Source organism: Rana temporaria, chromosome 13 (genome assembly GCF_905171775.1).
Source record: "Rana temporaria chromosome 13, aRanTem1.1, whole genome shotgun sequence".
In the NCBI taxonomy this organism is placed as follows: Eukaryota; Metazoa; Chordata; class Amphibia; order Anura; family Ranidae; genus Rana; species Rana temporaria.
In genome coordinates, this window is record NC_053501.1 from 21,881,141 (window position 1) to 21,953,229 (window position 72,089).

Sequence of the window (72,089 nt, forward strand, 5' to 3'; positions counted from 1 at the left end):
TTATAGGCTCTATGCATGCTTGATGTCTTGCTGTGACTGAGAACCTCAAAGAAAATCATCTCGGCGTGCTCTAAAAATAATCCCGCACGCCACGTAACATCCGAATATTAGAGTTATGGCCAGACCTTTCAAGAAGCTTCATATTGGTTTCCGCCAAAGGTTCCGCATCTATGTTCTAAAGCTAAGACCTAAAGGGATTAGCCCGGCTGCCTGTGTCCCAGCTGCTTCATATGTGGATCTTGTGAGGTGGTTATTGCCTACACCTCTGGGTCTTCCCTGATTCCATTAGTGACCATTGCAGGCAACACTACAGAGCCTCCTCCAGATTGTATAACTGAGCCGATCGCCTGGGAATTTATGACTAGGGAGTTATACCTTTAAATATAAGGAAAACAGAAGAAAAATAAGTATGATCAAAACTTAGCCAACACTCATGTTTCAAATACTGTACTGCAAGTATTTCTTAATAATATTCTCTATTTAAAAAATAAATTCTTGCCACGCAGGCTTTATTATCTCAATTATATTTAAAGGGAAACTCAATTTTATTTAAATAGCTTTTTCCATTTTAAGGGTGTGTGTTGACACTCCCATATAAGTTTATAGGCATGTTAAACCTGCTTGAAGCTAGTCAAATGCAGGTCACAAGATAGTCAACTGAGGGTCACTCAGAGTCCATTACCCCTCTCTTCCAATCCCTCCACTTGCTTCTGATTGCCCAACAAATTAAGTTCAAAATACTAACAACATACAAAGCCATTTACAACTCTCTCTGAGCTACATCACCAATCTAATCTTCAAATATCACCTAAACCATCCTCTCAGCTACTCTCTACCTCCATTGTCTCCAACCATGCTCCTCTCCAGGACTTCTGCGGAGCCTCTCCCATCCTCTGGAACACTCTACCTCAATTTGTCTAGCTGTCTCCTACTCCCAGGGGCGGACTGACCATTGAGGCACTCGGGCACTGCCCGAGGGCCCCATGCTACTAGGGGGCCCCATCAGGGTTGCCAGGCTCATTAAAACCAGGGACAGTATGTAAAAATCTGCGAGGGCGCGCCGGCAAAATTGCCCGGCTTAAGCGCGCGCAATGTAAATGATCCCGCCGGGGGCGGGAATCATTTAAATTAGGCGCGCTCCCGCGCCGAGCGTACAGCGCATGCTCCGTCGGGAAACTTTCCCGACGTGCATTGCGGCAAATGACGTCGCAAGGACGTCATTTGCTTCAAAGTGAACGTGAATGGCGTCCAGCGCCATTCACGAATCACTTACGCAAACGACGTGAAATTCAAATTTCACATCGCGGGAGCGGCGGCTATACTTTAGCATTGGCTGCCCCTACTATTAGAAGGGGCAGCCTTGCGCTAAAGTTGCCGTACGGAAACTCCGTACCTGGCTTGCGCAGGGCCCGCGCAAGTTTGTGAATCAGTGGGAGTATGCAATTTGCATACTACACGCTGATCACAATGGGAGCGCCCCCTAGCGTCAAAGGCAAGAATGCAAATAAAAAATGAAAGGGGTAGTGGCGCTGTCTAAAATAGAGGCTAAATGTACCAATGAAAAGGTACAATAGTGACTTGTATGTGTTCAAGGTAAGTGAAAGAAATACAAGTGCCTGGGTGTAGTAGTATGTAATGGCCTAATTGGCATGTACTATACACTCTAATAAGTATATGAATATACAACAAGTGTGCAAAATACAGAGTGGGTCAATAATGGCTATAAGCCGCAAAGGTGGTCACCCAGTAGGTGAACTGTAGGTTATAAGTGATGCCAAAAAATTAGTAAATAAATGAAAACTGAGATATATCAAATTGAGCCGTGATCGCCAGTCAGCGATAAGTGAAATCAAAAAAGTACCAGCGTAGTGGTGAAAACCAGTAGGTGTGTAGCACAACAATAAATTTGGTGAGGCTATAACCAAAATAAATAAATGAATAAGTCCAGTGATTAGGTGTAGCAGCCAAGCTCTTCAGTCCACATAATATCAAAGGGAAAAAATGAAAATGAAAATAAAAATAAACATAGCATTGAAAAAGTATATGTTTATATATATATATATATATATATATATATATATATATATATATCTAAGTGTCCGTGAGCTGGTGCACCCACAAAGGGTGATAAGTCACAAAAATGCAGTTGTGTGGATTCGCACAGTGCTCCGGTGCTCCCCTCCTGGGTCCCTACTCACCGAAGGCACTCACCCCTGCAGGGGTAAAGTGCAAGAAGAATTAATCTCCAACAGCTGCGGTATCGTCTTCCTGGATCCTATGGATGCACGGATGTCCTGGCCTGAATGGCTCTGCTTCTTTTTAAATTGTCCGGGGATCCTCCAATGAAAAAAATATTCTCATAGCGCAGTATGTTCAGAGTAAAAAAGGTTTTTTTTTATTTAATTAACACTGCCACATAGGCATGTGCAACACAGCAGGCATTTACATACAACTTATAGAACCAATTTCCAAAAAGGGGTAATGAGATAAGGACAATTGGTGGGGATAAAAAATAAAAAATAAAAACAAATTAGCAGGCAGATAACTTGCAGTAGCATAAGCCTCCCAGCACAGCACTGATAGCCGGTGAATCAAAAGTGTCAGCTCCAGCTGGGGAACGGCACGCGCTCCACTGGATGACAGCTGATCGGTCCGGGAGTGCGTGTGGGTGTGCGTGTATCCGCTTTACGCACGTTTCGTATTGATTACGTCTTCTGAAGCGGGCAAGAATGCAGCCTAAAATCTGCGAGGCATCAGAGCCTTATGCCGCGCAGATTTTAGGCTGCAGTCGGTGTAACGAGGTTCCTGAATCAGGAGCACTCGTTATACCGGAGCAAGTAAGCAATTGCGCCGTGTAACCTATGGTTACACGGGCGCAATTGCTTCTTGAATCTGGGCCATTGTTCCTGCCATTGAAATTTTTAGGACCCTGGAAAGTGGACTCATTTTTCAGCCAATGGTAAGCCCTCAAAGAAAGATCCTCTCACTCTGCAATTCAGAAAAAGGAAATCTCAGAGTCGGTGGCATGTAATAAATTAAGGTATTTAGATTATTTTTTCATATTTAATTAGGGAATTAGCTAGAGGGTATAGGGCTTGTAAAGTTTAGTGGGGGATACTTTTGTCAGAGATCAGCTTTCACTCCTGACAGCTTAGGTTAGGCTGTTAACACCTATGATACTACTGGTTAGTGAGTATTGTAAAACACCACGGGTGTACTTATTAAATATTTGTAGAGCTATTCATTCTGTGAAACTGTGTGTATTATTGTTCTGTGCAAATGCCAAACCAACTTGAATGTTACTAGGCTTTTTCTCCAGGTCGGATGTTTTTCATTGATATGAATAGCGAAAATTAGGAAAATACTGAATTATGGCCACTAGATGGAGCTAATGATCATATGAACTGAATACAGTACATATTTACTACAACTGTCAGCTCTAGTGGCCATAATGCAAACTTTTCCTGATTAAGGCTATCTTTATAAATAAAGAACATTTGACCTAAGGAGAAATAGCCTAGTAACTTTTGTTGGCATTCACACAGAATACATTTACAAGCAGTTTTGCAGGATTTTTTTTTTAAATACACCCCAAAGTTTTAGTGACCTGCCAAATGTATCAGTAGCCAAACTTGTTAATTTATTTCTAGTTTGAGAACAAGGAAGGGTTAGAAGCCCTATCAAATTTCGATGCTGCTTGTGTTCCTACTGGGCATAGTCCCCGTCTCTATTTGTCCTGGCGGTTGTTGTCACAACTTAATGGAAAAATATAAAAAAAATGTTTTTTTAAAAATATATAAAAAAAAATAAAATAGATGAGAAAGTATTCAAATTTCCACATTGTAAAGAAAACTGCATTTACTATTAATCTTGTTTGTTTAATTTTTAATGAAGGTGTCTCCAAGTTCCTTGCCAGCCATCACAAGTTCTGGCACTTTGGGAGACCAATTCACATCCTTTAACTTGCCGTGAGAAAAGCCACGAAAGACGAATTACAACTTCACAACAACTTAATGAAGACATTATAATAACTAGCTATATTATTGTGCAGTGATGGCACGCATAAAGAAATACAAGCCTAGCAGTGAACTGCACATATAAAATCTGAATTTGTTATACGAGACACTAGAAGTGTTATATGCAAAATCATATTGTTGCTTTATGAGTTTTGTCTAATTACTTGAGGGTTAAGGAAGAGACTCCGGCTGAGATTAATTTCGCAATCGAAATGTTTGTGTTATGAGACTTCTATGTTGTCTCTGGAGTTTATGTAATTTCACTACTGACTGATATTTTTTTATATGGCTCCCTACTAAATTTTACTTTTCATAGTCTTCCATGTAGATTTTTTTTTTTCAAGATTATTTCTTAGAATGGAATTAAAGTGCACCTGTAATTTAGGAGTCACTAGTTAAGATGTTTTTTATTTAATTTGTGCATATATGTACCTATAATAATTTGTGGTCAATTTTACTAAATGTATTTAATTGATAATTTTTAAACAGATTATATATATATATTATTGGGCATTATTGAATTTATAAAGAGTATGCATGGCAGCAGCTGTTTGCTTTCAGACTTTTACTTTCTAATTAAAGATCTGTATATATGTGTAACGGTCACCACCGTTTACGATATCCCATCCATCAACCACGACAGCTTATCTGACACTCCAACCAACAGGACCCGATCCATCTCATTTCCCAGAATAAACGAGACACACAGCTCTGGGTTCTGGTTTCAAATGAAAGACATCTTTAATGGTACACTCTCAGGGTTTTATACAGTTCAATCATGAAAGGAACAAAGAGACTCTCCACCCCCCTCATCACACACTGGGGCTCCAATACACCTTCAGATGGGCTAATTACTAATCAGTATCCAGACATTTCGGCGCCGGGCTGACATTTTTAACATGACCTAATTACTACACCTGAGAAGTCACATTCCACATCTTAGACAGACGTTCTGTCTCCGCATACAGCTTGACAAGTTCCATTCCACATCTTATATCAATAGAATTCACACAAAGCAGCATCACACAATGAGAGGTCTTTCAGAAGCAGACTCAATTAGCATGTCAACAGTCTACACAGAGGAATGAGTCACTATTGACCGGTTGGGTCAACATTAACCAACAACTTGCAATATCTCAAGATCCTGCAATATGAACTATCAGTAATGTCCCATCTCATGTAATTTCTAATTAATATTTCTTAGTCACCCTATGCCCAAAAGGCACACAGGGTGACCCTAGACACAAGAGTTATTAGTGACGCTGGCACAGGAGTACCCCTCATCCTTCCAAAGTCTCTGTTTGTCACGGGTCATTCCGTTACAATATGGATCACTCCTCGGTCCCAACTACTGAGTTTTATTAAGGACAGGCTATTCTTTTTAGCAGTTAAAATCAGTCTTTTAAACATGAGTAAGAGACCACCTGCTCATAGGCGTGCGCAAGGGGTGTGACAGGTGTGCCTGGGCACACCCTAATCTTGGGGTTGGCAACCTGTCAATGGTGGACAGGTGACAGGTGAACGGCAATCCTTCCTAGCCGACCCTCAGAACCTGGACAGGAGAAGTGGCGGGGGTGTAATTTAGTGGAACCGATCTGTATTTTCCTCTTGCAGCAGCTGAAAGTAGGCTTCTCCTCCTCTCCCTTTTGTCAACATTCAGCTGCCACAGAAGGACAATATAGGGGTTCGGTACTAATCGCCGTTATCGGTGCCGGGAGAGGGCCCCCCCCCTCCCGCCGCTCTCCCACGCCCTCCGACGCTTACCAGAGACGTCGGTAGCGGCGGAGCCGATCGGGTCCTGCTGCCTGTTGTGTTAGGACTTGAGTGAGGGCAAGATGGTCCCCACCCGTCCTCATAGCATTGCTGGGCAGAAGTGACGTCAAAACGTCAGTCCCGCCCAGCGTCTTAAAGAGACATTTTTTTTGTTGTCATTTTTTTTAAAAAACAGAATTTCCATTTTTTTTTGCATTTAAGTCTAAATATGAGATGTGAGGTCTTTTTGACTCCAGATCTCATATTTAAGAGGACCTGTCATGCTTTTTTCTATTACAAGGGATGTTTACATTCCTTGTAATAGGAATGAAAGTGAATTTTTTTTTTCAGTGTAAAAAATTATAAAATCAATAAAAATAAATAAGAAAACAAAAAAAAAATGTTTTTAAAGCCCCCAGTCCCGGCGAGCTCGCGAGCAGAAGCGAACGCATACGCTAGTAGCGCCCGCATATGAAAACGGTGTTCAAACCCCACAAGTGAGGTATCGCCGCGATTGTTAGAGCGAGAGCAATAATTCTAGCCCTAGACCTACTCTGTAGCTCCAAAAATGCAACCTATAGAATTTTTTAAACGTCGCCAATCGAGATTTTTAAGGGTAAAAGTTTGACGCCATGCCACGAGCAGGCGCAATTTTTAAGCGTGACATGTTGGGTATCATTTTACTCGGCGTAACACCGTCTTTCACAATATATAAAAAAATTGGGCAAAATTTATTGTTGTCTTATTTTTTTATTCAAAAAAGTGAATTTTTTCCAAAAAAAGTGCGCTTGTAAGACCGCTGTGCAAATACGGTGTGACAAAAAGTATTGCAATGGCTGCCATTTTATTCTCTAGGGTGTTAGAAAAAAAATATATAATGTTTGGGGGTTTTAAGTAATTTTCTAGCAAAAAAAACAGTTTTAGTCTTGTAAACGCCGAATCTGAAAAACAGGCTTGGTTAAGTAACATTAATGCATAGTGTGTTAAAGTAATCCATTCAAATAAAGGGCTTGTAATATGCGAAAATTACATTATTTTTGGCAAGGCCAATGCATGGTTGTGATTTACTGGGCATGGTGGTGCACTGCAACCCATGTGCATTGCCCTAGTGCATTGGGGTGCCATTGTAAATGGATGGCACCACAGGGTGTTGCATTAATACACCACATTGGAAGGGTATGAACGGGCTCGGAGTCAAAACCTACCTTTAAATTTGAAGTGAAAGCAGAAGTCTTGGACGCCTTTGCAAATAAATGTTTCAATATATTTGCTGGTAATACATTTTACAGGTTAGCTAAATGGATCTAATTCTGAATCCGCTTCTAAATTCATAACTTAGGCAGAAGTCTTGGATTGGTTTGCAAATAAATGTTTCCTCTTATTCCCTAGTACAACATTTTACAAGTTAGCTACAAGGACCCAATTCATAACTCGCTTCCAAAACCCTAATAAATGCCAAGCTTTTGAATATATATGAACATAAATGTGGTAACCATACATCACTATGGAAGTTCTTTTGTAAAGGTGGTTGTACTCCAAACCAGCTTTTCTCAACCTTTTCAACACAGAGGAACCCTTGTAATAGATTTCCGGTCTCAGGGATCCCCTGCTGATAACGACTAAGGCCCAGATTCACAAAAGAGATACGACGGCGTATCTCCTGATACGCCGTCGTATCTCTGTGTTAGGGCCGTCCTAACTATGCGGCTGATTCATAGAATCAGTTACGCATAGCTAGCCCTAAGATCCGACAGGTGTAATTGAATTACACTGTCGGATCTTAAGCATGCAATTCTAGGCCGGCCGCTAGGTGGCGAGGCCATTGCGGCCGGCGTAGAATATGCAAATGAATACTTACGGCGATCCCCGAACGGCCCGTCGATCTAACTGTACGTCGTTTCCGTCGAGTTACGCCGCGTAAAATTAGGACTACCTCCTAGGTGTCCTAAGCCATGTTAAGTATGGCCGTCGTTCCCGCGTCGAAATTTAAAAATCAACGTCGTTTGCGTAAGACGTCCGTGAATGGCGCTGGACGCCATTTACGTTAACGTCTAAGCAAATGACGTTGGTGCGACGTCATTTAGCGCAATGCATGTCGGGTAATTTACCCGACGGAGCATGCGCAGTACGCTCGGCGCGGGAACGCTCCTAATTTAAATGGTGCCCGCAAGTCTACTCTCCTTCAGACTTTAGGAGGCCCGGATTGTGGCCAGTGGGGGTAGAAAATGTCCCTGGCCCAGCATCAGTGAGCGTAAATATGGACTCAGGGTTGGTGGACAGTAGGAGGGGTAAAGCCCCATTATTGGTATTCGTAGGAGGAGTAGTGTCCCATTCTTGGTATTAGTAGGAGGAGTAGTGTCCCATTCTTGGTATTAGTAGGAGGAGTAGTGCCCCATTATTGGTATTAGTAGGAGGAGTAGTGCCCCATTATTGGTATTAGTAGGCGGAGTCGTGTCCCATTCTTGGTATTAGTAGAAGGAGTAGTGTCCCATTATTGGTATTAGTAGAAGGAGTAGTGTCCCATTCTTGGTATTAGTAGAAGGAGTAGTGTCCCATTATTGGTATTAGTAGAAGGAGTAGTGCCCCATTATTGGTATTAGTAGGAGGAGTAGTGCCCCATTATTGGTATTAGTAGGAGGAGTAGTGTCCCATTATTGGTATTAGTAGGAGGAGTAGTGCCCCATTATTGGTATTAGTAGAAGGAGTAGTGTCCCATTCTTGGTATTAGTAGGAGGAGTAGTGCCCCATTATTGGTATTAGTAGAAGGAGTAGTGTCCCATTCTTGGTATTAGTAGGAGGAGTAGTGCCCCATTCTTGGTATTAGTAGGAGGAGTAGTGCCCTTCTGTACCATGTGAATAGCTCTGACCAATCACAGCTAATCACAACAAAATAAACTGAATGAATCGATTTCATTCAGTAAAATGCTTGCATATAGCAATGTAATGCACTGCTATATGCAAACATAAAGTGTAATAAAAAAAAAATACTGATCAAGCAGCTTGCAATTAGGGCAGGCTCACTCCTGTGTGTCCATTCACAGGCCCGCCCCCTCTCTCTCCTCATTGGCTCATTGAGATCAGGCACTAATGTTGAAATTGTCCAAATTGTCTTGGCATGCCGACGCCTTAAGAGTTCCCTTTCACAGGAACTAAGGGCCAGATTCACAAAAGAGATACGACGGCGTATCTACTGATACGCCGTCGTATCCCTGTTTCTATCTATGCGGCTGATTCATAGAATCAGTTACGCATAGCTAGTCCTAAGATCCGACAGGTGTAATGGACTTACACTGTCGGATCTTAGGATGCAGTACCGCGGCCGACGCTGGGGGGAGTTTGCGTCGTAATCCAGCGTCGGGTATGCAAATTAGCACTTACGGAGATCCACAAAGCTTTTTCCCTTCGTTAAGTCGCCGTAAGTGTTAGTTTGCCATCGCAAAGATAGGGTACCTTTTACAAAGTGTAAAGTTAGTACACCATGTAAAAGTGTACCCTTCTTTCCCGCGTCGCTGTCAATTTTTTTTTTACATTTTTTTTTTCCCGCCGCATCTCTTTTTTACCCGTCGCGATTCACAAAACCCCCGGCCCAACGTAACAAAGCACGTCGGAAAAATAGCATCGGGAGCATGCGCAGTACGTCCGGCGCGGGAACGCGCCTAATTTAAATGGGACTCGCCCCATTTAAATTGGCCCGCCTCGCGCCGGACTGATTTAAGTTACACCGCTGCAAATTTCCAGGTAAGTGCTTTGTGGATCGGGCACTAACTTGTGTAATTTGCGGCGGTCTAACTGAAATCAGAAAAGTTACGTTGCGCCCGCTGGCTGTGAATCTGGCCCTAAGGGGCCAAGTCCAACCCCTGAAAAACAACCCCACACCATAATTCCCCCTCCACCAAATGATTTGGACCAGCGCACAAATCAAGGTCCATAAAGACATGAATAAGTGAGTTTGGGGTGGAGGAACTTGACTGACCTCACAGAGTCCCGACCTCAACCTGATAGAACACCTTTGGGATGAATTAGAGTGGAGACTGCAAGCCAGGCCTTCTCGTCCAACGTGAGTGCCTGATCTCACAAATGCTCTTCTGGAAGAATGGTCAAACATTCCCATAGACACACTCCTAAACCTAGTGGACGGCCTTCCCAGAAGAGTTGAAGATGTTATAGCTGCAAAGGGCGGGCCAACTCAATATTGAACCCTACGGACTAAGACTGGGATGCCATTAAATTTCATGTGCGTGTAAAGGCAGGCGTCCCAATACTTTTGGTAATATAGTGTATAACATCATGCCCCTTGTTGAGCAATGCAGCACACCGGATTGGTTCCCTCTGCTGCCCCCCTTACAATCACTTGGCTCAGCTGTTGGTGTTCCCAGGATGTCAGAATATAAACATCGAGTTGGTTTTTAGCACTAGGATAGCCTACTACACTAGAGAGCTAAGAAGGGCTGCTAGGCTTGTTTCCCTTTTTCGACTACAGTGTATCTTTAAAGCACAAATGTCTATAGATCAGTGGCAAGGCTCTTAGGTCTCCCCCCAATTCTCTATCAAAGTTAACACTCCAGCACACACAATGCTAGGGAAGGTGATTATCTCTGGCAGCATAATTCCTCCGTAACATCTGCTTTCGCCCATAACACTCCACTAATTTTCCCCTCATTTCATTACACATAATTTTCTTTCAACACAATCTACATGTATTAAGTGGTAATGACTTTCCAGTTAAGAGCAAATCGACGCCAAGGGCCCCCCCCCCCCCCTTCCCCGATTGCCTGCCGAGCCTGTCTTCAGCTATTAAAGATAAATTTGGTGCTTCGGAAGGCTGCAGTAAGCCAATCAATCAATTAAGCGGTTTAGGACATATATTATCAAAATTCCAGTGTGGAGATACATAAGAACAGCCTGATTTTCTTGGGATGATTTTGAAGATTCAAGAACTGAGGGGCCTGTCAAGCATGAATTCCTGGTGATCCGGAGCATAGACCTCGCAAGGAGCAGGGGCGAGGTGCTGAGAGCCGACTGGCGGGCTGCTAAATGTGACTGCGAAACGTTTACGTCACCTTGAGAAATGCGTGTAAAATACAGGAAAAGCTGGCCACCAGGGAAAACACACATGTGTATATATATAATTTATTGTTTTCCTGTAACTGTGATTATCCCTTTCATGACTAAGCCTATTTCTGACATTTGGTGCTTACAAGTTAAAATCTGTATTTTTGCTAGAAAATTACAATTCACAATGTATTGCTGGATATCTTGAAACATTACAGGTGCTTAATTCTGAACCCAACAGGTCAATAGGAGAGTGATTCATTCAATGTGGAACATAGGCTGTTAAGGGGGTAAGTAAGTCTGCTACTGTCATATAAACAAGCCTTAGCCTGGCTTCTAAAGACCTTTTCATTGTGTGATGCTAATTAACACTGTATTGTGTGAAAGTTCTATCGGCCAGATTCAGAGAGAGTTACGCCGGCGTATCAGTAGATACGCCGACCTAACTCAGAATCTGCGCCGTCGTAAGTTTAAGTGTATTCTCAAACTGAGATACACTTAAACCTAGCTAAGATACGACAGCTTGCGCCGTCGTATCTTAGGGTGCAATATTTAGGCTGGCCGCTAGTTGGCGCTTCCGTTGAGTTCGGCGTAGAATATGTAAATGACTAGATACGCCTATTCACGAACGTACGTGCGCCCGTCGCAGTAAAGATATGCCGTTTACGTAAGGCGTTTTCAGGCGTAAAGTTATTCCATCAAATAGCTGGACTAGTCAATGTTAAGTATGGCCGTCGTTCCCACGTCGAAATTTGAACATTTTACGTCGTTTGCGTAAGTCGTCCGTGAATAGGGCTGGACGTAATTTACGTTCACGTCGAAACCAATACGTCCTTGCGGCGTACTTTAAAGCAATGCACACTGGGATATGTACACGGACAGCGCATGCAATCACGTCGGGTCAGCCCCCATTAACATAAAACACGCCCCCTCATCCTAATTTGAATTAGGCGCGCTTACGCCGGCTCCATTTACGCTACGCCGCTGTAAGTTAGGGGGAAAGTACTTTGTGAATACAGTACTTGCCTCTCTGACTTAAGGCGGCGTAGCGTAAATACGATACACTGCGCCGCCTTAAAGATACGCGCCCCTACCTGAATCCAGCTAAAAATATATTTATTATGTGACACGGTATTTGTGCAGCGGTCTTTTAACCACTTCAGGACCAGGCCCCTTTTTGCGATTCGGCACTGCGTTGCTTTAACTGACAATTGCGCGGTAGTGCGACGTGGTTTCCAAACCAAATTGACGTCCTTTTTTTCCCCACAAATGGAGCTTTCTTTTGGTGGTATTTGATCACCTCTGCGGTTTTTATTTTTTGCGCTATAAACCAAAATAGAGCGACAATTTTGAAAAAAAATCTATATTTTTTACTTTTTGCTGTAATAAATATCCCCCAAAAATATATATAAAAAAAGATTTTTTTCCCTCAGTTTAGGCCGATACGTATTCTTCTACTTATTTTTGGTAAAAAAAAAAAAATCGCAATAAGTGTTTATTGATTGGTTTGCGCAAAAGTTATAGCGTCTACAAAATAGGGGAAAGTTTTATGGCATTTTTATTAATATTTTTTTTGACTACTAATGGCGGTGATCTGCGATTTTTATCGTGACTGCGACATTGTGTCGGACACATCGGAAACGATTGACACATTTTTGGGATCACTGTCATTTTTACAGCAATCAGTGCTATAAAAATGCACTGGTTACTGTGTAAATGACAATGGCAGTGAAGAGGCTAACCGGTAGGGGGCGCTGTAGGGGTTAAGTGTGCCCTAGTGTGTGATTATTACTGTAGGGGGGGCGTGACTGGACGTGTGACGTCACTGATCGTCGTTCCCTATGACAGGGAACGACGATCGGCTCTGATAGGCACTTCCACAGCCGCCGTTATTCAGATGGCCTGCGCTCGCCAGGGGGCCGGCCACCCCCACAGCCACGGGGCAAGGGTTGTGGGGATGAGGCACTTGTCCCCATCGACATGGAGACAAGGTGCTCTGGGGAGACCCCAAAGCACCCTCCCCATGTTGAGGGCAAGCGGCCTGGTATGGTTCAAGAGGGGGGGCACCCGCTTGTCCCCCCCTATTCTGACGTGCCAGGTTCCTTGCTCGGATAAGGGTCTGGTATGGATTTTGAGCGGGACCCCCACAACATTTTTTTTTTTACATTTAGGCACAGGGTTCCCCTGAAAATCTATGCCAGACCTGAAGGGCCTGGTATGGATTTTGGGCGGGCATGAGTTCCCCTTAAAATCCATACCAGACCTGAAGGATCTGGTATGAATTTTGGGGGGGGAACCCCCACACCATTTAAAAAAGTAAATTGGCACAGGGTTCCCCTTAACCACTTCAATACACTGTGTTATATATACTACACTGGATAAAAAATATATAATGCGCTTGATGTCTATGAATAAAATTTGAATAAAATTTGTGGATCAATCTTCAAATATAATGAATAATAATCATATAAACAATAAAGTCCATAGTGATAAAGGACAAAAATCCTTAAAACAAGTGCAACAATCAGAGCTTGAATAGATCAGGCAAAATTGTCTCCTTACCAGATCCAAAGACCTATCACATGTGTGCGCTCTATTACCCCTCACATTAGGTGCAGATCAGCTTGACTTATCCAGCCTCCCAGCAGGGGATCGTTGGTGAAAACGTGAAAATGAACCAAAGATATAGCCACAGGATATCCTCAGAAGCCAATTCAATCAGTGATCATTCGAAAAAAGGGAAACTCATTGCGCAGCGTCCAAATTAAAAACTGACATTTATTAACCACTTAAGGACCTCTTTTTCAGATATGTTGTTTACAAGTTAAAAACAAGTTTTTTTTGCTAGAAAATTACTTAGAACTCCCAGACATTATAGAGTGAAGAGAATAAAACAGCGGTTTTAAAAGCACACTTTTTTGGGGGGGAAAAATTCACTTTTTGAAATAAAAAAATAAGACAACAGTAAAGTTAGCCCAATTTTTTTTATATTGTGAAAGATAATGTTACGCCGAGTAAATTGATACCCAACATGTCACGTTTCAAAATTGCACCCGCTTGTGGAATGGCGACACACTTTTACCCTTAAAAATCTCCATAGGCAACGTTTAAAAAATTCTACAGGTTGCATGTTTTGAGTTGCAGAGGAGGTCTAGAGCTAGAATTATTGCTCTCGCTCTAACGATCGTGACGATATCTCACATGTGTGGTTTGAATACCGTTTTCACGTGTGCGTTTGCTTCTGCGCATGGGGCACTTTTTTTTTCTTATCTATTTTACTTTATTTTATTTATTTTGACACTGTTTTTAAAAACATGAGATCTGGGGTCAAAAAGACTTCAGATCTCATATTTACACAAAAATGCAATAACATAAAAAAAAAAAAATGACCAAGAATGGCCCTTTAAGAATTATGGGCGGAAGTGATTTTTTGACGCTGCTTCCGCCCTGCTATGGTATAGAGATAGGTGGGGGCCATCTTCCCCTTACTCGTCTCCATACCCAGCGGCGGAGGGCACGGGAGAGCAGCGGGAGGGGGGGCCTCTCCCGCTGCCAAAAACTGTGATCTTGCGGAAAATCGGCTGAAGAGATGGATAACTGGGTTATTGCAACTAGCTGCTGCCATAACAGAGATATCCCTCTTCAAAGTGCCAACGTATATAGTCATGTGGCAGTCCGGAAGTGGTTAACCACTTAAGGACCGCCTCCTGCACATATACGTCAGCAGAATGGCACAGCTGGGCACAAGCACGTACCTGTACATCCTCTTTAAGTGCCCAGCCGTGGGGCGCGCCCGCGACCCGGTCCGAAGCTCCGTGACCGCGGCCGCGGGACCCGCGGACCCGACTGCCGCTGGAGTCCCGAGATCGGTCCCCGGAGTTGAAGAACGGGGAGAGCTGTGTGTAAACACAGCTTCCCAGTTCTTCACTGTGGCGCTGTCATTGATCGTGTGTTCCCTGATATAGGGAAACACAATCAATGATGTCACACATCCAGCCCCGCCCCCTACAGTTAGAAACACATATGAGGTCACACTTAACCCCTTAACTCCCAAACTGCAATTGTCATTTTCACAGTAAACAATGCATTTTTATAGCATTTTTTGCTGTGAAAATGACAATTGTCCCAAAAATGTGTCAAAATTGTCCGATGTGTCCGCCATAATGTCGCAGTCATGAAAAAAATCGCTGATCGCCGCCATTAGTAGTAAAAAAACAATTTTTAATAAAAATGCAATAAAACCATCCCCTATTTTGTAAACACTATAAATGTTGTGCAAACCAATCGATAAACGCTTATTGTGATTTTTTTTACCAAAAATATGTAGAAGAATACGTATCGGCCTAAACTGAGGAAAAACATTTTTTTTATATATTTTTGGGGGATATTTATTATAGCAAAAAGTAAAAAATATTGAATTTTTTTAAACATTTTCGCTTTATTTTTGTTTATAGCGCAAAAAATAAAAAACGCAGAGGTGATCAAATACCACCAAAAGAAAGCTCTATTTGTGGGAAAAAAAGGACGCCAATTTTGTTTGGGAGCCACGTCGCACGACCGCGCAATTGTCAGTTAAAGCGACGCAGTGCCGAATCGCAAAAACTGGCCGGGTCCTTTACCTGCATTTTGGTCCGGGTCTTAAGTGGTTAAAAAAACTACTTACAACAAAACTGTAATCACAGGCATTGGAAACAAAAATCGTCCTAGCGCTCTCACGAGTGCATTGACGTCACCGCTATTTCCAGCTCAGCCGACGTCCGTTTTGTCTAAATTATTGTGAAGCATCAGGCCTTGTTATAAGTCGTTTTTTAACCCCTTCCTTAACGGGCCATTGTAAAATGACGCCGGCAAGAACCCTCCCCCCCTGTGGGTGGACGTCATATGACGTTGTTTCTTCCCGGCAATCTAGGGGGAGCGCCGCCGGTGGCGCGCACACCCGCGGCACCACTCGTGACCCGGTGCGCGTGCTGGCAGCCACAATGTCCGCCGGGCACCCGCGATTACCGCCGATCATGGCAGGAGTGTGGATCTGTGTGTGTAAACACACACTGCCACCTCCTGTCAGAGGAGAGGAGACCGATGTGTGTTCCCAGTACAGAGGAACACACATCGGTCTCCTCCCCTTCTGAGTCCCCTCCCCCTACAGTTAAAATCACTCCCAGGGAACCCCTTCAGCGCCCCCTAGTGTTAACCCCTTCCCTGTCAGTCACATTTACACAGTAATCGGTGCAGTTTTATAGCACTAATCGCTGTATAAATGTGAATGGTCCCAAAAATGTGTCAAAAGTGTCCGATGTGCCCGCCGCAATGTCACGGTCACAATAAAAAGCGCAGATCGATGCAATTACTATTAACCAGGACCAGCAGGGAAGCCACCCAGGACCACCAGGATGGCCACCCCACTGGGCTACCAGGTATGCCCCCCTAGAACACCAGGGAAATGCAAATCTGTGGGCAGGCAGCTGCCAATCAATGCCCAGGCAGCTGCTAATCAGTGTCCACCCACAATGCCTACCACTGCCAGTGCCACCAGGGATGCCTATCAGTGCTATGTATCAGTGCCCAGCAGTGCTGCCTATCAGTGCCACCAATAAGTACCCATCTTTGCAGCCTTTCAGTGCCCATAAGTGTCGCCTATCAGTGCCCATTAGTGCCCGACAGTGCCACCCATGAGTGCCCATCAGTGCCGCCTATCAATGCCCATCAGTACTGCATATCAGTGCCAGCCATCAGTGCCCATCAGTAAACATCGTCAGTGCCTGTCAGTGCCCATCAGTGCCCGTTCCTTGGTGCCACCTCATCGTGGCCGCCTTATCAGTGCCCGTCAGTGAAGGAGAAAACATACTTATTTACAAAATTTTATAACAAACAAATGCAAAACCGCAGAGGTGATCAAATACCACCAAAAGAAAGCTATATTTGTGGGGAACAAAAAACATAAACATTTAATTTAGGTACAGTGTTGCATGGCCGCGCAATTGTTATTCAAAGTGATACAGCGCTGAAAACTAAAAATTGGTCTGGGCAGGAAGAGGGTGAAAATGCCCTGTATTGAAGTGGTTAAAACAACAAAGGCAGAAGATTTAATAGATGAAAAGATGGAAAAAATTGTTTTCATCAAAGTTTAACTGCAGCAGAGAAAAAGGAGGTTACCTGCCCTGCCAGACAGTGCTGTGCTGTGTAGCAGAGCTGTGTAAATCTCAGGACTGGATGGTCAGAAATCCAAATCCTTTGGCAGGTAAAACAACTCCAATCATCTCTGTTTTTAGCTTTAATTTCCTGCGATAGGGCCCAATACTGTATTCTCCTCCTGAAAAAAAAAACGCCAAGCAAATACGGGTATGGCTTTTTTTTTTTACGGTTGTTGCCGAAATTTGCGTTTTCGGAATTCTGCTCAGAATGCTCCGTGACATCTTTGTTAGAATTCCGTAGAAACTTTATTCAAACTAGAAAACTTTTATTTATTTTTTTTCCTGCCCATAAATTATGTATGGAATTCTTAGATTAAAAATCTAGTGTTGGAATATTTGGATTCCCTCTATATTTTCCTGGGCTGTGAAATGTCGATCCAGTGCGGCGGCGCCCCCCCCCCTCCTTATCCCCCCCCCCCATCCTCCGTTAAGTCGCTTGCATTCCATCTGGTCCACGTTTGTTCCGAAGTCATTTCTCTGTCAATCTCTCCCGCCACATTAGAATCTGTCATTACTATTGCATTGCGGGGCCGGCTCCTGAGACTTCACTCGCTGCTTTATTGCTCTGCTCTCTCTTTTATTCCCTGCTACAGCAGACAAGTAAAAATAAAGGTTTGTTGTTGAAACATGGCCGGAAGGGAGGTAGAAGGCACACATCTGTCAAGGTATTGCCTTTCTCCAACTAGGGATTAAGGTGTTTTACTGCGCTCACTACACAGGAGTCACACTGAATACATTTCTCAGTAAAACAGAAAAATAAGGGCATGAGCCAGGCTTCTCCAGGATCCGGCGGCGGCGGTTTAACCCATCCGAGATAATTAAAGGGACCCTGTTTTTTTTTTTTTTTAGAATTCCCTTTACACACTGAGAAGCAGATATGTTTGAGAAGCTATAGACTTTTTTTTTAATAGGTGTTTGATTCAAAATAAATACCTTTGTCAAAGTGCGTTCACACTTTAAAAATATAGATGTACTTGGGGGGGGGGGGGGGCATATTTAATCATTAGATACACAAGTTGTAGTTTCTGCTTAGTAGTGAAGCACAATGGTTGTGTGTTAAAGTGAGTCAGGCTTTGGATTTGCTTTAAAACAATCGCTTACTGACCTTGGTAGCTGTAGGCGTTGTGGAGCAACTCATTCTTAGAGTTTCCATAGCAGAAGCAGTAGGGTTTTTGCTGTCGTTGGAGTTGATTTACTAAAGGCAAGTACAGTTGTACTCTGCAAGTGCAGTTGCTTCAGAGCTTAGTAAATGTGGTAAAGCTTCACTTTGCAAAGAGTGCATTTTTGCTTGCACATGATTAGATGGAAGTCAGCAGAGCTTCTGCTCATTTACTACGATCTGGAGTAACTGCACTTTGCAAAGAGCACAGTCTATTTGCCTTTAGAAAATCAACCCTTTTGTCCTAACCCCTCTCAGAAGTGACTCAGCAGCTCAGCTCCCCCTGCTCCATCCTTCCCAGCCATTACTCAAGGGACCAGTTCCCCCTGCTCCATCCTTCCCAGCCATTACTCAAGGGCTCAGCTCCCCCTGCTCCATCCTTCCCAGCCATTACTCAAGGGCTCAGCTCCCCCTGCTCCATCCTTCCCAGCCATTACTCAAGGGCTCAGCTCCCCCTGCTCCATCCTTCCCAGCCATTACTCAAAGGCTCAGCTTCCCCTGCTCCATCCTTCCCAGCCATTACACAAGGGCTCAGCTCCCCCTGCTCCATCCTTCCCAGCCATTACTCAACAGCTCAGTCCCCCCTGCTCCATCCTTCACAGCCATTACTCAAGAGACCAGTTCCCCCTGCTCCATCCTTCCCAGCCATTACGCAGGGGACCAGTTCCCCCTGCTCTATTCTTCACAGCCATTACTCAAGGGCTCAGCTCCCCCTGCTCCATCCTTCCCAGCCATTACTCAAGGGCTCAGTTTCCCCTGCTCCATCCTTCCCAGCCATTACTCAAGGGCTCAGTTCCCCCTGCTCCATCCTTCCCAGCCATTACTCAAGAGCTCAGTTCCCCCTGCTCCATCCTTCCCAGCCATTACTCAAGAGCTCAGTTCCCCCTGTTCCATCCTTCCCAGCCATTACTCAACAGCTCAGTCCCCCCTGCTCCATCCTTCACAGCCATTACTCAAGGGCTCGGTTTCCCCTGCTCCATCCTTCCCAGCCATTACTCAACAGCTCAGTCCCCCCTGCTCCATCCTTCACAGCCATTACTCAAGGGACCAGTTCCCCCTGCTCCATCCTTCCCAGCCATTACGCAGGGGACCAGTTCCCCCTGCTCTATTCTTCACAGCCATTACTCAAGGGCTCAGCTCCCCCTGCTCCATCCTTCCCAGCCATTACTCAAGGGCTCAGTTTCCCCTGCTCCATCCTTCCCAGCCATTACTCAAGGGCTCAGTTCCCCCTGCTCCATCCTTCCCAGCCATTACTCAAGAGCTCAGTTCCCCCTGCTCCATCCTTCCCAGCCATTACTCAAGAGCTCAGTTCCCCCTGTTCCATCCTTCCCAGCCATTACTCAACAGCTCAGTCCCCCCTGCTCCATCCTTCACAGCCATTACTCAAGGGCTCGGCTTCCCCTGCTCCATCCTTCCCAGCCATTACTCAACAGCTCAGTCCCCCCTGCTCCATCCTTCACAGCCATTACTCAAGGGACCAGTTCCCCCTGCTCCATCCTTCCCAGCCATTACTCAAGGGCTCAGTTTCCCCTGCTCCATCCTTCCCAACCATTACTCAAGGGCTCAGCTCCCTCTGCTCCATCCTTCCCAGCCATTACTCAACACCTCAGCACCCCCTGCTCTATCCTTCCCAGCCATTACTCAACAGCTCAGCTCCCCCGGCTCCATCCTTCCCAGCCATTACTCAACACCTCAGCACCCCCTGCTCCATCCTTCCCAGCCATTACTCAAAGGCTCAGCTCCCTCTGCTTCATCCTTCCCAGCCATTACTCAACAGCTCAGCTCCCCCTGCTCCATTCTTTCCCAGCCATTACTCAAGGGCTCAGTTTCCCCTGCTCCATCCTTCCCAGCCATTACTCAAGGGCTCAGTTTCCCCTGCTCCATCCTTCCCAACCATTACTCAAGGGCTCAGCTCCCTCTGCTCCATCCTTCCCAGCCATTACTCAACACCTCAGCACCCCCTGCTCTATCCTTCCCAGCCATTACTCAACAGCTCAGCTCCCCCGGCTCCATCCTTCCCAGCCATTACTCAACACCTCAGCACCCCCTGCTCCATCCTTCCCAGCCATTACTCAAAGGCTCAGCTCCCTCTGCTTCATCCTTCCCAGCCATTACTCAACAGCTCAGCTCCCCCTGCTCCATTCTTTCCCAGCCATTACTCAAGGGCTCAGCTCCCCCTGTTCTATCATTCCCAGTCATTACTCAAGGGCTCAGCTCCCTCTGCTCCATTCTTTCCCAGCCATTACTCAACAACTCAGCTCCCCCTGCTCCATCCTTCCCAGCCAATACTCCAGGGGTTTAGCTCCCCCTGCTCCATCCTTCCCAGCTATTACTCAACACCTCAGTTCCCCCTGCTCCGTTCTTTCCCAGCCATTAATCAAGGGCTCAGCTCCCCCTGCTCCATCCTTCCCAGCCAATACTCCAGGGGTTCAGCTCCCCCTGCTCCATCCTTCCCAGCCATTACTCAACACCTCAGTTCCCCCTGCTCCATTCTTTGCTGCTGACAGCAGTGTGCAGCAGCAAAGATCCCCAACACAACACGTCCGCTCTGGAGTCACAGTGACAGTCTCTCTCCATACCAGGTGGTCCCTCCACTCAGCTCCCTCTGCTCCATCCTTCCCAGCCATTACTCAACACCTCAGCACCCCCTGCTCCATCCTTCCCAGCCATTACTCAACAGCTCAGCTCCCCCGGCTCCATCCTTCCCAGCCATTACTCAACACCTCAGCACCCCCTGCTCCATCCTTCCCAGCCATTACTCAAAGGCTCAGCTCCCTCTGCTTCATCCTTCCCAGCCATTACTCAACAGCTCAGCTCCCCCTGCTCCATTCTTTCCCAGCCATTACTCAAGGGCTCAGCTCCCCCTGTTCTATCATTCCCAGTCATTACTCAAGGGCTCAGCTCCCTCTGCTCCATTCTTTCCCAGCCATTACTCAACAACTCAGCTCCCCCTACTCCATCCTTCCCAGCCAATACTCCAGGGGTTTAGCTCCCCCTGCTCCATCCTTCCCAGCTATTACTCAACACCTCAGTTCCCCCTGCTCCGTTCTTTCCCAGCCATTAATCAAGGGCTCAGCTCCCCCTGCTCCATCCTTCCCAGCCAATACTCCACGGGTTCAGCTCCCCCTGCTCCATCCTTCCCAGCCATTACTCAACACCTCAGTTCCCCCTGCTCCATTCTTTCCCAGCCATTACTCAAGGGCTCAGCTCCCCCTGCTCCATCCTTCCCAGCCATTACTCAAGGGACCAGTTCCCCCTGCTCTATCCTTCTCAGCCATTACTCAACAGCTCAGCTCTCCCTGCTCCATTCTTTCCAGCCATTACTCAAGGGTGATAAATGATGCCAATCAATGCCCATCAGTAATGTCTGCCAGTGCCCTCTCATCAGTGCCCATCAGTGGCACCTATCAGTGCCCACTAGTGCCGCCTATCAGTGCCACCCATAAGTACCCATCAGTGCAGCCTATCATTGCCCATCAGTGTTGCCTATCAGTGCCACCTTTGAGTGCCCATCAGTGCCGCCTATCAATGCCCATTAGTGCTGCATATCAGTGCCACCCTATCAGTGTCCATCAGTGCCACATATCAGTGCCCATTAGTGCTACATATTAGTGCCTCGTCATCAGTGCCACCTCATCAGTGCCACCTTATCAGTGCCACCTCATCAGTGCCACCTCATTGGTGCCACCTCATCAGTGCCCATCAGTGTTGCCAACCTACCAGATTGAAATGTACTGACATGACATCCAAAATTTACTGGCACTGACAAGTTTTTACTGGCATTTCCAAAAGTTACTAAATTACAGTTTTAAGTACAAATTTCAGTATTTAGGCTACAATTATGCAAAATTACAATATGCAATTAGACATGTGATTTAAGGTAGGTATTAAGTCAAAAAACATATTTCTTATTCTTTTTTTAATATTGTAAGTAGGTAGCTCAGGGACAGGACTCAAGAGGGCAAGAAATTTGAATGGGCAGCACACAAACATGAAATTGACTCTCACAGTGACACTGACAGCAGTGTGCAGCAGCAAAGATCCCCAACACAACACGTCCGCTCTGGAGTCACAGTGACAGTCTCTCTCCATACCAGGTGGTCCCTCCACTCCAAACAGCATTGACAGTCCTGCTCCTGGCTTGCCTTGCTCCCGTCCCTCAGATCCGAACACGAGGCTCCGGCCACTTCACTTGGCCCTCTTGCACCATGACATCACACGACACTCTCAGGCACTGATTGAACACACTGTAGAAGGCACTTGGACAGCCTCCGGAGCCTTCACTGGACCAGAACTGCGCATGCGTCACAGCCATATTTTTTTACTGGCAACATTTTCCTCTTACTGGCATTTACTGGCAGACGAAAAGTGCCCATTTTTTACTGGCTGCCAGTAAAAATACTAACGGTTGGCAACACTGGTGCCCATCAGTGCCACCTCATCAGTGCCACCTCATCAGTGCCACCTCATCAGTGCCCATCAGTGCAGCCTCATCAGTGCCCATCAGTGAAGGAGAAAACATACTTTTTTTACCAAATTTTATAACAGAAACAAAGAATTTTTTTTTTAAATTTGTTTAGAATAAAAACCCCAGTGGTGATCAAATATCATCAAAATAAATCTCTATTTGTGGGAACAAAATAATAAAAAATGTGTTTGGGTAAAGTGTTGCATGATCGTGTAATTGCCATTTAACCGCTTAACGCCTGCCGCATGTATATGTACGTCCACAGAATGGCACGTACAGGCATATGGGCGTACATGTACGTCCCTGCCTTCTTGCGGGTCGGGGGTCCGATCGGGACCCCTCCCGCTACATGCGGCGGGCGTCTTACCTTCGGGAGCGATCCGTGATGAGGGGGCGGCTGTTCGTTTTTGTCGGCCCCCTCGTGATCGCTCCCAGCCAATCCGGCAACCCCCCGCTGTGTGACTTCCTCTGCCTGTGTAATGTAAACACTGGCAGAGGAAGTGATGTCAGCTCTCCTCTCGGCGGTATTTTCAATCCGACGAGAGGAGAGAAGACATCACAGTAAGTGGCACCAACACTACACTGACACCACACACATAGGCACACTTAACCCCTTCCGATCACCCTCCCCCCCCCCCCAGCCCCCTGTCACAGTGTCACTGATTGCAGTGATCATATATTTACTGATCACTGCATTTAGTGTCAGTGTGACAGTTAGTGTGACAGGCAGTTAGTGCTAGGTCCAGGGTAGCCCTGTACCTCCCCTAATAAAGGTTTAACCCCTTGATCACCGCCCTAGTTAACCCTTTCACCCCCTATTGCCAGTGTCACTAAGCGATCGGTTTTCTGATCGCCGTATTAGTGTCACTGTTGCCGCTAGGTAGCTAATTTTTTTTTTTATATTGCGATTTTTTTTTACTAAAGACATGTGGCTGAATACATTTTGGCCTAAATTTTTTACAAAAATTTAGTTTATTCGATTTTTCTTATAACAAAAAGTAAAAAATATAGATTTTTTTTCAAAAATGTCGCTCTATTTTTGTTTATAGCGCAAAAAATAAAAATCGCAGAGGCAATCAAATACCATCAAAAGAAAGCTCTATTTGTGGGAAGAAAAGGACACAAATTTTGTTTGGGAGCCACGTCGCACAACCGCGCAATTGTCTGTTAAAGCGACGCAGTGCCGAATTGTAAAAACGCCTTTGGGCATTTAGCAGCATATTGGTCCGGGGCTTAAGTGGTTAAAGAGCGGCAGCGCTGAAAGCTGAAAATTGGCCTGGGCAGCAAAGGTGGAAAGTGCCCGGTATTGAAGGGGTTAAACACTGCTATGGTATAAACTAGGCTCATTGAAATACATTTGTATCGCATACTGCGCTTAAAAGCGTCTGACTGAATGCATGAGCCCTGCTATATGCTTGGTGTGGTCATCTTTACTGACCTGTGCTCATGAAAGGGTTAATAAACAAGCGCTCCCCGCATGGAAGGATTATCAGTCTGGTCTAACACCTAGCAACACTTCAACTACAACACACTCTGGAGAGTCAGTAAACTGTAATTTGGTGACTCGTGTTCTCAGGAGAGGTCACTTCTCAAGCTTTGTCACCAAGGGATGTCCTTCGGCTTCCCGGCAGCTCGTGGTTGACAAGGCCCGCTTACGTCTTCTTGTTTGTCCGAGAGGAAAATCTGCCAAGTGGTCAAAAATCCAGCACAAGGGGGGGGGGCGGGGGGGGTTTATGGAACAGCTTTCCGAGGAACGGACATTTATTGTGATTTGCATCCAGCCGTTTTTATTTTGTCATGTAGTAAAGTTGTGCTTAATGGCGCGATCCTCGTGGCCGATTCTGCTTGATGAGCAGATCCGCGTTAATAAAGTATAAAAATAAATACGCAGTTTTTTTGTTGTTGTTGTTTTTGTTTTTTGAGGGTATTTAAATGTTTATTGCAAGCAATGTCAGACTGGCTGCTGAAGAGCTCTGGTATAAACATAAACTCTTCTCAAAATTCTAATGGCCATGGCTGTATAGATCACTAGATATAACTCGTTACTCTTTTGTTTAAGTTCCCGCAGCAAAGAACAATACGCTAACTTCCCGAGCCTAGGGATTGCTTAGGGTAGTTTTTTGGTACAGAGATTTGAAAACAACGTTTTACCCTAATGCCGCGTACACACGATCATTTTTCGGGTTGTAAAAAACAAAGGGCCAGATTCAGGAAGAATTGCGGCGGCGTAACGTATCGTAGATACGTTACACCGCCGCAAGTTTTCATCGCAAGTGCCTGATTCACAGAGCACTTGCAATGAAAACCAACGCTGGCAGCCTCCGGCGTAAGCCCGCGTAATTTAAATGGGCGTGTGCCATTTAAATTAGGCGCGCTCCCGCGCCGGACCTACTGCACATGCTCCGTTTCGAAATTCCCGCCGTGCTTTGCGCGCAGTGACGTCATTTTTTCGAACGGCGACACACGTAGCGTAATTCCGTATTCCTGGACGGCTTACGCAAACTACGTTAATTTTAAAATTTCGACGCGGGAACGACGGCCATACTTTATACAGCAATACGATTGCTGTGTAAAGTTAGGGCAGGTCAAATAACGACTACAATTGCGACAGGAGACTTGACTACCGACGACATAGCGAACGCGAAAATCCGTCGTGGATCGCCGTAACTCCTAATTTGTATACCCGACGCTGGTTTACGACGCGAAATCCCCCCATTGGCGGCCGCGGTATTGCATCCTAAGATCCGACAGTGTAAAACAATTACGCCTGTCGGATCTTATGGATATCTATGCGTAACTGATTCTATGAATCAGTCGCATAGATACTCTGAGAGATACTCCGTCGTATCTCGACTGTGAATCTGGCCCAAAGTTTTTAAGGGTCTTGAAAAAACAATGTTTTTTTCAACCCGATTATTAAAACGGCCTTGCCTACACACGATAGTTTTTAATGACATTAAATTTATTTTTATTTTTTACAACCCGAAAAATGATCGTGTGTACGCAGCATAAGGCCCTTCCCATACACACTAATGCCCCATACACACGATCGGAAATTCCAACTGCAAAAGTCCGATGGGAGCTTTTGAACGGAAATTCCGACCGTGTGTAGGCTCCATCGGACTTTTGCTGTCGGAATTTCCGCCAGCAAAAGATTAAGAGCTGATTCTCAAATTTTACAGATGGAAAAAATTCCATCCAAGGTTTTTCTGAGAAAAAATCTGATCGTGTGTACAGGGCATTACTCTCCCTGTCTGCCTTATGCCCTGTACACACGAACGGCTCATCTTTTTAAGAAAACTTTTGCATTGATGCATGTCCCCCAGGGCAGTACACAGACCCCCATACCTTTTTTTTATGGCCAATTACTTGCATATAAGCCTTCAAAATGGGGACTTTTGGTTTCTCATATTCGGCTCCATAGGCTTTAATGGAGTTTGCGGTTCAGGGATAACTTTTCCCCTGTTCGGGAGTTCTGCTGAGAACCGAATAGGGGGGTGTTCTGCCCATCTCTAATATCTAACACTAATTATCCCTATAACCCTAACACTAACCCCTGCATAACACTAACAACGCTCACTAAAGACCTAACACTAACCCTCCCTGTATCACTAACATTAAGCCTCCCTGTAAAATTGAGACTAAAGCCTCATACACACGGGCAAGAATCTCGTCAGGAAAAAAACATTGTTTTTTCCGACGAGATTCTTGGCAAGAATCTCTTGCCGCCCGAGTGTACAGACAGGCCGCGGTTCTCTTGAAAGGCAAGAACGCGGTGACGTCATTGCGTACGATGAGCATGCGCTCGTCACATTCGATGCCGTCGCTGCCATCTTGCTTTACCCTACCTATGCTGTGGAAGCTACCGTGCATGCGTCAAAGTCGTTTCTCACATGCGACAGGTAAGTATACACACTCTCAGGTTTCTCGTCTGGAAACAGGCCAACAAGAATCTCGGCGAGAAAATAGAGAGCAGGATCTCTATTTTCTCATCGAGATTCTGGCCAGATTTCCAGACGAGAAACCTGAAAACCTCGTACACACGCTCGGTTTACTCGGCAAGAAAGCTCTGCCAGCAGTTTTCTTGCTGGTTTTTGCCGAGAATACCGAGCGTGTGTACGAGGCTTAACCCTTCCTGTCACTCTTATGCCGCGTACACACAGCTTTTGGTATTTTTTTGCCAAAACTCCTAAACTCAACTCCAAAAAATGTTCATGCACACATAGGTTTTTTGGATCGTTTAGGAGCTGCACCGGTTAGGAGAGGATCAGCCTTCCTTAACTCCCCTCTGCTGAACGTGGAAGAATCAAGTTCAGGATAGAAAATGTTTGATCTTGCCGCGATTTTGCAGTGTTTTGAATTTTCCCACAGCCAGCAGTCAAAGCTATGTGTATGAAGCCTAACACAAACTTTCCCTCTATCTCCAACATCAACCTTAACACTACCCCTCCTTGTAACCTGAGTGATTGTAAAGTCAATTTAAAAAAACAAAAAACAAACATGGTATACTGTTGCAGTGGATTTGCACAGAGCAGCCCAGATCCTCTTCTTCTCGGGTCCTCCATCCTGCCGAGTGCCCCCACAGCAAGCAGCTTGCTATGGGGGCACCCGAGTCGGGCTGCAGCTCCGTGTGTCCATTTAGACACGGAGCTGTGATTTAGCCCCGCCCCTATCTCTCCTAATTGGTTAACTGACAGCAGAAAGAGTCAATGGGAGTTATTTATAAAAGGAAAATCCACTTTACACTACAAGGGGGGCTGCTGCACACAGAAGGTTTTTATCTTAATGCATAGAATGCATTAAAGGAGTTGTAAAGGAAAACGTTTTTTCACCTTAATGCATTCTATGCATTAAGGTGAAAAAACTTCAGAGTATACCGCCCCCCCCCCCCCCCTGTTATACTCACCTGACCCCTCGAAAGTCCCGCGCTCGGTCCCGAGATCCTCTTTGCCGCTCAGCCTGGCTGCTGATTGGCTAGAGCGGATGGATCGAGAGCAGCGCAGCCATTGGCTGGCGCTGCTGTCAATCACATCCAGTGAAAAGGCGCGCCGAGGGGCGGGGCCGAGTGATACAGCGATCGGCTATGGCCACTCGCTGTACCACGGGAGCACGCCCCCACACAGACTACACACAATGCGTACTCTCTCGCATGAACGTGTGTAGTTTGTGCGGGGAGGACCAGAGACAGCCGTGGAGGGACCCCAGAAGTAGGGTGACCACATTTCCAAACTGCCATTCAGGGACAATTTTGTCAGGGATCGGGGGGGGGGGGGGGGGGGGGGGTGTTGAATGTAGTTTCGGGGTTGACGGGATTTCGATGGCGAGCGATTTGTCGGGTGAATTGGTGTTTTTGGCACTTATATCGTTCCAATACCATGCTTGGAATGTATTTTTATTATTACATTGTAATAATAGACTCCCTCAGTATGGCGGCCCCCTCTACTAACTATAGACCCCCTCCCTCAGTACGGACCCCCCTCTACTAACTATAGACCCCCTTCCCTCAGTATAGACCCCCCTCCCTCAGTATGGACCCCCCTCTACTAACTATAGACCCCCTTCCCTCAGCACGGACCCCCCTCTACTAGGTATAGACCCCCCTCCCTCGGTACGGACCCCCCTCTACTAACTATAGACCCCCCTCCCTCATTACGGACCCTCCCTCCACTACGTATAGACCCCCTCCCTCAGTACGGACCCCCCTCCACTAAAGTATATACCCCCTCAGTAAAGACCCCCCCCACCCCACCAAGTATAGACTCCCCTCCCTCAGTACAGACTTCCCCCTTCAGAAAACTAAAAAAAAAAGCATCAATTGCCGCCACTGTGCCCATCAAACGTCAGCCACTGTGCCCATCAATTGCCAGCCACTGTGCCCATCAAACGCAGGCGCATGGCGCTCGCATGTCACTTTTTTATGCCTATTAGAGCCTATGGCTCTAATCAGGTGCTTCAAAAAAATACCCTGCCACTGTAATTCTGGTTCCCGGTGCCCGAAAAGGGGCCAGGCGCCTGAATAGGGGGTGGCAGTGGTGACAATAGCTAGATTCATGCAATGCATGAATCTATCTATTGGTGATAGAGGGATGGCAGGAGAGAGGGGGCGGTGCCTGTGCGCTCTTTATGGATGCACCGCCACTGATTACATACATTAAAGGGAGTTTACTAAGACTGGAGCAGCTGTGCATGACAACCAATCAGCTTCTAGCTTTCAGTTCCAAAGCTTAACCAAACAAGCTGAGGCTAGAAGCTGACTGGTTACTTTACACAGCTGCTCCCCTCATTCTGCTTAGCAGCAAGCATATTACAAGAATGGTAGGCATTTAGAATGTATTCAGTTACATCACCTGGCAAAGTTACAAACACCAAAAGGCCTCATTTAATAAACAGCAATGCAGAATATACAGTAATAAGCAATGATTATATGCACAAGTACAGAAGACAATCAGATGTAGTTGATGACAATGTAAGGTACAGTTTGATTGGCTGCTATGGATAACAAGTAACAACACTTGGCACATGGCTATTTGATTAAGTAAAAAATCCTGACACTCACACAGCAATCTAATACAAGTGTACTGTATGGCTTAAATGTGCAATCCTCTGGACCTTGTATATCAGATGTGTACAGTCTGTAGCAGAGACACTCACCTGGGGAACTTCATACAGCATTGTAATCTGGATGAAGGGCTCAAGCAGAAGAAGCAGTGACAGGAGATCTCCCTCTTGTGCTGTTCCATCAGTCACTCCCGACTCCTCTACACAGGCACAGTGTGAGCTGCCAGCCAACTTTGCCAAGGAATTGATTGCAGTGTCCTCCTGCACTGCATCGCTGCACTTCCAGTCCAGGGACAGAGGAGGAAGGGCAAGCCTATGAGGCCCCGATCCTCACTGCAAAGCCCAGGCACTGTCCATCCTGTCAGAGACACAGCCCTGCCCCCGCTCTTCACTGGAGTTGTCACATACTCTCCTCCGCAGGCAGTAATCCAGCATTACAATGTGTCTGAGCCGCTGGATTATTGCCTTTGGGGCTTCCCCTGCTGAGTCCTGACAGACTCATCCAGCATGGCAGAGTCTGGAGAGCGTTAGGCGCGGAGGAGGAAAGTTAACAAACTCCTCCTCCGCTTTGCATGCTGGGGAGAGTCAGGATGTGAGGTCACTGGTTGTTAGATGCCAGGCGGCCCTAGCAACAAGTGACCAGAGTCTCAGGTGGAGCAGAGACAGAGCGAGCAGCAGCGCTACCGCAGGGTTTGCTCACTCTGTCAATTCCATTCCGGGACACTCTATTGTCCCGCAATGGAGGTGCCCGGGACCCGGGACAGACCTGCTAATTGCGGGACTGTCCCGGGCAATCCGGGACACGTGGGCACCCTACCCAGAAGACGTGGATCGGGGCCACTCTGTACAAAACAAACTGCACAGTGGAGGTAAGTATAACATGTTTGTTGTTTTAAACAAAACATTTTTTTTTTCCTTCAGACCCGGTTCACACAGGGGCGACCTGGGATCCAACTTGAAGTTGCCCCAAGTTGTCCCAATTCGCGTGGTTGAGAAAGTCAATGGAAGTGGAAGTGAATGGAGCCGTCTTAATACACACTACTGCAGTCGCACCACGCTGCCCCTTCACACAACCCTGTGCTGTTGCCAGCACACTACTGAATAGGCAAAGAGGTGGCATCTCTTTCAGATTAATTTAAAATTAAAATGTATTTCAGTAATTCAATTAAAAAAGTTAAACTCATATATTTTATATCGATTTATTATACACAGAGTGATATATTTCAAGCCTTTCCTTCTTTTAATTTTGATGGTTATGGTTAGTGAAAACCCAAAATGTATTATCTCTGAAAATTTGAATTCTATATAAGACCAATACAAAATAAAAATAAAGGATTTTTAATACAGAAATGTTGGCTTACTGAAAAGTATGTCCATGTACAATATAGTATGCACTCAATACTTGGCTGGGGCTCCTTTTGCATGAATTACTGCATCAATGCGGTGTGGCATGGAGGTGATCAGCCTGTGGCACTGCTGAGGTGTAATGGAAGGCCAGGTTGCTTTGATAGCGCCCTTCAGTTCTTCTGCATTGTTGGGTCTGGTGTCTCTCATCTTCCTCTTGACAATACCCCACAGATTCTCTATGGGGTTTAGGTCAGGCGAGTTTGCAGGTCAATCAAGCACAGTGATACCATGATCATTAAACCAGGTATTGGTACTTTTGGCATTGTGGGAAGTCCGGCTGGAAAATGAAATCAGGATCTCCATAAAGCTGGTCAGCAGAGGGAAGCATGAAGTGTTCTAGAATTTCCTGGCAGAGGGCTGAGCTGAGTTTTAGACCAGGCAACATTTTTCCAATCTTCTATCATCCAATTTTGTAGCCTCAGTTTCCTGTTCTAAGCTGACAGGATTGGCACCCGGTGTGGTCTTCTGCTGCTGTAGCCCATCTGCTTCAAGGTTTGATGTGGTGTGTGTTCAGAGATGAGATTTTGCATACCTTGGTTGTAATTAGTGGTTATTTGAGTTACTTGTGCCTTTCTATCATCTCAAACCAGTCTGCCCATTCCCCTCTGACCTCTGAGATCAACAACGCATCACTGCCCTCACTGGATAAACCTGAAAGGTGCCAAATGTGACACTGGAGGGGGGGAGGGTTCTGAAAAGTGGAGGTTGACTTTTTGTGTGGACCTCCGCTTTAAATCCCCTTTCTTCCTCATTCTGTCGCCTTCACCATGTCTAGATGCCTAAACGCATTGAGTTGCTGCCATGCAATTGGCTTTCTCCGGTCCGGCGTCTGTCTGCGGCCCTGGTGGTGTCCTCCCCGCTTCTCCCGCGCTGTTGTTGAGCTGATCCCGGCTTCCCGCGCTGTGTTTGAACAACGCTGCCGACATATACCGAGCGCACGCTCGGCCACGCTTGGCTCCTCTTGCATAAAGGCTAGGAGGCGGCACAGGGCGTGACCACGAGTGGAGCCGAGCCTGGCCGAGTGTACCTGAGTGTACTGCGTTCGGTATATGTCGGCGGCTGATTCAAACACGCGGGAAGCGGGTATCGGTGTATATCGCGCACCCACAAATTTCCCCTGATTTTAAGGGGAAAAAAGTGCGCGGTATACGCCGATAAATACGGTACATATATATATCTATATATCTCTACATATACAGTATGGCCCAGATCCACAAAGAAATTACGGCGGCGTATCTATTGATACGCCGCGTAATTTCAACGATGCCCCGTCGTATCTTTGTTTTGTATCCGTACGTCTTAGTATGCCGTCGGATCTAAGGTGCATATTTACGCTGGCCGCTAGGTGGCGCTTCCGTTGATTTCCGAGTAGAGTATGCAAATTAGCTAGATACGCCAATCCACAAACGTACTTCAGCCCGGCGCATTTTTTTACGTCGTTTACGTAAGGCTTTTTTCGGCGTAACATTACACCTGCTCTATGAGGCGTACGCAATGTTAAGTAAGGACGTCGGGCCAGTGTCAAATTTTCCGTCGTGTACGTTGTTTGCGTAAAACGTTCGCAAATAGGGTTTTGCGTAAATTACATTCATGTCGAAAGCATTGACTATTTGCGACGTGATTTCGAGCATGCGCACTGGGATACCCCCATGGACGGCGCATGCGCCGTTAAAAAAAAACGTCATTTGAATTCCGCGCCCTTACGCCGACACAGTTACGCTACGCCGCCGTAACTTATGGCGCAAATTCTTTGTGGATACGGAAAATACGCTGGAAGTTACGGCGGCGTAGTGTATCTGAGATACGCTACACCGCCTTAGATTTGCGCCGAGGTACGTGGATCTGGCCCTATATATGTATAGAGGGAAAGAGAGACTGACTTCATTTGAGGGCAGCTATTAAACATGCTCTTAATTAACAAGAAGAAAAAAAGACAGGTGTTATTTAACTGATGTACTCTCAAGATGAACTAATGTATATAAATTAGAGAGAGACGCCCACACTCAACCTGTCACATCAAAGTTTTGCTGACTGTTTCTGCATGCTGTTCCATAACAACCCTAAACTGATCACTTATTTTTACTCCTTGCCAGCCGGCATCATGAAGCCTACGCTCCCCAATTGCCCCCTTGTCTTCGCAAACAACCGGCTACAAATTGACCTCTTTAACGTTAACAGAAAAACACAAATAATGTTTTTATTATTCATTAAGCGTGCCTACCTTAATTGCCTTCTGTTTTTTTCCTTGTTCTATGAACATTTCCACTTTTCTTTTTTTCTTCCACCCCTCTCAATAAACAAGTTTTCAAAATGCCTGAAGCATAACTTCCTTTTTAACACATTTCCTGTGAAGGCCAATAAAAGTTGAGAGTCAATACATTTTTAGCTACATAAATAAATGACGTTATCATGATAAAGCTTGTTTGGACAATTTTTTGGTATTTTTTTGTTCTGGTTTCTATTATCAACATTTTTATTGATTTTTTAACAATTCCACTTAACAATATAATACATATCAAAAACATTGTAAAGCCGCGTACACACGATCAGTCCATCCGATGAGAACGGACCGATGGACCGTTTTAATCGGTTAACCGATGAAGCTGACTGATGGTCCGTCGCGCCTACACACCATCGGTTAAATAACGTAAAACACAACGACGTGCTGAAAAAAACGAAGTTCAATGTTTCCAAGCATGCGTCGACTTGATTCTGAGCATGCATGGATTTTTAACCGATGGTTGTGCCTACTAACGATCTTTAACCGATGGTTAAATAACCTATGGGGCCCACACACGATCGGTTTTGACAGATGAAAACGGTACATCAGACCGTTGTCCTCTGGTTAACCTATCGTGTGTACGAGGCCTTATAGTGTTAACATCATTATCTATATCCTATACTCCCCCCTCCCTAAAAAACCCTTACCCACCAAAAAAACATTACATATGAATGAATGAATGACTTGTATAGCGCTACACATGCGAACTGAATCGCCTCTGGGCGCTATTCCAGCCAGTGTCTGCTGCGGTCATTTTACCCCGTAGGATCACGACATGCTAGGGACACACAGTCATACTGGGCCAATTTTGGTCAAGGTCCAATTTACCTACCAGCATGTCTTTGGAGTGTAGGAGGAAACCAGAGTGCCCAGAGGAAACCCACACAGACACAGGGAGAACATGCAAACTCCAGGCAGATGGTGTCGTGGTCGGGATTCGAACCAGCGACCCTTTTGCTGCTAGGCGAAAGTGCTACTCACTACACCACTGTGCTTACATAAGAGGCTTCTAAAAAGCAATTTTACCCCTTTATAGCTTATCACTCCTATTACCCCACTACCCTTTCTTATTTCACAAAAAAATAAAAAGAAAGGACCCCCTTTATATATAAGGCTTATAAAAGCCATAGTACCCCTTTATAACTTATCCCACCCATTACACCACTTCCTTTTCCTATTTCCAAAAAAAAAAAAAGAAATAGAGCAGGTTCTCTATTTTTCCATCGGAAATTGCGACAGAGTTTTTCCCAGTCAAAGGTCCGACCGTGTGTACGCAGCATACGTCCTATAAAGAGTCTTGCTACTTTTATCACAGCCCTGATGAAGGGGAATTGTTTGCCCCCAAAACACTTTGGAAGGATTCTTTCTGCCTGTTTTAATATGGTCACCATTAATAAATAATTAAGAACTCTTAAGACAACCCTCTGACACTCTTATTGTTGACTACATTTCTTTTACTCAATTTGAGAGACCACTGTCCTTTTGAGGGGGGCATTTTGTGGTTGAGCCGCTAAGGTTGAGTCACCAAGCCAGACCAACACCTCCTGAGTGATAAACCCAAGATCAGCGTCCAGCGCCTCACATCTACTCTATATTAATCAGTAAAGTGAACCTGTTTCTTTTCTCTTTAATGGTGACCATATTAAAACAGGCAGAAAGAATCCTTCCAACGTGTTTCGGGGCAAACAATTCCCCTTCATCAGGGCTGTGATAAAAGTAGCAAGACTCTTTATAGGACGTATGCTGCGTACACACGGTCGGACTTTTGACTGGCCAAAACTCTGTCGGAATTTACGATGGAAAAGTAGAGAACCTGCACTATATCTAAGTCTGTCGGAAATTCCAACGGAAAAAGTCAGATGGGGCATACACACGGTCGGAATATCCAATGAAAGGCTCCCATTGGACTTTTTCCATCGGAAATTCCGACCGTGTGTACACAGCATTATGGTTTTGGAATATGATGTTCATTATGATTATTAACCAGTTAACAACCGCCCTATAGACGATATACGTCTACAAGGCGGTTGCTTAACTCTGGGAGGATGTCCATGGACGTCCTCCCAGAATCGCGCTCCCGCGCGCCCTCTGGGGCGCGCACACGGGAATGTCCGTGACCGACGGGTCCTCCGGACCCGGCGCATCATGGTAAATCGCCGCTGATAGCGGCGGTTTACCACGTGATCGCTCCGTCCAATAACGGAGCGATCACTTGTAAACAAACCAGCGTCATGTGATGATGCAGGTTCCTCCCTCCCCTCTCTGTACAGAACGGTACAGTGTGAGAGGAGAGGGGGGGAGAGAGCGGATGCAGCACGAGTGCTGTGGGCTGGATCTGTGACACATGCAGTCACAGATCCAGCCAGCCATTCATCCCTGCTCAGCCATCCCTGCCCCATACTGTGCAATACTCCATAAACATACTGTGCAATACTCTGCAATACCCCACAATACTCTGCAATACCCCACACTACTCTGCAATACCCCACACTACTCTGCAATACCCCACAATACTCTGCAATACCCCACAATACTCTGCAATACCCCACACTACTCTGCAATACCCCACAATACTCTGCAATACCCCACAATACTCTGCAATACCCCACAATACCCTGCAGCGTCGCCATTCCACAAGCGTGTGCAATTTTGAAGGGTGACATGTTGGGTATCTATTTACTCGGCGTAACTTCATATTTCACATTTATGCAAAAGAATGAAGAAAAAATACAAAATAATTTGCTAAATTGTATAACAGAAACAAAAAAAAATTCTTTTTTTTTACGGAATTTTCAGTCTTTTTTCTCTTATAGCGCAAAAAATAAAAAACCCAACGGTAATTAAATACCACCAAAAGAAAGCTCTATTTGTGTGAAAAAAAAGGACGAAAATTTCATTTGGGTACAGTGTTGTATGACTGAGTAATTGTCATTCAAATTGTGAGAGCACCGAAAGCTGAAAATTGGTCTGGTTATTAAGGGGGTTTACGTGCCCAGTGATCAAGTGGTTAATGTACTTTTCATGACTAAACACAACATTTAAGAGTCCTATAATGAGTCTTGCTACATTTATCAAAGCTCCGATGAAGGGGGATGGTATGCCCTCGAAAAATTTTGGCTGCCTTTTTGTTTTTGACATGGTCACTCACCATCAATAAATGATGTCCTCTAATGCTCTCATTGTTGACTACATTAGGTTCACTTTAATAACAGCCCCACTAGTAGCATGTATTCTTCTTTTCACAAGAGCTTTTCTATAAAAATCTATCCATAGCAGTCAATGTAGATGGGTGAAGTTGAGAACACAGGTTCAGAGATTTCACTGTCGCACTTGGAAAAAGGTATAGCTGGTGAGTGAGCCCAACCTGTTGGCATCCACCTATATCCGAAATATCTGTGTTTGCTTGGCTGTGCAAGCTTTATTAAAAAATGAAGAGAATTAAGTACAAAGTACAGCAAAACACAGCAGCCAATCAGAATTCACTTTTGTGATTGCTACACTTTGCGATTCAGTTATCTTCTTTGCACTGCCTTATTAAATTTTTTTTTTTTTTTATTTGGTCTATTTTTTTTTTTATATTTTAACCCTTAAATAATTCCTCCAGTATCCTTAAAATTCAACCGTTTTATTACAATTTGTACACTTTTTTCTTTTAATGCTGGAAGCCAGTAAAAACTTGGCGTGAATAAAAATACATTTGTAGCCTCGGTAGGTCAGTGCTGGAAGGGTAATGACTTCTTCAGAGTGCGCTCTGTCATCTAAAGGTGTTTTTTCGAAGCCTCTGGAGGCTGTTGCAATTGCGGTTGTTTATCTGTGTGCCACGGTGCTGTCCTGCAGGGCATATTAAAACCTATGAAATAATGATGAAGCAGAGGGTAATTAAAAGCCACAATGACATTGATCTGTTAAAGTTTCCAAGGGAGTTCAGGTCACGCTGAGAGCCTATCCAGCTTAGATCATGTAGGGCTGGGCTGATTGGCCTACTGAGTATTGAAGAGGCCTACAAATCCTCACCTGTGGACGAGAGGGCTCCCAGAGCTGCCACCCAACTGGATTAAGTTCTTAGCAAAACAGGAGGCATACGGAGGAGGAGGGGGGAAGGAGAATTGGTCACAGCTGTTGATCGTTTACCTTTAAAAAAAAAAAAAAAATGATGCATCTGAATTATTCAATCTGTCAAATGCCCTTGTGCCTTGTGTGTATGTTTTTCTTACTCTTTCCCAAGGTATTGGTAATACACTTCGGGATGTCTTCCTCCTGGCTATTTATGTGCTTTATTTTTGACCCATTAAAAAAAAAAAAAAAGCAGCAACTGTTTTCAACACAATTCAGAACTTGTTGTCTAGTCAATGGAGTTTACATAATATAATATTCGTTTCATGGCTTATAATTATAACTGTCAAGAGTGGGCCTTGAGGGTCAAGCCAAAACCAACCAGTCATATACTGTATGGCACACCAGATCAGATAGGTGTTCCAGTTCAGTATCCAGGATCTTAATGCTGCATGATTTTGCTGTTGGACCTGCTTGTTGTTGTTGTTGGCACAGTGGTTCTGGACGCAAGACTGCAATGTATTCCTATGGGTGTTAACAGCCAGGTCCACTCAGTTTCGCTGGATTGAACATACTGATATAAATAATAATATTATAATATAATACATAATAATATACAACAAACTTGTGCCCAGGTCCACTTTTGACGACCTGACCGTCCCAGGACGTGCGGTTACGTCATCGCGTTCAGGAGGAAGGGCTCCGCTCTGTGTGTTCGCTGGCCGGCAACAAACTTTTAATGCTTGTTTATCTTCTTAACATTGTGAGTAATTTTCTATTACTTTTTAAATAAATATCCTTGCGGAAATTACACTATGTGTGCTATCCTTTGTACATGATCGTGCGGTGGTGTTCCGTTCACGTCTGCGGGAGCCAAAAGTGTAGATTCTGATCCAGGGAGTGGGATCTCTCCACAAAAGGCCACGGCTGGGTTACAGCCGACTGCTGTCTATTACAGTCCATCTGGTAAGCTGCTTGACATTAGTGGTGGCGGGCTCTCACTGAAAGAAGTGTGCTGTGGAATCACGCTGGTGACTAGAATATCCTGTGTATAGCAGATTCATGCCTAAATTGGAAGGAATATAGACTTTTCTCTTATTATCACAGTTCCTATTGAGGATTAATATTATATATATGGACTTTAGATCACACTGAGTCCGGGTGCTATGGCGCAGTTCTAAACCCCTCTTCTTTTTCCTATATTCTCTAGTGCATCTGCACAAGAGCTGCTGCCTGCCTATTCATTTTGTGTTTAAGCGATATGTTATTCAATTGCTATTGACCACCATTTTTTGATAAGCGCAATTTTTTCTGTTTATATCATTTTAAAGCAAGTTGGCTTTTTTTTAACCGAAGGTTAAATAACCTATGGGGCCCACACACGATCGGTTTTGACCGATGAAAACGGTCCATCAGACCGTTATCCTCTGGTTAACCTATCGTGTGTACAAGGCTTTAAGGTTAAGTTTACTTTTAAAGAAGGCAATCTGTACACCATCCACCACACTAGCAGCCCCAAAGCCTGTTATGCCCTGTACACACGAGCAGTTTTCCAGTCGGAAAAAAAAACAATGGTTTTCCCAACGGAATTCCTCTCAAGCCTGCCTTGCATACACAAGATCACACAAAAGTCCGGTAAACTTTTGACTGCTAAGAACGTGGTGACGTAAAAGACTACGACGAGCCGACAAAATTTAGTTCTATGCTTCTGAGCATGCGTTGAATTGTTTCCCAGCATGCACGTTTTTTTTCCCATCGCCGGTTTTCCCGCTAGGATTTTTTCCTGATGGGAAAAAAAAGATCCTGCTCTCTTTTTTTTCCCGCAAGTTTTCCTGTGGAAAATAGTCAGATGGAGCATACACATGGTCAGAATTCCCGGCCAAAAGCTCTCATTTTCCGACGGGAAACTTGGTTGTGTGTACGAGGCATAAGAGTCATAATGCTCACAATGGTGAGTGGTCATCTCAGCCATGTGACCGCTCTAAGAATGGAGAATCTCTTCTTTCTTACAGGATGCCATTTTTAGAAGAAGACTCTCATTGATCCGCACAGTTACATGGCCACACTGACCAATGACCACTCACTATTGGGAGCATTGTGATGCCTACAGGCTCTGGAGCGGCTAGTATAGTGTATGGCAGGGTTTCTCAACTAGGGTTCCATGAAGCCCTATGGTTCCTCCAGAGGTCGTGGGCAATGAGCAATTTCTGCCTCTCAGATAGGTAAAAGGATCAGTGATTTTAATGGGAACTTTTCTGTAAGGGGGTAATTCTTCTCAAAGACCGCAAGTGTAAGGAGCATCCCCATTAACTTTATTGGGTCCTTGTTCGGCAAAGGTATTATCTACATTTTTGCCGTGACATGTGTACAGCCTTGAGTGGCTGCATGTCTTTGTTTAATCGTACACACGATCGGAAATTCCAACAAGAAAACCGTGGATTTTTTTCCCGACGGAATTTTGGCTCAAACTTGTCTTGCATACACATGGTCAGACAAATGTTGTCTGAAATTCCAACGGTCAAGCACGCGGTGACATGCAACACTACAACGAGCCGAGGAAAATGAAATGAATTTCTGACCAAAAGCTCACATAGAACTTTTCTTGTCGGAAATTCCGATCATGTGTATGCGGCATTAGTGATCACTTAACCCGTGGTTCAAATGCGTTTATCCTAGATAACAATGGCTTTGTATATGTTAAATACTCAATAATGTGCAAGAGAAAAGAAAAATAAATGAACATGGTTGAATAATTAAAGTGAACTCAGCATCACTTTGCAATGTCAAAATTCACTACCACTTTACTAAGTCAACAAATATAAAATTATAGGTACTGGCTTAGCCCTACTATTTATGAACATTTCAGCAAGCAACTCCGATAACCAGACCATTAATTAATAAAAAAATAGCCTGTGACTTGGCCTTAGAGACCTGTCCATATGCACGTAAACACTCTGATAATATGTTTTAGCCCCAGGTGCTTACCTGCAAAACACCTTAATATCCAGCTAATTGCTCGGCTGATTGAAGTGACCTCTGGACAGCAAAAAAGGTAACAACAATACAACAGTGGCCTGTAATTTGTCACAATTCCCAAAAGTCTTCCCATAATAGAAGATCACCAATGCCTCGCCAATTCCTCAGAGGTCATCCCCAGGCTCCGGCCGGCTGGAAGTGGCCTCATTACTGTCAAGAAAGATCGGCCAGAGGTAAACGAGGACATCCTTTTTAAAATAGCCAGTTGGGAGTACATGGCAGGCGGTGAGAAGCACAGGTGTAGTGTGTCAGATAGGTCAGTGTGTCTAGCTCAGTTATAGGATAACTATAGATAAAAGCAAAATAATGACATATATGACACTGTCTGTCAATAGCATGAAAATAGTATTTATTGCTTAACACCCTCCACCTGTTACATCATGGTTGTATTACTTGTTGATCCTGTCCTGCTTGTAGATCCATTGATCTTCTTCTACCATCAACAGGGTGACAATGCTGATGTTCCACATTGAAGTCACTGCAGCGTTGTCACCTTGTGGACTTGTGCTTATAGGCCCAGATTCTCGAAGGCGTTACGACGGCGCAACACCATTAGCGCCGTCGTAACTCCTCATCTGGCCCCGGGTATCTATGCGACTGATTCTTAGAATCAGTTGCGCATAGGTACCCATTAGATCTGAGAAGCGTAAGGCTGTTACGCTGTCAGATCTTAAAAGTAATTTTTTTTCCCGCCGCTAGGTGTCGCATCGTCGCTTTTCCCCGTCGTCTATGCAAATGAGGTAAGTACGGCGATTCCCGAACATACGCGAGGTCGACGCAGCGAATTAACGTCGTTTGCGTAGCGTACCCGACGCGTAAGGTTGCCCCTGCTAATTAGCAGGCGCAACCAATGTTAACTATGGCCGTCGTTCCCGCGTCGAATTGAATAAAAATTACGTCGTTTGCGTAAGACGTCCGTGAATGGCGCTGGACGCCATTTACGTATACATCTAGGCAAATGACGTCGGGGCGACGTCATTTAGCGCAATGCACGTCGGGTAATTTACCCGACGGAGCATGCGCAGTACGCTCGGCGCGGAAGCGCGCCTAATTTAAATGGTGCCCGCCCCATTTGAATTGGGCGGGCTTGCGCCGAGCAATCTAACGATACACCGCCGCAAGTTTACAGGTAAGTGTTCTGAGAATCAGGATTTAAACCTGTAGACCTGCGGCCGTGAAACGTAGAGCTCATACATTACGCTGCCCAGGAGCAGCGCTAATGTATGAAAATCTGGGCCTTAGACTCTAACCAAATCTGGCCATACACAGGTAGAATTTAGGTTGGAAAAAAATTATTCAGAAATATTCATTTGATTTCCTAATAGCTAAAGCGGAGCTCCACCTAAAAGTCCCCCTTGGTTTTGACAGGTACCCGCTCCCACTCCTGGGTAAGATTGAAAATCTTTTGGGATGGGGGGAAGCGAGTACCTAGTTTTGACAGGTACCCGCTCCCACGTCCGGGTAAGATTGGCAATCTTTTGGGATGGGGAGAAGGGGGGAGCGAGTACCTGGTTTTGACAGGTACCCGCTCCCACTTCTGGGTAAGATTGAAAATCTTTTGGGATGGGGGAGAAGGGGGGAGCGAGTACCTGGTTTTGACATTATCTAAGGTGTTAGAAAAAAAAAATATATATATACAGTATATATATATATATATATATATATATATATATATATATATATATATATATATATATATATATATATATATATATATTAGGGCTGTGCAAATTAACTTTTAATTAATCGATTAATCTTAAATTTTTTTGATCGATCAAAATCTTTTTGATCGATTAAAATTCTTTTGATTGGTACTTACCTCTCCGCCGGCTTCTGGGCCTTCAGGGAGTTCCGTCGGAGATCCAGTAACGTCACGGACACCGTCAGGGCTTGCCGTGTCCATCTGAAGGGCTCCTTTGCTGTGCCTTCATATCTGCCTGCCGGCGGGACCTTACTATCTGCCACACGCAAGGGCTGTTACACCTCCCTCTATCACTTCCCTCTATCAACCTGGGATTCTACACCCATCCACTGGAAGTTATGATAGTTCCCTTCACGGGACATCTACATGCCGACGGACTGATGTTAACCCCTCCACATCTGGATTCAACAGTGGTATCATTGTACACATTTTTATACCAGTATCATACTTAGCTACATGTTTTTATGAGTGCTTTTGCTACCGTTTGGTATTACTCACAGAATTTTTACAGTTTATGTAGCTACATCAATTTTATCTCCAGTGCAATATTTATTTTGTTACCTACTTGAAGACAATAAAAGTTTTAATGCTATTCCCATCGAGCGCTGCCTTTGTGTGTTTTTTGTATCCTGCTATCCATTTTTCCAGTGGTTGGTAGCTGCACTGGGAATCAGCCGGCAAGGAGATCAGCTAAAAGTAGTTGGATCTGTATGTGCGTTATAATTACCGCAATCGAAATTAGTCGATTAATCGATTAAAAAAACAAACGATTAATCGAACAGAAATTTTTTGATCAGTAACAGCCCCGATATATATATATATATAAAATGTTTGGGGGTTCTAAGTAAAAATATATATATTTTAATTTGTAAACACCAAATCTCAAAAAGAGGCTTGGTTCTTAAGTGGTTAAACTGTTATAGCAAAATCTTCTGCAAAAAATAAAAACTGAGTTTAAACCATTTGAATAAAAACTGATCTTTCTGACTATCACATTTGCTGGACAGCTGGGTCTGCATGTAAATGTGGAGACAAATATAAAGAAGCCAAAAAAAAAAATGAATTAAAAAAGGTAATTTAAACATTGAATACCTTCATAACAGATATTAAAGTCTACTTAAAGTCTTGCTTTTTATACTTTTAATGCAGTCAAGACACATTACAGGTAAAGAATATTTGTTTTATTTTTTATTATTATTATTGGTGTTCAAGAAATTGTGTTTTATTTGTGTTTTTTTGTTTATTATGTGTTCAAGAATAAAAGGTGTCAGAAGTTACTGGCAGCACTCACACAGAACGCCGCGGTCTGAATTTCTACCATGAGACACGCCCCTTCCATAGTACTCCAATCAATAACCCTGAAGCTTCCTAAGGTGGTGGGCAACTTCCTAAAGTCTTAACAATGAAAACATTATAAAATATATATATACTGTATATAAAGTATATATAGATTATTCTAGAGATGTTCTAAAAAGCATGTCACCGGAATACAACATTTTTCATAGCGGACCTTTGTTAGAACAAAATGATAAAAAAAAAAAGTCTAGTAAATATATGGAAAATATTTTAAAAGATGTTTAATTTGAAACATTACTGATGAATTCTACCTGCTTCTGTATTAAAGATTTTTCTACGACCTGATTGAATTTTTCAAAATGAGAGGCACAAGGGAAGATTTGCAGGGAAGATGTGGTCATCAATCTGGTGGTGAAGAGTTTAAATATATAACTTCCAATCCCAATATCCATCAGTACTGAGAAAGTCTCAGAAGTGCGCCTGAATGATCGCGTTTATGATAATACACATATTCATCTTATTATCACTCATGAATTTTTCGAAAAGTTTCCTCATTGTGAATTAGAAAACATTTATACAGTTTATTTTATTTTATATATTTATTTTTTATATTATTTATTTTACTCCCATTCTCAGCTTGAGATGGTGCAAGCTTTGTCCCCGATGACTTAGGCCCCTTTCACATGTCCGCTCTGTCCGTCCCTATGGGAACGCGTCCGTTAGCGGATGGAGCATCCGCTAGCGTCCGCGTCAGTCGGGATCCGCTTTTCCGAACGGAAGAAACCCTATTTTTCTTCCGTTCGGCGGAACGGACCGGATGCAGACGGACAGACGGACCGTCTGCATCCGGTCCCCCATAGGGGAGAGCGGAGCAGAGACAGGGTGGTCCCTGCACTGTGTGCGGGGACCGCCCTATCCGCCGACAGCTCAGCGGGGATGACGGATGATCCCCGCTGAGCTTTGGCGGACACACGGAGCGGACCCAAAAACGGTCCGCTCCGTGTGAAAGAGCCCTTATCTGTTTTGCACAGGTAAAGGAAATGTTCTGTGGATAACTGGTCTGAAATCTAATAACAGTCACTGGGCCGGATTCAGATACAAGATACGCCGTTGTATCTCTGAGTGCGGGCCGTCGTATCTATGCGCCTTATTCATAGAATCAGTTACGCATCGATTTCCCTAATATCCGACAGGCGTAAGTGTCTTACACCGTCGTATCTTAGGCTGCATATTAACGCTGGCCGCTAGGTGGCGCCTCCGTATAGTTACGCGATGAATATGCTAATTAGGTAGATACGCCGATTCAGAAACGTACGTCCGGCCGTGCATTTTTTTACGTCGTTTACGTTAGGCTTTTTCTGGCGTAAAGTTACCCCTGCTATATGAGGCGTAGCCAATGTTAAGTATGGCCATCGTTCCCGCGCCGAGTTTTAAAATGTTTACGTCGTTTGCGTAAGTCATTCGAGAATAGGGCTGTACGTCATTTACGTACACGTCGAATCCAATATGTCCTTGCGGCGTACTTTAGAGCAATGCACACTGGGATATTTTACGGACGGCGTCAAAAACGCGAGGTCAAGTAAAATTTAAATAAAACACGCCCCCAACAACCCAATTTGAATTAGGCGGGCTTACGCTGCCACACATACGTTACGTCGCCGTAACTAAGGGCGCAAGTTCTTTCTGAATACAGAACTTGCGCCTAAAGTTACAGCGACGTAACGTATCGGAGATACCATTCGGAGATACCGTTCGGAGATATGTTACAGCGGAGATACGTTACGCCAGCAGAAAGATCAGCTGATCTTTCTGAATCCAGCCCACTGATTTTAAGGCTGCATTTACACCTAGACGTATCTTACCGCGGCGTATTTTGCCGCAAAAAATTGTGGCGTTTTGTCCCGCGATTTTCCGCGACAAAACGCGGTAAAATACGCCACGGTAAACATACACAGGAGGGGTGACAACATTGTCAGCTATGGCCGAACGCCGAAAGCCGCCTGAAAAAAAGGTCCGGGACTTGTTTTCAGGCGTACGGCGTTCGGCGTGGAGATTTGAACCATCTCCATAGCCGACAATGTAAACTCACCCCTCCAGCGTATCAGGGGCTGCTGCGGCGTCGCGCTACAGGCGTATATACGCCTAGGTGTGAATGGGCACTAAAGCTGCTAATCTGGCAATATGAAATGTGATACAAAAAATAACTTAAACACAATGGAAAAAGATAAAGGCAGAAAAGGAAGTATTCCTTGGTCATGTATTCATACTAGTGTTGCAAATCTAATTGTTCTCTAAAAAGCTGCAAATACACATTAAACATATTAACCACTTAAGACCCGGACCATTATGCAGGTTAATGTGCATGTAAACCCACAAAAATGTTTATTTATTTTTTTATGTCACAATGTAGAGTATAAGATTTCCTATCATCTGTGCCCAGTCTTGCCACACCGAGTTAATCCAGCTCTGAGCAATCCTCTTTTATTGTTCAGTGAAAAATTAACAGATTTCCAGATAAAAACCTGTCCCCTTGCTTCGAGTGACATACATTACTTCTCACAATGAACCGTGGATCACCCTCCATATTATGATAAACATCCAGGAATGTGCATGTGTCCAAGCTAGTGAACGAGATATGTAAAAACCCTGTCACTCCAAGCAAGGGGACGGAAAGGACTTTTTATTTAGACAGGTTTTTATCTGGAAATCTGTTTTATTTCACTAAACAATAAAAGAGGATTGCTCGGAGCTGGATTAACTCTTTGTGGCAAGACTGGGCACAGATGATAGGAAATCTTATTCTCTACATTGTAACATCAATTTTTTTTTGATGGGATTTTCATACATAACGATCTCTCGGGTTTACAGAGAATGGTCTAAAAAAGTGAAAATATCCAGTGAGCGGAAGTTGTGTGGAGAAACATGCCTTGTATCACTGGTTCAGACTGGTGATGTAATGGAGTGGGGGATATTCTCTTGGCACACTTTGGGCCCCTTAGTACCTATTAAGCTTTGTTTAAACACCACGACCTACCTGAGTATTGTTGGTGACCATGTCCATCCCTTTATGACTACAGTGTCCCCATTTTCTGATGGCTCCTCCTAGCAGGATAATGCACCATGTCACAAAGATCCAATCATCTCATCACTGGACAATAAGGTCCCTGTACTCCAATGGCCTCCACAGTCACCACATCTCATCCAATAGAGCACCTTTGGGATGTGGTGGAATGGGAGATTCCCATCATGGGTGTACAGCTGACGAATCTGAAGCAACTGTGTGATGCTATAATGTCACTATGGACCAAAATCTCTGGGGAACATTTCCAACACCTTGTTGAATCTATGCCATGAAGAATAAAGGCCGTTCTGAAGGCAAGAGGGGGTCCAACCGGGTACTAGTAAGGTGTACCTAATAAAGTGGCCGGTGAGTATATGTTTGAGGGACCCCAGGGGTAGGAGGGGGTGGTGGAGTCCTGTAATATTGTAGGGCTTCTTACATTGATGGTTAAATGTCTCATTGTCAATGCCTTATGCATGATTCTCTGCTGTGCTGAGACTGCAAACATTGCAGTGCCGGTGACCCGCATTTGAGAAAAAAGAAACCACGTGGAAAATCTGTACACTGCATAATGATTTGCTTCGATAGATCAGACTTAAAGCGGAACTAAAGTCCCGCTGTAAAAAAAAACGATCGGGCAGGCTTTTATTGCAGAAAGCAGACATGTACACTATCTCTCTTGTGCAATAATACCTATGAAGAGGTCCGAAGAAGATGCCAGTGCAGGACCATATATCTATATACACGGTATATGTATATATATAAATATATATATATATATATATACACAGTATATATATAGGGGCAGATCCACAAAGAAATGACGCCGGCGTATCTATTGATACGCCGTGTAATTTCAAAGTTCCCGCGTCGTATCTTTGTTTTGTATCCACAAAACAAGATACGACGGAATGAGGGATCGATCCGACAGGCGTACGTCTTAGTATGCCGTCGGATCGAAGGTGCATTTTTCCGCCGGCCGCTAGGTGGCGTTTCCGTCGAATTCCGCGTTGAGTATGCAAATTAGCTAGATACGGCGATTCACGAACGTACGTCCGGGCGGCGCATTTTTTTACGTCGTTTGTGTTCGGGTTTTTCCGGCGTATAGTTATAGCTGCTATAAGGAGGCGTACTCAATGTATGGCCGTCGTTCCCGCGTCCAATTTTGAATTTTTTACGTCGTTTGCGTAAGTCGTTCGCGAATAGGGATTTGCGTAGAATGACGTCACCGTCGTAAGCATTGGCTTGTTCCGGTTTAATTTCAAGCATGCGCACTGGGATACCCCCACGGACGGCGCATGCGCAGTTTAAAAAAAACGTTGTTTACGTATTTACATAAAACACGCCCCCATCACAACGATTTGAATTGCACGCCCTTACGCCGCCAAAGACACACTACGCCGCCGTAACTTACGGAGCGGATTATTTGAGGATTCAAAAAAAAAAGTAAGTTACGGCGGCGTAGTGTATCTTAGATTCAAATGGATCCATGGATTCAAATGGATGTAATGGGGGCGTGTTTTATGTAAATACGTCGTGACCCGACGTAAATGACGTTTTTTTTTTACGGCGCATGCGCCGTCCGTGGGGGTATCCCAGTGCGCATGCTCGAAATGAAACCGGAACAAGCCAATGTTTAAGACGGTGACGTCATTCTACGCAAATCCCTATTCGCCAACGACTTACGCAAACAACGTAAAAAATTCAAAATGCGAGGCGGGAACGACGGCCATACTTAACATTGAGTTTCATAATAGCAGGGGTAACTATACGCCGGAAAAAGCCTAACGCAAACGACGTAAAAAAATGCACCGGCCGGACGTACATTTGTGGATCGCCGTAACAAGCTTATTTGCATACTCAACGCGGAATTCGACGGAAACGCCACCTATCGGCCGCCGAAAAATTGCACCTAAGATCCGACGGCGTACTAAGCCTGTCGGATCCATCCAAGATGCCGTCGTATCTTGTTTTGTAGATACAAAACAAAGATACGACGCGCAAAATTTGAAATTACGCGGCGTAATACTTTCGTGGATCTGGCCCGATAACTTTTGCGCAAACAAATCAATATACGCCTATTTCCTATTTTTACCAAAAATATGTAGAAGAATATATATCGGCCTAAACTGACGAATACATTTTGGGGATATTTATTAGAGCAAAAAAAATAAAAAATTGTCGCTCTTTATTTGTTTATAGCGTAAAAAAATAAAAACCGCAGTGGTGATCAAATACCACCAAAAGAAAGCTCTATTTGTGGGGAAAAAAAGATGTCAGTTTTATTTGGGTGTAACGTCGCACGGCCGTGCAATTCTCAGTTTAAGCGACGCAGTGCCGTATCGCAAAAAATGGCCCAGTCATTAAGGGGGTAAATCCTTCCGGGGCTGAAGCTCCACATTCCACTTTAACATTTTTAGATGTTTCCTATTAGACAACAAATTACCGTATTTATCGGGGTATTGCGCACTCCGGCGTATAGCGCGCACCCCTAAAGTGGACCCGCATTCCTGTAAAAGATTGTAGTACTTACAGTTTTGGTGTCTTGCTCGGCGTCCATCGGCGGCCTCGTCGGGTCCGGCGTCCGTCTGCGGCTTCGGTGGTGTCCTCCTCGTCGGGTCCGGCGTCCTTCTGCGGTGTCCTCCCCGCTCGATCCCTGCTTCCCGCGCTGAGTTTGAACCACTGCGCCGGCATATACCGGCTCAGTGCCCACTGCGCCGGCATATACTCGGCTCCTCTCGCGGTCACGTGGCCGTGACCGCGAGAGGAGCGGAGCCTTCCCGACTATACCCGAGTGAACTGCGCTCGGTATATGCCGGCGCAGTGGTTCAAACTCGGCGCGGGAAGCTGGTATCGGCATATATCGCGCACCCACGATTTTGCCCTGATATTCAGGGCAAAAAAGTGCGCGGTATACGCCGATAAATACGGTATTTTCCGCTTTAAACCCCAAGCCCATTTTACACTTGCCTCTGCTGAAATCAATGCATTGCAAATTTAGGGAGAGAAGGGGTTAAGTCCGGCAATTACAAGAGTTTAACATTCTGGTGATATCTATTAATTTAAAAAAATAAATATATTAAATAAACATACAAATAAATAAAATACGAAATGAGGACAATGATCATTTTCCCTTAAATCTTCCTTTCTAAAAATAGATTGTCTGTCCATCTGTTCCATTAGCCACAGTTTGCTGCTTGTCATCCACTCAGACGTGAAGCTTCATGTTTACTGGAATTATATCCATTTATTCCAAGGAAGTTTACATTATACCACTACATCTGCCGTCCCAGCGGACAGCTGCCCGTTGCCAATCAGGCATCGGTTGGGCGTAAAAGTCATTTTTTCCCCATTCACGGGGCAATTATGAACATATTGGGGCTATACAGTGTTGTTAATGACGGTATTTTACCAACAAGGTGGGTAGTAAAGCCAAGGATCTGAGCAGCCAAAATAATTATTATGCTTTTGTTTGTTTTTTACCTATGATAAGTGTTATTGGGACGATTCACTTTCTGGCTTCTTATACCTCTTTTAGATGCTGGTGGTCACACCTTGTACAGATCCTCTTCTTCAAAGCAAAGTCTTATTCCAGAACCTGCATCCCCTGGCCCAGATTCAAGAAGCTATTGCGCCCGCGCAACCATAGGTTGCGCGGCGCAATAGCTGTTTTGCTCCCGCGTAGCGAATGCCCCTGATTCAGGAACATCGCTACGCGGACTGCAGCCTAGGATATGACAGACATAAGCCTCCTTATGCCTTCATATCTCAGGCTGCATTCTTGCGTTGGCCGCTAGGGGGCGCGGCCATTGTGATCGGCGTATAGTATGCAAATTGCATACTACCACCGATTCACAAAAGTTGCGCGGGCCCTGCGCACGCAAGGTACGGAGTTTCCGTACGGCGACTTTAGCGCAAGGCTGCTCCTGCTAATAGTAGGAGCAGCCAATGCTAAAGTATAGCCGCCCTTCCCGCTCGTGAAATTTAAATTTCACGTCGTTTACGTAAGTGATTCGTGAATGGCGCTGGACGCCATTCACGTTCACTTAGAAGCAAATGACGTCCTTGCGACGTCATTTGCCGCAATGCACGTCGGGAAAGTTTCCCGACGGAGCATGCGCTGTTCGCTCGGCGCGGGAGCGCGCCTAATTTAAATGATTCCCGCCCCCGGCGGGATCATTTACATTAGGCGCCCTTACGCCGGGCTAATTAGCATAGCGCCCGCGCAATTTACGGAGCTACTGCTCTGTGAATCGCGGGCAAATCGAAATATTTGCGTGGGCGCAGAGCAAAAATCGTTGCCCTTTGCCCACGCAAATATTGCACGGATCTACCTGAATCTGGGCCCCTGTATTGGCATTACCTATTATTTTACTGGAATATAAACTAAAGCTGAACTCCTGGCAAGCAGCCAAATATGCAGATGAAATACATACGTGATATTACCAAAAGTATTGGGACACCTGCCTTTACACACACGTGGGGTCGTATCTATGCGCCTGATTCAGAGAATCAGTTACGCATAGATATCCCTAAGATCCGACTGGTATAAGTGTCTTACCGTCAAATCTTAGGGCCAGATTCAGGTAGAATCGCAGCGGCGTAACGTATCCTAGATACGTTACACCGCCGCAATTTTTCATTGCAAATGCCTGATTCACCAAGCACTTGCGATGAAAACCTACGTCCGCGGCCTCCGGTGCAAGGTGGGCCAATTCAAATGGGCGTGTGCCATTTAAATTATCATCTTTTGCCTGACGAAGAGGTCCTGCGTGGCCTCGAAACGTTGCTCTTTTGGATCAATAGATATGCATTACATTTTTGGACGTTTTTTTAAATGATCCCTGATCCCGGACCTACTGCGCATGCTCCGTTTCCTAACTCCCGCCATGCGTTGCGCGCCGTGACGTAATTTTTTTGACGCGTGTAGCGTACTTCCGTATTCCCGGACGGCTTACGCAAACGACGTTGAGTTTTTAAATTTCGACGCGGGAACGACGGCCATACTTTAGACAGCAATACACTTGCTGACTAAAGTTAAGGCACCAAAAAAAAAGTGTAACTTTGCGACGGGAAACTAGCATAGCGGCGAGGTAGCGAACGCGAAAAAACTGTCGTGGATCGCCGTAACTGCTAATTTGCATACCCGACGCTGGTTTACGACGCAAACTCCCCCCAGCGGCGGCCGCGGTATTGCATCTTAAGATCCGACAGTGTAAAACAATTACACCTGTCGGATCTTCTGGCTATCTATGCGTAACTGATTCTATGAATCAGCCGCATAGATAGAAACAGAGATACGACGGCGTATCAGGAGAAACGCCGTCGTATCTCATTTGTGAATCTGGCCCATAGGCTGCATATTCTCGCTGGCCGCTAGGTGGCACTTCCGTATAGTTACGCGAGGAATATGCAAATTAGTATTTACGCCGATTCAGAAACGAACGACCGCCCGGTGCATTTTTTTTACGTTGTTTGCGTAAGTCGTTCGCGCATGCGCCGTGACGTGGACGCATCCCCCTGCGCCTGCTCACAACCACGTCGGAACAAATGCCTAAACTACGCCGGATCACTGCGTATGGCGTGAACATAACCTACGCCCAGCCAGACACACGTCCAATGTAAAATACGCCGGCTTGTATTGCCTGGTGCAGACCTTTGCATGTCTGCTGCTGGGTTGCGCCTCCTTTATGGGGAATAACTTTACGCCGGACGTACAACTTACGCGCACCTCGCGTAGCCTGCGTTGGGCGCATGTACGTTCGTGAATCGCCGTATTTCCCTCATTTGCATAAATTTTGTTTGGGAGCCACGTCGCACGACCGCGCAATTGTCATTCAAAGTGCGACAGCGCTGAAAACTAAAAATTGGTCTGGGCAGGAAGGGGGTGAAAATGCCCTGTGGTTAAATTGGTCATTAAAAACGATAATTAGAAACGATCGTGTGTAGGCTCCAGAGCATTTTTCTCAACGTGAAAAATGGGCAAATTTTTTTGAGAACATGCTGTATTTTTTCTCAACGTTTTTCACATCGTCATTTTTCACGTCATGAAAAATGGTCGTGTGTAGGCTTTAACGATGGGGAAAATAATGCGCATGCTCAGAAGCAAGTTATGAGAAGGGAAATTTGCATAATCAAGCCCAAAGTTTGGCACCATTCGAATCCCCTTTATAGTGCCGTCGTACGTGTTGTACGTTACCGTGCTTTGCGCGAGCATTTTTTTTTTCACGATCGTGTGTATGCAAGGCAGGCTTGACAAGAATCACGTCGAGAAAAACTTTGTTTTTTTTCTACGACATTAAAAAGGGCCGTGTGTACGCGGCATTAGAGTTATACGTGCTTTTCTCTGTTTTTTTTTTCTTTTTTTTTTTCATATATTTGAACTCCTTTTGCAGCCCTAAAATGTAGACCTTTAGTAGAAGTGATCTATATTGTTTTGTAAAATGTTGTTATGAAATTATAATTGCTCACTATAGAATGTTTCAGTTTGCCATTAAAAGCTTGTTCCAACTTGAATTTGCTCCAACCTATATTTTCCTGTGATGCAAACCTATAAAACTCACCCACCTTGGTCTGTGAAATGGCTTTAAGTCCAGCAATCTCTAGCCGGAGTAATAAAACAGCGGATTAAACCTGACTTAGTCTATTCATGACAGAGAGGTGTGGCGGCAGTCCCGATAGTATTCAATGCCCTTCCTAAGACTTTTTACAGTGCAGTTAAACCACAACTTCAGCATCTTAGAGATAAGGCTCATGATACAACTTGCAGAAACCTCTGGGCACACACACTATAGTTTTCTAAGAAATATTGTACTTTTTTTATTTTTTTATTTGCAATCTACTTATTTTTTTGGTACTGTTATGCCCTGTACACACGATCGGTCAATCCGATGAAAACGGTCTGATGGATTTTTCCTTCAGTTATCCGATGAAGCTGACGGATGATCAGTCATGCCTACACACCATCGGATCAGTGTCAGAACGTGGTTACCACGTACGACGGCACTATAAAGGGGAAGTTCAAATCCAATGGCGCCACCCTTGGGGCTGCTTTAGCTGATTTCGTGTTAGTAAAAGACGATTCACGCTTTTCTGTCTGTTACAGCGTGATGAATGTGCTAGCTCCATAACGAAAGCTAGTTTTACCAGAACGAGCGTTCCTGTCCCCTAATTTAGTCTGAGCATGCATGAATTTTTAACCGATGGACGTGCCTACAGACAATCGTTTTTTTTTCTATCGGTCGCGGAATGTGATTTATCTTGGTTCTCCTCCTTCTTGGAAAACCGATCACAAATAGTGAAACTTGGTCCTTTCACTTCTGAAAAATGCGGAGTCCCTCAGGGATCCCCTTTGTCGCCTGTTCTGTTCAATATCGATCACCGCCCTTCTTTTGAAATCATCAGCAACCAGAAGTTACTTTACCACTCTTATGCAGATGACACACAACTGTATTTTCGCATCTGCAACAAAAAGGATCATTATTTCGGACTAGAGAAATGCCTTACTTTGATAGAAAATTGGATGACGAAGAGTTATCTTAAACTCAACGGTTCGAAAACAGAACTTCTTTTGTTTCACGCCAATCGAAAGAATCATCCCGCAACAACATGGACACCCCCGCCCATTCTGGGTAAAACCATCACCCCTAGCACCAAAGTCAAAAGTCTTGGAGTCATTTTTGACACCTACATGACATTAGATGCACAAATAGAGTCAGTAGTCAGCGGATCGCATCATCTGCTGCGCCTACTACGCAGACTCACTACCTTTATCCCAAAAGAAGACATAGCAGTTGTGGTGGGAACAATCATCAACTCCAGACTTGACTATGCAAATGCCCTTTATCTCGGATTTCCTAAATACCAAATCACTCGTCTGCAAGTCGTTCAAAATACGGCCGCTCGACTTGTGACTGGGAAAAAACCATGGGAATCAATCTCACCTTCACTGAGATCCCTTCATTGGTTGCCAGTGAAAGACAGAATCACTTTTAAGGCACTCTGTCTAATGCATAAGTGTGGTCAAGGAAATGCCCCCCAATATCTATGCGAAAAACTAAAAGCTAACAACCCCAATCGCATTCTGCGATCCACCAACAAAAATCTACTCCAGATACCGAAAGCCAGATACAAGTGCAAAGGAGAACGAAGATTTGCAGTCCAAGGACCTAGACTATGGAACGCTCTACCAACCAGCATCCGACTGGAGGTGAACTACTTGGCCTTCAGAGGAAGTACTTCTTCTCCTCTCTCATTTATTCTTTTCTACTTTTCCTTCCTCCTTCTACCTTCTGGACTTAACCAAGGCGTTACTTGGTTAAGAAAAATATAATAAAAGGAGAAACAGTGTTGATCCTATTGCTCACAAAGTCATTTTGTTAAACCATTATACAATTTAATGACACTACATCATAGCAGTATTTGTACCGACAAATCTTGTTAGCCATGTGATTAGCAAGTTTCATAATGAATGTTATGTCATGGTTGTGAACTGTTGACTTGTAGAATTGTAACACTGTTTCTGTGAAAATAAAGAATTTATAAAACAAATTGAGGTTTTAGTTGCATACATTCATGAATGCTGCCACCTTTGATAAGAGTGGTCCCTAAGGCCGGACATACATGGGTCGAATTCCAAAATAATTTTCTTTCCAAAATCTTTCCTAAGAATTTTTGTTCAAATTTCACACCATTAGCGGGCTGCAGCAATGGCCAATTTTCATGCCGCCATTGAATTTGAGTGATCGGGCATGATGGCATTTTTTCTTTAAAGTGAACAATTTTCTAATTGATGATGGGAGAACTGTGTGAGAAATAATTAATTGAAAAAGAAATGCGCATGAGCACAAAAAAAGAAAATTCTCAGAAAGAAAAGAAGATTCTTGCCAACGAAAATTATTTTCTGTAGCAACATGAGGTGAAATTGTAGGCTTGGTTGGTCAAATTTCCGAAATCACAAAACGCATAAAATTTCTGATTTTCAAAAGAAAATTTGTTCGGATTTTGACCCACGTATGGCCTGAAATACTCTAAACTATCTGTGTTTTCAAACTATGGGACCCACCACTTCTCTAATGCGCTGTACACGCGATCGGTTCGTCTGATGAAAACGAACCGATGGATTTTTTCATCAGATATCCGATGAAGCTGACTTTCATCAGTCTTGCCTACACACCATTGGTTAAAAATCCGATCGTGTCCAACGTGGTGACGTAAAACACAACGACGTGTAGAGAAAAATGAAGTTCAATACTTTCGAGCATGCGTCGACTTTCGAGCATGCATGGGTTTTTGACCGATGGATTTCCCCACAGACGATCATTTTTTTTCTATCGGTTTTTAAACCATACGAAAAATTTAAAACAGGTTCTATTTTTTTTCACCGATGGGAAAAAAACTGATGGGGCCCACACACGATCGGTTGAAAACGGTCCATCGGTCCATTTTCATCAGACAAACTGATCATGTGTACAGGGCTTAACAGCTTTTGACAGGAAACAAGCTGTCACATATAGTAGTGCTAAAAATATTGCTTCTATACATGAGGTTTGGTTCCCCCTTGAATGAGCAAAATGTCTGGCATTCAGACTAATGCCTAAACAGCCAAAGCTCAGTTCTAATTTGTGTTCAGAACAAACCTTGAGCTCATCCCCAGCCACAAGCGTTCTCATTGAAAAATGTACCCTATATCACTGTTCCAAAGAAAACTCAAGATTTTAGATTTTCTACCACTTTTGGTCCTAGTTGCAGAATTGATTGGCTTATTGCTGATACAAAGTCAGATTTATGTACTTACACTACTTGTATTTAACAAATACGTACATTTAAGGATGTATAATTGAATGCCAAGCTGAATAAGTGTGTGAATTTTGTATCTTCTTGGAGCTCAGTTTTGAAGATCCCTATTGGCCAAGCAAACCAGTCCATCACCACTGTGGGCCAGCTCTCCGATCTTGCTCTCATAATGCATTTTTGCTAACTTACAATACACATTTTGGGGTAGATTCAGATAGATTAGCGGATCTTTAGATCCGCGTAATCTATCTGATTTACGATCCGCCGGCGCAAGTTTGAGAGGCTAGTGCTGTATTCACAAAGCACTTACCTCGAAACTTGCGCCGGGAGATCGTAAATCCCCCGGCGGAATTCAAATTCTGCGGCTAGGGGGACTGTAGTATTTAAATCAGGCGCGTCCCCGCGCCGATTTAACTGCGCATGCACCACCGGCTAAATTTCCCAGCGTGCATTGCTCCAAATGACGTCACTAGGACGTCATTGGTTTCGACGGGAACGTAAATTACGTCCATCCGTATTCGCGACCGACTTACGCAAACGACGTAAAATTTCAAAACTCGGCGCGGGAACGACGGCCATACTTAACATAGGATACGCCGCATATAGCAGGGGTAACTATCCGCCGGAAAAAGCCGAAAGCAAACAACGTAAAAAAAGCAACGGGCGGGCGTTCGTTTCTGAATCGGCGGATCTCCTCATTTGCATATTCGTTGCGTATACAAATGGAAGCGCCACCTAGCGGCCGGTGGGAGATTGCAGCCTAAGATCTGATGGTGTAAGTCACTTACACCTGTCGGATCTAAGGGAGATCTCTGCGTAACTGATTCTTATGAATCAGTCGCATAGATCCGACCGTCGGATCTCAGAGATACGACGGCATATCAGGAGATACGCCGTCGTATCTCTATCTGAATCTGCCCCTTTCTGTATTACTTTTCAGTGTCAGAAAAGGACACAATGGGGGACCATAATCCCCAGTATCTCATTGTTTTCAAGAAACATAATTGTTAAATGGCAAGGAATTAAAATCATTATAAAAAAAAAAGAATTGTAGATATTTTTACAATTACTGAATCAGCAAACATTCTTAAGAAAAGAAAAGAAAAACACTTTGAATTATCTTCGTTGTTTAGTACATTCTCCATGACTTGAAGCCCAATCTTACTATTCTTTCTTCCCTTTTCGATCTTGTAAATCTTTGCCTAGTTACCTATGGTGTTTTTGAACCTTTGTTCTGTAGGTCTATTCTCAGCTCTACTATTGAGAATGGGGAGAACCTTAAAGGGGCTGTAAAGGTTCATTTTTTATTTTCTAAATAGGTTCCTTTAAAGGGGTTGTAAAGGTTTGTTTTTTATTTTCTAAATAGGTTCCTTTTAGCTAGTGCATTGTTGGTTCACTTACCTTTTCCTTCAATTTCCCTTCTAAATGTTTTTTTTCCTTGGCTGAATTTCTCACTTCCTGTTCCTCCTCAGTAAGGTGTTCAGTAAGCTGTTCTAAATTACTTTCCACCGCTCGGATGATGGTTTGAATTTCTCACTTCCTGTTTCTCCTCAGTAAGCTTTCTACTCTCATCCGAGCGGTGGGAAGTAATTTAGAACAGCTTACTGAACACCTTACTGAGGAGGAACAGGAAGTGAGAAAAAAAAGAAAAAAAAACATTTAGAAGGGAAATGGAAGGAAAAGGTAAGTGAACAAACAATGCACTAGCTTAAAGGATACAACAAAAAAAGGAAGGTACAGCGCTGATGTAAATGAAATAAATTATGAATAAACCAAATAAATTATGAAAAATACTCAGTGGCTTAATGAACAAAACAAATTAATAATGTGATGAAAAATTCAATTCAATGTCCAAAAGTGAAAAGGTAAATATGTTGATCCTCCACCAACCGATAATGAAAAAAAAGGTTGATAAAAAATAACAAAATAAATCAGTGAAAAAGAAAGTCCAAATGGTAAAAGCAAACGAAAATCTTAATCTTCCACCAAGAGAAAACACCCGTGTGATGGTATTCCAATCTGCTTACCAGATTCACTGACCGTGATTGCGGTCAGATAGAGCCCAGAGATCTTTTAAAGTCCTCTCAAGCCCTCCCACTAGCTTAAAGGAACCTATTTAGAAATAAAAAAACTAACCTTTACAACCCCTTTAACCACCCTGGCGGTGTTCCCGAGTCTGACTCGGGGTTAGATTTTCATGCTGCGATCGGAAACCCCGAGTCAGACTCGGGCTCGCCTCGCTGGATCCACAGGAAGTGTTTACTTACCTTGTCCCTGGATCCAGCGATGCCACGGGACCTCGCTCGATTCACACAGCGTCCTCCTGTGCCACCGATCTCCGTTCCCTGCGACGTTACGAGGCACGGGAGCGGAGAATGGCGCCAAATTCAAAAACGTAAACAAACACATTACATACAGTATATTGTAATCTTATAGATTACAGTACTGTATGTAAAAATACACCCTACCCTTGTCCCTAGTGGTCTGTCCAGTGCCCTACATGTACTTTTATATAATAAAAACTTTTCTTTCTGCCTGCAAACTGTAGATTGTCCATAGCAACCAAAAGTGTCTTTTTATGTCAAAAATGGTTTTAGAGCAGCTAGAAAACAGCGATAAAATATTATAATCACTTGCAGAATTGTGCGATAGCGATTTGTGGGGAAATTCGTCATAAAAAAATTAAAATAATGACAGCGACAATTCTGCAACTGAGCAAATTTCAGTGATTTTGAGTTGATTACATTATTGAATAATTTTTATTATAAGTATATTATTATTTGTTATAATTATTTATAATTATTTATTATATTATAATTTATAATTTTGTTTTTAAAAACATTTCATACCCGGGATGCCTACTAGACTCTTGTTTGGTCAGATTTAAGTGAGTTATTCCTAAAAATTACAGGCCTACAGTATAAAACGCCAAATTTCCTTGCAAATAATGGTACCGCTTTCAGCACCTTTTTTCTGAAAGAATCATACCGCCAGGATGGTTAAAACTGTGACTTAGTAACGCCAGGCAGCCATGTAGTTCCTAGTACTCAAAAAGTAATCTGAGAAGGGACAGAAGTATCTAACTTCACTGACAATGATATGACATCACTGAGAGATCTCACCCTATTGCAAAGTAGATGTAAAAGTATAAACACATAGTAGAAAATAATATTTTCATGAGCTGATGAATTGCCAGCTATGCTAAAAATATAGATAACACTGAACTGTGCAATGAAAAGTAGTTTACCTAGACGAGCATTATTTATTTATTTTATTTTTTCTAGGGGTCCTCACTTTTGTTTTTCCCTATGTGGTCAGTAGCCTTCTCCTACTAGCAGTTCATACAATGTATTTTCTTTTTTTACTTACTTTTTACTTCTATACTTTTTCATATGTGTCGTCAACCAAGTGGACTCTTTAAGAAGACACAGGAGGTCTAAACTTCAAGGATGCTAATGTGAGCGTGTTCCTAGCATCAGCCTCATTATAAAGCAGGTGTAGAACTTTAAAACATATTCAAAGGGTAGAAGATCTCCATTCTGCTAATGAATTACAAAACTTCACCATCAAAATGATTTTGACCTGGCCCAGAGGAAATACCTTTGTTTTCATCTCAAAGAGTTGACTTTCTTCTTGAGCTAATGGGTCCTCACCTTCTATGTTTGGCTTTGTCTCCATGGCCAATGGGCTAGTCATATCAGCATTTTTTTTTTTTTTTTGATCATGTAAATCTCTACCCATGTCATCAGTCCCTTCTTAATTATGGCATTTTCTTTACAGCTGTCCTGTTAAATAGCTGTAATTGAAATAGCACCGGTATGAATTTCCGTAATGGTCCCCCCAAGACATCCCAAAAGTGACTGGCGTCAGGAAACAGACTGAAGTCACAGCTGGAAGCCCGTCAAGGATCATTTGCACTTTTACATGATTAATTTGAATTTAATATCTTAAATCAAAACCTGATTAATTTAAATAAAATTTTGATGGTGCCCCGCTTCTAATATACATTGCCGTAATTAGATTCAGCTTAATGTGATTTTTTTACATAATTAAAAAAAGAAAGTAAGTCATGTGTAACAGTATTGTTGGTACAGATCTTCCTAAATGTGTAAGGGATTATTAGATGGGACATTAATCAGTTGACAAAAAATACCTAATTCAATTGGCAACTGATAGGTCAGTGGTAGGATGCACCAAGATCCATTCAAGTGAAAAAAACTAATTTGGAATTGGACCCTCAGATAAAAATCGGTATAATAGTATTTTACACCATGAAGTTCAAAAATATAGTTGTGAAAATGCATAAAACATATTTTTTTTTAATAAAAGATCTCAATTCATCACTGATATTTTAGTTATGGATGGAGTCTGATGGTTGATTTACTCTTATCCACTTATCTTTAAAGCTGACCCTACACAACAATCTGATTATATAATCTTTCTTGGATTTGCTTTTCAGACTCACATCCTATAGATACACAGAAAGCAGCTTCTACAGAACCTTGGAAAAAGAAAAGGTACCCCTAGGGGCTTATGCCGCGTACACACGATCATTTTTCGGCATGGAAAAAAACGATGTTTTTCAAAAAGGTCATTTAAAATGATCGTGTGTGGGCTTCACATCGTTTTTTGGCTTCTGAAAAACGAAAAAAAATTCGAACATGCTGCATTTTTTAACGTCGTTTTAAAAAATTTCATTTTTCGGGTTGTAAAAAATGATCGTGTGTTTGCTAAAACGACGTTTTAAACCCACGCAAGCTCAGAAGCAAGTTATGAGACGGGAGCGCTCGTTCAGGTAAAACTACCGTTCATAATGGAGTAAGCACATTCATCACGCAGACAGAAAAGCACAACTCGTCTTTTACTAACACGGAATCAGCTAAAGCAGCCCAAAGGCGAATAGAACTTCCTCTTTAGAGTGCCGTCGTATGTGTTGTACGTCACCGCGCTTTTTTCATCATTTTTTAAAAACGATGGTGTGTGGGCAATGTCGTTTTTAATGATGAAGTTGGAAAAACTTTGTTTTTTGGACATGCTGAAAAACAACGTTTTTTTTCATGCCGAAAAATGATCGTGTGTACGCGGCATTAGACTTGCAGCAGTGAATCAAGATCATAATAATATTAAAAATTTGTAAAAATATATAAAGTTTATTGAAATACGAATCATATAAAGTAGAAAAAAAAAACATTGAATAGGGATTTAGGACATGAGCTCCAGGGACCATAAACAAAGGCTAATATACATATGAAACGACCAATAGAAGTGAATACAGTGAGTAATTACTAAATTATGAAGCAGTACTCTTTGGAGGGGATCAATGTGACTGTAGTGAAGGGAGCACTACATTAAAGTGACAGTTGACCTGTGCCATTTCCTGGGCTTCTCTCCGGCGGATTCACAGATAGATACCTTGATATGATACAGTAACTGAACCAAAATGCCCTGACATTTTTTCAGTAAAATCTCCCTTAATTTTACAGCCATAAAACCCTCTTTTACTGTTTTTCCCTCACTTCCTGTCACAGTGACAATGCTTTCGCAGGAAGTGAGGGCAAACCTCCAAAAGCAGGACAGGAAAATTAAACTGTTACTGTGCTAGGGGTGGACTTTGTACATTAACAACTTTTCAAAAATAGTATCGCCATCACATGGACAAAAGTAATTGTTTTAGATAACATTACAACTGATTGCCCCCCCCCCCCCCAATAAAGATATGTCAACAAAGGAGAATCTCAGTACTGAAAAATCTAAATAACACTATAAGTTATATATAATACAAAAATAGTCAAATGTATAAAATAATTTGAAAAGAAAAAAAAACTAAGAGCACAAATTTCAAAAATCATTTTATTTTATTTATTTTTATTTTATTTTTTACTATATATAATGTAATCATTTTAATATTTTGATACTTAAAGGGTCACTAAAGGAATTTTTTTTTTTTTTTAAGCTAAATAGCTTTCTTTACCTTACTGCAGTCCTGGTTTCATGTCCTCATTGTTCGTTTTTGCTTTGATGTTGCTGTAATTCCTCTCTGTTCTGGACACTTCCTGGTTGTCTGTTTCCTGATCACCACAGTACTGGGAGATTTCTCACGGTGGTGACTAATCAAGGAGGTGTGATTACTGTGTGTAAAACTAAACTGGATTGGTGCTGAGGAGTTTTAGACAAAGTATCGCTGCTCTCTATTGGCTGACTGCCTTCTGTTGGCTCTCTGTACATCAGAGAACCAGGAAACAACAGCAAAAACGAAACTAAACTGCAGGCACATTATATGATTGGTTTTTATCTATTTTAATCATTTTTAAAAGGAATCAGTTAACTATTATGTCTCTATACCCTGTAAACAGTCATTTCAGCTAAAAAAAAAAAATTCTTTAGTGACCCTTTAATGCAAATTTTTCTTCACTTGCTGTCTGGCAAAACTTTTTTTTTACCAGCAAAGTAAGGGGAAATCACTTTAACAGAGCAGTAAAAGCATAGCTCCCAACTGTCCCTGATTTCGAGGGACTGTCTCTGATTTGGAGCAATGTCCCTCTGTCCCTCATTCCTCCTCATTTGTCCCTCATTTTGGTCTGATCTTTTAAGTTGTATATAAAATGCACTTTTTATCTTTCAAAAGGTGTTTCCCAGTGTTAAACTTTTCATCCAAATTTTAAATTGCTACATTTGTACATTTTAAAAGCCAATATAAAGGAAAAGTAATGGTAAAAAGTCCTTGTGGATTTAATTAACCTTTTTTTCCAGCATGTTCCTGAGGAAGCCGTTAGGCAAAACATGTAGAACATAAGTGTGGAACCATTGCATAGAGGAAATTTATTTATTTCTCTATATGTGCAAGCTTTATGTACTTTTTCTTAACTTTTTTCAATTTTGTAACAAATTTTGTAATAAAATACATTTTAATACTATATGAATTGTGACATAGTTTCACTGTCTAGTAGCACCCACAAAACCCCATACCCCCCAGAATAGATGAGAAGAAAAATAACCGCTCAGATGAACCAAGGAACTTTTACTCACTGGATCCAAACCGTTGGTGCTGGCAATGCAATTAATGCAAAATTGAAGAGAAGAAGCTGGGACAGCCGCACTCCAAAAACGTTCCTTTTTATTAAAACTGGTCACAGAACATCACATGCCACAGCAAACAATTAGGAAAAGGCTAACGCGTTTCGCACTGTGCTTCAGTGCTTATTCATAGTTCAATTAAAAAAGGAAACGTTTTTGGAGTGCAGCTGTCCCAGCTTCTTCTCTTCAATTTCCCATACCCCCCAATTGGGCTTTTTTCTAACTTTTTTTTGGTTAATTCTACTTTAAGGGGGTGTGACAGGGGGCGGGTCCTATGCTTATATACGTTTGTTATTAGGTGTCCCTCATTCCCATCTTAAAATGTTGGGAGGTATGGTAAAAGTCTGACAAGGATTTCCTCCCTATGCTACCAAAAACTGACAAATAAGAAACTACTTGGGCTGGACGTACACTTTGATTGCAGTAGTAAAACGTCCAATCCCAACTTGGAATTTCTGACTGGACGCATATAAAAAATAAATAATAATAATAATATATATATATATATATATATATATATATATATATATATATATATATAATTATATAAATAATCTATATATATATATATATATATGTATATAATCTAAATATATATGTATATATATATATATATAAATAATATATATATATATATATACATATATATATATATATATATATATATATATATATATATATATATATACATATATATATATATATATATATATATATATATATATATATATATATATATATAATATAAATAAATAAATATATATATATGTATATATATATATATATATATATGTATATATATATATATGAAGGGCTTTTTTTCAGGGGGAACTTGGGGGAACTCAGTTCCACCACCTCTGGCTCAGAACCTTTGGTGCCGGCTCACCACAATCACTTGTAAACACAGAAGTCTGGTTTTTACAAGTGACAGCTCTGCACTCTGTGTGTAATGCAATTCTGGTATTTAATGCCCCTTTAAGACCCTTCTACTGTTTGTGAAATCTGAACGGGTCGTGGTTGAGTTCCTGCACCTATTTTCTGAGAAAGAAAGCTCTGTATATATGTATATATATATGTATATATATATATATATATATATATATATATATATATATATATGTATATATATATATATATATATATATATATATATATATATATATATATATATATATCAACACCAGGCGTCCATGAACTTTGCCTTTAATCAACATCTTGCTTTTTCAGTAAACCAGGGTTCTCCTAAGTGCTACAACCATTACTCACAAGAACAAAACAAAAATAAAGCATATGCAAAAACTAGAAAACTAGAAAAGAACTGCATTATCTGAAAAGAAAACGAATATTTGTCATCTTTTAATATTAAAGGACTTCATGAAAAGGACTGGATGGAATGCTGAAAGATGTTTTTTTGTGAATTCTCTCAAGCCAAGATTTGCATTAGTGCAAACTTAATCAGAAAGTCTTATCTATAATGGATCACAATTCTACTTTAAAAAATATCTCTTATTGCAGGGCAAAGAGAGAGAGAGAGAGAGAATGGAAAAAAAGAGCATTAAGCTATAGACCCATAGCAGGAGATTACAAATCTTGCTTAATAAGATGCAAGAATAGAGGCTCCAAGGATCTTCTTGGTATTTGTGTGTTTCATGTAGGGCTGTAGGGACCATCGCCTCTACTTTGAGGCTGATATTGATGACTAATTGAAAAAAAAAAAAGCCAAGAGCCAGCCGCTCTCATGGCTAAATATGAGAGAGACAATCTTATCTCCGCTAACAGAGTGTCAACGGGAACCGTGTACTCGTTTTAGTCTGATGCCGCGAAGAGGCAACCAGACAATGTTTTAATCCCTTGATTATGGTGTCAAGAAAATATGTCCTTTAAGTCTCAATATGTGACACGTGATATGTAACATAATACGTATAGATCTGTCCTAATTGGCTCACTGGTTTGAGCGCCTGTGTTGTAAAAAAACAAGTTTGCTGCTGACTAAATATATCTCGGAGGTTACTTAAATGGAAACTCTGGTACGAAAAGACAATAAGATTTATAAGCCGTTTAGATGACACAGTAGGATTGATTTACTAAAAGTGGAGAGGGCATGGTAGCCAATCAGCTTCTAACTTCACCTTGTTCCATTAAGCTTTGATGGAAAAATCTGGAAGCTGATTGGCTTCTAAGCAGAGCTGCACCTGGCTTTGCACTCTCCAGTTTTATTAAATCAACCATTGCCAATTCTAACCTGCTTAAACCAGTGCTTGGCGGCAATAGGGTGTCCCATGCTTTTTAGCTATTTAGGCTTTACCATACTTTTCCCGTGCCTCTTGATGCATGTCCTAGTTCATGACAGACTCTGCAGTAGCATGCAATCCCAAGCAGTGGCAAGTAAAGCTTGGCTTGCATTAAAAGTTGTATTTAGTCAAATGATAAAACTTTAATTCCACCACTTTAAAAAACTCTAGCTCAGCCGAATCTTGAGTATGTCATCAGGTTCTGGTCACAAGTCCTCGAGAGGGATGTGCTGGAATTGGAGAGAGTCCAGAGAAGGGAAACAAAACGAATAAGGGAGCTGAACAATGTCTATAAGCACCAAACATAAGCTTAAAGGGGTTGTAAAGGTTTGTTTTTTATTCTCTAAATTGGTTCCTTTACGCTAGTGCATTATTGGTTCACTTACCTTTTCCTTCGATTTCCCTTTCCTCTTTGTCTGAATTTCTCACTTCCTGTTCCTCTTCAGTTAAGCCTCGTACACACGGCCAGTTTCCTCGGCAGAATCCATCAAGAAACTTGGTGGGAGAGCTTTTCTGCCGAGGAAACTGGTCGTGTGTACGAGGCCTTACTGAAGAGGAACAGGAAGTGAGAAATTCAGACAAAGAGGAAAGGGAAATCGAAGGAAAAGGTAAGTGAACCAATAATGCACTAGCGTAGAGACGATTTGCACTTTTCAGTCTGTTACAGCTTTAAAAATGTGTTATCTCCATTACAAATGCTACTTTTACTCCCGTCTCATACTTTAATCTGAGCAAGCGCGGGTTTCATAGCATACACACGCTCGAGTTTCTCGTCGGAAACCAGCCCGACGAGGAACTCGACGAGCCAATTTGAGACTCCCGTCAAGGAAATAGAGAACTTGCTCTCTTTTTTGCTCGTCGAGTTCCTCGACAGTTTCCTCGATGAAAAATGTACACACGACCAGTTTCCTCGGCAGAATCCATCAAGAAACTTGGTGGGAGAGCTTTTTTGCCGAGGAAACTGGTCGTGTGTACATTTTTCATCGAGGAAACTGTCGAGGAACTCGACGAGCAAAAAAGAGAGCAAGTTCTCTATTTTCTCGACGGGAGTCTCAAATTGGCTCGTCGAGTTCCTCGTCGGGCTGGTTTCCGACGAGAAACTCGGACGTGTGTATGCTAAGAAACTCGCGCTTGCTCAGATTAAAGTATGAGGCGGGAGTAAAAGTAGCATTTGTAATGGAGATAGCACATTTGTAAAGCTGTAACAGACTAAAAAGTGCAAATCGTCTCTTACCAAACTTTTATTTAACACGCAAACACATGAAATTAGCAAAACCAGCTCCAAGAGTTGTGCCAGTGGAATTGAACTTCCCCTGTCGTTGTATGTGTTGTAGGTCACGTTTGAGAACGAGGAGATTTTGTCTTGACAGTGTGTACGCAAAGCAAGCTTGTCGAGTTCCTCGACAAGCCTAACAAGGAATTTTTAGCGGCGCTATACCGCCACCGCGCCTCCCGCCCCAGTATGGAAGGGGCCTAAATGTTCATCCCTTTGCTACACAGAAAAGAAAAGTGTAAGCAGTCAGTCAACACAAGATTTTCCAGCTTGCTCTGGAAGTTTTCTGCATAGGATAAAAATAAATTCTGAAACATTCGTTGCTATTGCTTTCTAGATAGTCTAGATAACGTTGAGACAAGTGCCAAAGAGTAATTGCAGTGTGGCCATGGTGGGCATTATTGAGCACTCACTTGTCTGACTCACAAAAATTGTGCCAGATAATAGCTTTGGCCTGCTAGTAACATAGGCGTGTGCAGGGGGTGTTCGTTCCACAACCATTTATTCATAGGTCCTTCAGTTTATAGTCCATATAAAAAGATTATAACAATGTGACCAGGTTGTGTAACCATAAAATGTCCATTTACAAATGGAAGCCTCCACAAGGGGATTAGAAGCAAAATCCAGAAGGAGCTACAGAGTATAAAAGAGAAGAGAGGTACCTCTAATGCCTTGTACACACGATCGGTCAATCCGATGAGAACGGTCTGATGGATTTTTCCATCAGTTAACCGATGAAGCTGACTGATGGTCAGTCGTGCCTACACACCATTGGTTAAAAAAACGATCGTGTCAGAACGCGGTCACGTAAACCACGTACAACGGCACTATAAAGGGTAAGTTCAAATCCAATGGCGCCACCCTTGGGGCTGCTTTAGTTGGTTACTTGTTAGTAAAAGACGATTCGCGCTTTTCTGTTTGTTACAGCGTGATGAATGTGCTTTCTCCATAACGAACGCTAGTTTTACCAGAACGAGCGCTCCCGTCCCCTAATTTAGTCTGAGCATGCGTGGAGTTTTAACCGATGGACGTGCCTACAAACGATCGTTTTTTTTTCTATCGGTTAGGTATCGATCGGTTAATTTTAAAACAGGTTTCAAATTTTTTAACCAATGGATAAATAACCGATGGGGCCTACACACGATCGGTTTGGTCTGATGAAAACGGTCCATCAGACCGTTCTCATCGGATTGACCAATCGTGTGTACGCGGCATAAGTGTAGCAATATGTTACTAAATGTTGTACCTTCATTAAATATAACCATATTGCTACACTTAGAGGCTCCTCTCTTCTCTTTTATACTCATTTGTGACATGACGCTACTCGTATATCAAGACATGACATCACAATTTATTCAAAATGTTGCTTGTCTTGCAAAACGCTCTCAAACCAAGTTACGCTCAAACCAAGGTTTTACTTTATATATGCCTGGGCACACCGTAAACATCCCCGGGGCACAGATTCTCTCTGCTGATATTTCATCAATGCCCCCCAACGGGGCTCCTAAAAAAATAAAATTGTAAAAAAAATCATAAAAAAATCATAAATTGTAAAAAATTATATGAATTTTTTATTTTATTTTAAATAATACAAAAATAAAATAATAAAAATAAAAAATTGAAGTGCCATTGAGAGGCTGGCGGTCCAATAGGGCCTCGACAAACCACCAGGGATCAAGGTAGCCGGACACTGAGGGATTGATCACCTGTCAGTCGATACCTGGGCGACAAGTTGAAGAAGATCCAGGCGTAATTCACCAAGGAGGATCTCCTCCGTAACTACAAATCAGAGAGGGCCTGTGGCAGAGGTGTCTCCCTGACGTTCACCAAGGAGGGTCTGTGGCAGAGACTTTTCCTCAAGTTCAAGTTCAACAAGGAGGGTCTTTGGCAGAGACTTTATCCTACAAAATGTTCGAGCGATACTCCGGCTGCCAGGTCAGTGAGAGAGGCCTGTCCGGGTACGCTAATCCCGGCTGGGTAATTATAGAGAACAGCAAAGAGGACCTGTTGCGGACATTCCTTTACTTCTACTAAATGCATCATTCACCCCTAGGAATTTCGGAAGAGCCACGAGGTAAATGTGCCACCCAAAACAACCAGCAGCTCCTCCGGGGGTAGTACTACATATAGATAGATATATATATACATATACTGTATGGGGCAGATTCACAAAGATCTGCACCGGCGCAGCGTATCTGAGATACGCTACGCCGCCGTAACTTACCTGGCTTTGGTTTGAATCCAGAAAGAATTTGCGCCGTAAGTTACGGCGGCGTAGTGTATCTCTCGCGGCGTAAGGGCACGGAATTCAAATGCGGCGAGTAGGGTGCGTGTTTCATTTAAATGAAGCGCATCCCCACGCCGAACGAACTGCACATGCCCCGTCCGTCAAAACTCCCAGGGTGCATTTCTCCAAATGACGTCGCAAGGACGTCATTGTTTTCGGCGTGAACGTAAATGGCGTCCAGCCCCATTCACGGACGACTTACGCAAACAAAGAAAAATTTTCAAAATTATATGCAGGAACGACGGCCATACTTAACATTGAGTACGCCACCAGATAGCAGCTTTAACTGTACGCCGGAAAAAGCCGAACGGAAACGACGTAAAAGAATGGAAATAGCTCATTTGCATACTCGCCGCGGATTACGACGTGAACGCCACCCAGCAGCCGCCGGAAAATTTCATCTTAGATCCGACGGCGTACTAAAGCGTACGCCTGTCGGATTTAACACAGATGCCGTCGTATCTTGTTTGGTGGATACCAAAACAAAGATACGACACGCAAAATTTGAAATTACGTGGCGTATCAACAGATACGCCGGCGTAATTTCTTTGAGGATCTGCCCCTGTATATAAATATATATATATACATATATATATATATATATATATATATGTGTTGAGCTTTGGGGTGCACATCCTAATGCAATAGGCTGCACACACCTATGGCCAGCAGTTTGGAGACTATAGAGATTAAACTTTTATTATGCTTGTGCTAGTCTAATGTGCGGACTGTGGAGGTCGCTGTTCTATATTGTTGGCTGAGTTGTAGCTGCCATGCATCAGATAAAGTGCTGCACCCACAGCTTGCTGTGTCTCTTCTTTGATGGGTTGCCTTACCATTATATCTTTTCTGTGGGTGGAAAAAGACATACTATGAGTGCAGACCCGGCAGGAGATGGGTGCAGAGTAGCTCACTTTAGCACTTTTCTCAGCACCCATTGAAAACACTTTTACTTAGAACCTAAACCCATACACTCCAGACAGATAAAAATAAAGCTTTAAAATGCATTTAGGAAGCACAGTCTACCTACTCAGTTGTCAATTTTCCATTCAGGCATTTCTGTATTGCACTGATCCTCCCACTCCCTTTTACTGGTAACCTGGTGTGCTAAGCAGCCTATTTTGCTTATTAGTATGTAATGCAGGAGTGCTATCACTATCACTGACACATATAGGCTCCTCGGTGTCTATCACATACACAAAGCCTGATGTATCAAAGTGACAGCTCCAAGACTGGCCATAGAAGATTCAATAAAAAAACAAAGATGTCCTCAATTTTGATTATGTCTATAAATTGTTAGGGAGTTTTAAATGGACGATGAGTGCCTTTGTAAGCAAGGGGTAGTACCCCTTTTAATGAGGTGTCTCTTTTGGGTAGAGCTACTAGGTGGAGTAATGTGTGTCTGTGGACATCTCCCCCACTGTAATATCCAGACATCTCCACACTGTAATATCCACAGACATCTCCCCACTGTAATATCCACAGACATCTCCCCACTGTAATATCCACAGACATCTCCCCCACTGTAATATCCAGACATCTCCCCCACTGTAATATCCACAGACATCTCCCCACTGTAATATCCACAGACATCTCCCCCACTGTAATATCCAGACATCTCCCCCACTGTAATATCCACAGACATCTCCTCCACTGTAATATCCAGACATCTCCCCCACTGTAATATCCACAGACATCTCCCCACTGTAATATCCACAGACATCTCCCCACTGTAATATCCACAGACATCTCCCCCACTGTAATATCCACAGACATCTCCCCCACTGTAATATCCACAGACATCTCCCCACTGTAATATCCACAGACATCTCCCCACTGTAATATCCACAGACATCTCCCCACTGTAATATCCACAGACATCTCCCCCACTGTAATATCCACAGACATCTCCCCACTGTAATATCCACAGACATCTCCCCCACTGTAATCCACAGACATCTCCCCACTGTAATATCCACAGACATCTCCCCCACTGTAATATCCAGACATCTCCCCCACTGTAATATCCACAGACATCTCCCCCACTGTAATATCCACAGACATCTCCCCCACTGTAATATCCAGACATCTCCCCCACTGTAATATCCACAGATATCTCCCCCCACTGTAATATCCACAGACATCTCCCCCACTGTAATATCCAGACATCTCCCCCACTGTAATATCCACAGACATCTCCCCCCACTGTAATATCCACAGACATCTCCCCCACTGTAATATCCACATACATCTCCCCCACTGTAATATCCACAGACATCTCCCCCACTGTAATATCCACATACATCTCCCCCACTGTATAGGAAGATTAGTGCTTGCTTAGTCTTACCAGAGAAGCCAGCCGAACACGAGCAGTTGAGGACGGGTGATGACGTCAGCGCGCCGCTCCAGGCTCACCTAGGTCGCCACCGGGTGGACCAAGATGCCCGCTGCTCCCAGAGCTAGGCCGAAGTCGCTGCCTTTCCCATGGCCGAGGCAGCAGTGGAGCTCCGCGGATCACGTGGTGTGCCGATCCGCATATGGTGACCCGTTCGGATCATGGATCATTTACGATCCGTTGCACCACTAGTACCGATCAAAAGAACGATTAATAGAGGAATTAATTGTTAATTTCCGCAGCCCTACAAATGAGAAATAACATTTTCCTTTATTTAATAGCAATTCGGTTTAAATTTATCCTCTCATTGTCTTTTTCACCGCATTAGAAAACATGTCTAAAAAAGGAACTAAAATGTTCTAAATATTGTGTTATTGTGTCCAGGTTCTTAAGAGGCCAAAGATAAGATCTGTTTTTCGCTGTCACAAGTGATCTGCAAATTAGCGTTGTCCCATTGTTTTGTACAGTAATCAAAGAGACATGTATATGTCCCTAACAGCTATCTTGTTTTCAATTTACAGGCCATACTGTGCTTAATCCCACAAGACAACCCGTGGTTCCAGATATGAATTTAAAAAGATAATTAGCCCTGTGCTCGAGCTCTCCCTAAGACTGAAAGGGCGTCTTGTTGGCAGGTCCAGAGGGGTCCTCTCGAGGTCCCAGGCTGGTCACAGTTCCCCTCCTGTTTTATTACCGGTATGCATGCATTCTCCTTTGTGTGAAACAGCTTATTTGCTCATGAAAATTTAAATCATGTTGTTACTAGAAGGAAAAAAATTAGGCCATGAGAAAAGGTCAGGGAGCCATTGTGTCTTTTGTAGGAAGCAGATGATTCCTAGAGCTGCTTTTGTTTTCATCCTTATACCAATCTCGGTGCAGTGACATGGCTTCCGAAGAGGATTGTTTTGAAATGAATGTTTAATAGGTTGACTATATTGCGCT